The sequence below is a fragment of the Alnus glutinosa genome, chromosome 7, assembly GCF_958979055.1.
Source record: "Alnus glutinosa chromosome 7, dhAlnGlut1.1, whole genome shotgun sequence".
NCBI classification, from domain to species: Eukaryota; Viridiplantae; Streptophyta; class Magnoliopsida; order Fagales; family Betulaceae; genus Alnus; species Alnus glutinosa.
The window spans coordinates 9,437,081-9,498,028 of NC_084892.1; the positions used below are offsets into that span (position 1 = coordinate 9,437,081).

Consider the following 60,948-nt stretch of genomic DNA (forward strand, 5'->3'; position numbering starts at 1 on the left):
TGCACAATGTGACTGGGTTTGGATGAACCACTTCGAAAAATGGCCACGACCCTTTATGGCTTTCGTCTCTTTAATACAAGTATTGGCTTGGTTAAATTTGGCACTTGTGCCACTCTGCCCCATCCCTGAGGTGGGAGACTCCTTGCAGCAAGTGTATAAGGTGGTGTGAGTCCACTTGATCCAATGGGTTGATTTGTCCCTGTACCATTATTCCAGTAACAAAACACAATAGGACTCACATAAGAATAATACAAAGAAAACAAATCCCAACCAAAAATAAAAAATAAAAAAAAAAAATTATGAGATAGTACCTTTTTAGTGGCCTTATGTTTGGATTTGGTCAATGTAAGAGTGCTGGAACAAATGCTTTGTGTCTGACTTGATGGAGGTGGGGTAGGCAATGAAACACTTACTTGACTCCTATTCATTGGACATGCCATTTTATTGTTCATCCTTACTCCAAATTTCCTCATTCTATTTTTATTTTTTGGATTACTACTTTCACCAACTCCCCTTTTTCTTAACTTCTTTGGCTTACCTGGAGCCGCTCTTACTACCGGGGGTTCTAACATGTCATGTTGGGTTGTTACCCATTGCTCCTCACTGGGCATTGGGTATATAATTGGCTCGTATGCTTTATTGTACATCTCCATAGAATAGCACTCATCCACATAATCCTCTGCATTCCTACAACTATATCGAATAGCAGCACATGCATACACACATGGGATTCCAGTCATTTCCCACACCCTACAACCACAACTTTATCTCATCAAGTTCACCACAAATTGTTTGACATCTGGACAAGTCACTTCAAACATGTCATCATCAGCATATAGGGCAGTATAGTCTATTGATTCAGACACTAGTGCATCCAACTTCTTTGCAATTTTGGGAGTTATCTTCCATGTCAGACTTTGAATGCCTTCCCTCTTAACCTGGTATCTCCTCATCAACTTTTTCCTTATCATCTCCAGCATGGTCAAGATAGGTTTATCACGAGCCTTTAGAATGTATAAGTTAAAACACTCACATATGTTGTTCTGCAGAATGTCACACTTTGAATCCGTAGCGAACCATGCTCTGAACCATGTACTAGGATCAATTTTGTTCAAGTACTCATGGGCATTACTCTTCATTTTCTTTAGCTCATCCATTACCCTTAGAAATTCCCCTTCAGTGTATGCAGAAGCTGCAGTCCATAACTTCTCCTTTAGGGCCATTCCTTGATGCTCTCCAATGTCCCTAAAGTTCGCATATAGGTGCCTCACATAAATCCTGTGACGGTTGTTGGCATGACAACATCAAATGCTGGCATTAGACCCTGCAATCAAGAACCACAATATTAGATTAAGATTGTAAAATATTGTAAATTAAAATGAACTCACACGGGGCGCTAACCATGACTTACCTTTTGTCGGTCTGAAATAAATGTTGGCCTAGTGTGCCGCTCATGTGACCCAAGATCAAACACTAGAGTTAATTTCCAAAAACCAGACCCAATTGTCCTTAGTCTTAGCTTCGACTACGGCATATGGAATTGGATACATGTTATCATTGCCATCGCGTCCAACTGCAGCTAGGAGTTTCCCATTAAATGGCCCTTTAAGGAAGCACCCATCCACCCCTATCAGAGGCCTGCAACCTTCCATAAAGCCCTTTTTTTCATGGCTGCCAAAGAACAATAGAGTCTTAGAAACCTTGGATTCACCTCGAGTACTGGCCTATCCACTTTCATCACAACACAACTTCCCAGGTTGGTTGCTCTCAAGGTCTCACATTAGTCCCACAACCTCGGGTACTGACCCTCTTGCTTGTCATATATCTTTTTATTAGCCTTGCTTCTTGCCCTATACATCATGCTCGAATTTACATCTACCATCCATATTTCTTTCACTTCATTTTGTATCACATCTAATGGCATGTCGAATTGAACTCTAAACTTGTCAATGAGTTTGTCGGCTATTCAGGTTGAGTTTACAATTGAGTTCCTAAACTGCCTGCCGCACACATGTCTACTTTGAATGGACCTTATCTGGAATGTATTCTCATCATCAATATGTTTGCCATACACTCTATAATTACATTTTGGTTCTTTACATACAACAATACACTTTTGTCTTTCATTTCTTTTAAAGGTAATGTCATTCCCCCTTTTCAAATTGAACACCCTAACAGCCTCCCTCAATGTCTGTATATTTGAGAATTTCATCTCAAGTTCCAAGGCTGGATCCTCAAGGTCAATTGCATGGAACTAAGACCCTCTAGCAGAGGGTATTTTTCAACTTCTTCATCACTAGCTACTGGTGAGACAAGTATGTCACTTCTATCAATCTCAGAGTTAGCGTCATCATCATCAAGATCTTCAAATGTTCTTTTCAAATTTCTATCACTTACAGGCCTACCAGCATGACTAGCTTCAGTGTGGTCCACATCATCTTCACTATCATCATGACTACCCTCTTCACTACTCTCATCATTATCCTCTTCATTACCTTGTTCAACCCTAGGATTATCAGGTTGTACATTAAAGGATCCAGCCTCACCATCACCCCGACTAGTACCCACATCAACACCAACATCAAATAAGTCTTCAGTATCACTAAGCCTATCTGTCCACCAAGGATCATCAAAATCAACCCTACCTCCATATTCATCATCTTCTTCACTATCCTCTTCATTCTCCATCCCCAAAAGACACAATGTATAATTCCAAAATGACATGCCCAGTGTGGCAAGCAGACAGGAAAAGCACATCATGGTCAGAAGTAATTAAATGCAAGCCATCAGCAAGACTCTTTGCGGGGTCTTTAAAATACATTAAATCCCTTACCCTATAGCCATATTATTTACATATATCTTCAATTTCAAAGTATGATAGTTTATCAAGGTCAACATTAATATTGTGCACTTCAACTTCACCACCTGAATACACACAACCAAAACTCCAGTCAAACCTACCCCCAAAATGGACCTCAACCACCAATTTGCTACTTGTCATCCTACGAGGTCAATTTAGTAAAACATAGTAAGTGACAATGCTGTGAAATTAAATAAAGGGCAACAGTCTTTATAACATCAACCAATATATCTAATACAACCAGTTTATCATTTGGGGACCACTACCATTTTTTGAACATATAAGGCAACAACCAACTTCACACATGGACCTAATCATGCACCATTTTGTCATCTAGGGACCACTGCTATTTTTTAAACACACAAGGCAACAACCAACTTCACACACGGACCTAATCATGCACCATTTTGTCATTTGGGGACTACTATTGTTTTTTAAACACACAATGCACCAATCAATTTCACACAAAGTAGCACATCATGCACATGTAAAAGCAAAATACATGGTCCCATCCTCATACAAAGATAATTGAAATTCAACAAAAAACACGGACTCAGTAAGTGAAAGCAACTTTTCAATAAAAAAAAAAAGACATACCCAATCATTGAAAGCATCTTTTGAATAAAACAAAGACACACCCAACTTTAAAACTAAACAATGTGAAACCTTAAGCACATTTTTTTTTTTTCAGTTCTTTGGCTTCATTCAAGACAAAATAAAGGACCTAAAGAAGGAATTTAAGGTTTAATAACAAAAAACGACGGAGAAGAATTTTGCACAAAACCCTAATTTTAAAAGAGGAGTCTTTTTGACATACTTTGGAAGTTTCTAGACAGCCACTTCAGTTGAGTAATGTTACACATCATCCCCTTGTCCTCCTTTTGTTCTCCCAAAATTGATGTGGCTCTTAAAATCACCATTGGATCAAAATTCAATAGTGATATATTAAAAATTCAATGGTGATTTTAAGAACCACATCAATTTTGGGGGGACAAAAGGAAGACAAGGGGATGATGTGTAGCATTACTCACTTCGGTTTAATGACGGCAACACCAAACCCTAAATCGATCTAGGCTCAAATTTGTTGTTGAAGATAATCCACAAAGAAACCCTAAATCAAAGTAGCGAAGCTTCTTCTCTCAGGATGATTTTCGAGTTTTAACTTCACAAATGACGGGTCTCTATTTATTGTTGCGTTTTTAATGAAGTCTGGGGGAATTTTCGACTGATTAAACGGGTTTGGGTTTTAGAAGTAAACAGCTCCTTTTTTTTAGGGTATTTTCGCCCAGTTCCTTGTCTAGCAGTCACGTGCCGCGCACGTGGGTGCATTTTCATTTCATCAGACGGCACAATTGGACGGAAGGAGGTGCATTGCAAATTTTTTGAACTTTATGAGCGGCAATTGACGAAATTAAAACATTAATGAATAAATTGCAAATTGATGTTATCTTCAAGGGGTTTAAGTGTAATTTCGCCTTTTGGTTTTGCACTTTCGTCCTCCGCGTGAAATGGGTACTTGAAATTTCTTTCATTTTTTCAATGGTATAAATTTAGTAAATTTAGTTTCAAATTAATTTTTTCATGAAAGATAATAAAATTAAATCTGTTGTTAAAAAAATTATAAAAAATATATTGTAATTTTTCGTTACCGCACTCAAGCCAAATACATCATTTATAGTCCATATTCCCATACACAGTGTCCCAACATTTTTTGGTAAGAAAAAAAATTTTAAAGTTAGCTAGGAGACCACCTTGCCATATGAATAAAATGGTCAAAAGTTGTGACTTATAACGACAAAAGATCATATCTCTATAAATCAAAGGAAAAGGGATATGCGTAGTTGGATGAATTGAATCAAGAGTCAAAAGCGTGCCTTTAAAAAATTATTTTAACCATTCTAGTTTAGCCAACACAGCTGCAACGAATCTCTCTCTCTCTCTCTCTCTCTTCAGGGTCAGATTTGAAAGTCAACAAGCTACAAAATCTCAACCGAATCTTATTTACAAGAATTTTGGATCAGTGTGCCATGTACAGGAATCACTATAGAAATCATTTTCCCAAGTCAGAAAAGACCATCTCCAAAATCAATGTGATTAGGGGACTGTAATGTGTATGCACATTCTAATCAACCTTACGTGTCAATGACGATAAACATTCTTCCATGTCAGTAATCACCTGGCCAAGTATGAGATTTCTAACATTACATATCCAAATTGCTAACAATTCAGACAGATAATTGATGTAGATCCTTATACAGTTACCCCATCGTATTATCACATGGCGTCCATTGGCACACTTCTTCATTAATGGCAAATCTTTGTGGTGCAACATAACATGGTTAATGTGAATGTAGCTTCATATCTGCCACAAACTTCCAATGTAGAAAGCCTCACAACAGCTTCACAAGGACAATAAGCTGCAACTTTTTGTAGCTTGGTGTATACAAATAATCACAATTCAAACAAATAGAGGAAACCAAAGTGTAAAACGATATAATTGGGGAGAAGCTTCCGTGTCCGAAAACAGATAGGTATACCAAGAATTCCTTCAATGAAGCATATGTACATGTATCACAAAAGAGGTAACAGTCTACCCACATTCACCCGTGCCCACTGAAAGCTGTACAGTATTGAATTCTTTATTCCTTTGTGTGTCTATATGTATCCTCTTCATTCCAAGCTGCAATCGAAATGCTTGCTCCTAGAGGAAACCTATAACATGGTTCGGGGCGAAAAAATAAAGGAAAAGAGAAAGGTAATGCTGGCCTTCTCCTCCTTCCAAAATGATCAGGACTGACTATAAAAATTTCTGAGATTATACATCTGGGACTCTCCTGTAGAAAAGAACATAAGCAGCTGATGTCTTAATCCTGTCCTTACTGACAGGAAAAACCTTCTCATCATCAAACTCAAACCACATACCATTGCCACGCTGCAAGGGAACAAAATGTATCAGAACATCTATAAAATATTGGAAGTCATGTGCATATCTCTAACTGCTTTACATAATTGTTAAGATAAAACTCCCCAGTTTCTCACTAATTTTTGCTTGTATATCATTTATCTTATAGCAATTAAGCCATTACCATAACGAGGAAGTACACTAATATCAATAAACTCAACATTGTAAGGGTGCATATGATAGGTAATCTTTACTAATGAATAAGCCGAAAGGGGTAAACGATGGTTTACATTCCTACAAAAATGAAAATACTAAAGAAAAGACAATGATAATGACCACCATTCAGATAACAAAAAATTTATTCAGCAATTACATGAGAGGATTAACTACCACAAAACTACCAGCAGAAAATATGCTTAGCACACTCTGAAGCGATATCAATGCTTTTTTTTTTTTTGATAAGTAGTGAATTTAATAAAAAGCGTAAAGACACCCCTAAACATACAGGAAATATACAAAAGGACACCAAAACAAGAAAGAGAAGGGAAGTGAAAAACACCCAAAAAACCCCTACAAAACCAGCCCACAAAACCCAGAGACTAATACATCACATTAGGCCGCTTTGCCTTGCCCCGGCTAGAACCAAAACCTCTTGCATCATAATTAATCGAGCACTCTAGGTTCTTCGCTTCACGACTCCCTTTAAACTTAGAAGAGGAAACTAGAGCCTCTAGACGATGCTTCGCATCAATTAGAGTCATGAAGTCTAAAAAGCCCTTCACATTCCCCTCGTGCGAGACCCCCAAAGTATTAAAACAGAAGCTAAGATCAATCGCTACCCCGGGAGGACCACCAATCTCTTCAAAACAACCTCCCCGCGAAGATTCACCCACCTCTAAGAAAGACATTAAAGGCGGGTACCCAAGCACAAACTGGACCGAAGAAAGTGGAACCACACCCACTTTTGATGGAGGAAGAGCCGCGCCACTTGGGAGAAGGAAGCCACGCCGAAGGAGAGGCTGACAGCCCTCGTCTTGAGCAGGCGTAGACTTTATAGGAGCTGGCAAGGGCTTGGAGACAACCCCACATAACAGCCCAGAAAGACCCTTGGGAACACTGAAAGTCTCAAGAGCCTCCGCAAGTAGATGCTTATCCAATTTGCCAAACTTGTTTTTTCCGAGAGTATTTAAGCACCGACTTGGATTCCGACGGATAAATAGGCACGCCAGACTCTGACATCACAGGGAGAGAGTAACACAGCCTTTCACCTAGAGCATCCGCGCCTGAAGAGCAGTCACCGAGAGCTAGATCAAACCCAACTAGAGCTGGAGAAGGAGCCATCTCAGACAAAGTCGGCAAAGGAGGATCCCCACCCAGAGCTGACCTCACCAAAGCAGAGACAGCCGGTCGAACACCCAGCGTTGCTGCCCCTGAAATTGAAAGGACACCAAAGCCCTCGGAAACAGAAGTACCGGCCGTTGACGACATGTTTGAAGCTTCAAAACTGGACGAAGCAGAGGACTTTTCCACGAGTATCTCCATCTATGATAATCCTACTTGCTACAAATTCAGTAGCAAAATAAATTTTCTTGATACATATTTTGTTTTTTTTTATAAGCTACAAATTGACCTGAAACTCTCCAATATACCAGTATTCCCTGAACTTTGATGCCCACTCTATCTTAAAACTGGAACTACCCCGTATTTCAGGCAATACTGGGCACAATGCTTAGATGCCACTCTCCAATATACCAGGCAATACTTTGATGTGGCATTGATCAAGCCTTGTTCTTTGATCTTCTTGTATGTTAATTGTTAGGCGGGGAAAAAAAAGAGAAAAAAAAGAAGAAGATATTGGACTAGCATCCAAATTTTCAGCAATAATCCCATCATTTTAGAACATCACACTTGTGATTCTATACAAAAGAATTCAAAGAAGTTAGAAAAGTTTCAGACTTATGTAGGTTGGAAGGAAACCAAGGGCTGGTGTCCATGAAAAAAGAATAACTCTATGGTACACATCCTATATATTGTCTCACCTTCAGGAGTCAAAGATTAAAAAGGTACTAAGCAACCAGCAATTGAACAAAAAAAAAAAATCCTAAAACAGAAGAAACACGACTTACAAGAACAGATGCTGTATAGTGACCGCCACCCAAACCTCCATAGTGATTACTAATTGCATACAGCATGTAGCAATTTGACAACTGGCTATTCTTGTGGGCAATGTAGGTTGAGAAATCAAGATCATCAACGGGGAAATCAACAAATGTTTCTAGCTTATTCTTAAAATATCGGTCGTATGAGAACCTCTTCAAATGAACAACAAGAATCTCAGGCAATCTCCAGAGATCTAGCTTTTTGATGGCTTGCCGAGGCTTCTTGCAGCTAGGGCAGTACCTATAGTGACATATACAGCAAAGTAATTATACAAAGTGCAATAAAATAACAGCTTGATTTACATAAGTCTAAGGGGTTTGTCATGGTATAAGGACCAAAACCAATCTGAGGTTAATCATGTAAAAATATATTTTTTTTTTCATTCTCATTCACCAAACAAAGTCAAGAATAACTGTCAACAAGAACAAAGAAATTTCAAAGCTAGAATGAAAAAATGAGAGTACACACTAACCACATGTCTTCTGGTCCTAAAGGCTCCTCCTTTAAGAAGGCTCCAAGGCATTTGTATAGAGAAGCAGACTCTTGATGCCTCCTCATGAACCTTTGGGGCTTAAACACCTCCGGCAATGAGCTGAGAGGACCTGTATCATACTTCTCAATCATCTTATCTGACCATAAAACAAGCACCTCCAACTCCTTGGTCAACCCTGAGACCAGTATGGGCTCATTCGTCTTTATCTCGGACCTTGGTCCTTTGTAGAACATAAAATCAGCACCCAACTGTGTCTCATCCTGTGTTCCACAGTCCAAACCAGTTTCAGCATCCAAAACTGTCGAGCTAGTTGCATCCTCCATTTCAGAATCTTCATTAGCCAGATTTCGCACATCATCATCGTAATCATTTAATACATCTTCAATGGGCATTAAAAATGGATTGAGTAATTGCAGAAACTGTTTACGAATATCAGATCCATAAGAAAGATCACACAACCTTGCTACAAGCGGAATGCCAAATGTCTTCCACCTTGGGGTAATACCATAACTGCAAGGCCAGAAAATAGCTATAAAAACAATGATAAATTTTCCACTTTCAATAAATGCAACAAAAGTCAATTTCTTCGAGAAATCATCAAGAAGATGAGGAAACAATTAACATAACCGGAATAAAAAAGGCCGTAGTACATGGGAAGTATAAAGAGAATATGGAAAAAATAAAATAAAATATGCTCAATCTAATATCTTCAGTTCAAAAGCTTCAAGAAGTGAAGCAAAGTTAAGAAAGTGAAACCATCCAATCCCAGAAATATTAGCTCTAGATCCAGCATTGAAATTTCACAACCACCAAGGTTCCTAGCATTCCACTCTCTCCATTTACTCCATGAACCTTAAACTTACCACATTCCAGATCATACTACTTCTGTGCCTCCTGAAATGCGTTCTCTGACAAGCCAACGTCTCCACAGCAGTTCCAGGCCAACATTGCCCCAAAAATAGAAGTACTGAGTCTGTGTGTGTGTATGTGTGTGTAGTAATTGTCAGTGAGTTAGAGAGATGCTTACTGTTGGAGGAGGTCTGTTGGAGGCAGAAGTCCAGGGTGAAGTGGTTGAAAGAAGGAGATAAATGCACAAAATTCTTCCATTCTATAGCCAACTCAAACAGGAGGTATAATTCTATTGATTTCCTATTGATTGGAGATTCCATTTCTTCTAATCCGGCAGAGATAGGGGAGCATGTGGTTCAGTTCTATCAAGATCTCTTCTCTGAGAAGCACAGTTGGAGGCCTCGGTTGGATGATCTTTCCTTTAATGCCATTTTAGAGTCAGAAGCTAGGTGGTTGGAGAGAGACTTTGAGGAGGAGGAAGTTAGAAAGGTAGTGTTTGCTTTGAATGGCGACAAAGCGCCGGGTCCGGATGGCTTCACAATGGCTTTCTTCCAAGCTTGTTGGGAGGTGGTGCGAGTGGACATTATGGAGGTTTTTTTCTGAGTTTCATGCTAGAGAAGTTTTTGAGAAGAGTTTGAATGCTTCTTTTATTTCTCTTATTCCTAAGACTCCAGGAGCCTTGTCTCTCAAAGAATTCCGGCCTATAAGCCTTGTAGGAGGTATTTACAAGATTATTGCTAAAGTCTTGGCCAACAGATTGAAGACGGTTATGGACAAGGTTATCTCCAAATCCCAGAGTGCTTTCATCAAAGGGAGGCAGATTCTGGATCCAATCCTCATTGCGAATGAATGCCTTGATAGTCGTATTAAATCAAGGGAGCCGGGAGTCATTTGCAAAATGGATTTAGAAAAAGCTTATGATCACGTCAATTGGGACTTTCTGTTGTATATGTTGAGGAGATGCGGCTTTGGGGGTAAGTGGTGTTCGTGGATAGCTCGGTGCATTTCTTCTGCAAAGTTTTCGGTGCTAGTTAATGGCTCACCACATGGCTTTTTCAGCAGCTCGCGAGGCCTTAGGCAAGGAGACCCTTTGTCACCCCTGTTGTTTGTGTTTGTTATGGAGGCGCTGAGTCGGATGATTACTGCGGCAGTGAGTGGGGGTGTGTTGGATGGTTTCAGAGTGGGCGAAGCTCATTTTTCCCACCTTTTGTTCGCTGATGATACATTGATTTTCTGTGATGCAAGCTCCTCAAAGATTCGGTCTTTGCGAGCTCTCTTGCTCTTATTTGAGGTTGTATCGGGTCTTAAGGTTAACTTGGCCAAATCCAGCATTATTCCAGTGGGGAATGTAGCTCACGTGGGAAGGTTAGCCGAGATTTTAGAGTGTGAAGTTGCTCAGTTGCCTGTGATGTATCTGGGTCTTCCTTTGGGGGCTCCCTACAAGTCTATTCGTATCTAGGATGGAGTTATTGAGAAGGTTGAAAAACGGTTGGCTAGATGGAAAAGGTTATACCTCTCTAAGGGAGGGAGAGTGACTCTTATCAAGAGTACGCTCTCTAACTTGCCAACGTACTACATGTCTTTGTTCCCTATACCGGTGAGTGTTGCTTCTCGCATTGAGAAGTTGCAACGCGACTTTCTTTGGGGTGGAATGGGTGATGACTTTAAATACCATTTGGTGAGTTGGGAGAAGGTTTGTAATCCTATTTCGAAGGGGGGGCTGGGCATTAGGAAGTTGGTTCAGTTCAATCGAGCATTACTAGGTAAATGGTTATGGCGCTATGGCAAGGATAGAGATGCTTGGTGGAGAGTCGCGGTGGATTCCAAATATGGAAGTTTGTGGGGTGGGTGGTGCTCCCGAGAGGTGACTGGGGCGTTTGGAGTAGGGTTGTGGAAGTTTATAAGAAAATGATGGAAGGATTTCTCCAATTTCCTTAGATTCGAGGTGGGGGATGGGAGCAGGATTAGATTTTGGCATGACTTGTGGAGTGGAGATTCGATTCTGAAAGAAGTGTTTCCTGATCTCTTTGGCATTGCTCGGGTGAAGGATGCGTCAGTGGCCGATAATTTGGAGAGTTTGGGTGGGTCCATTCATTGGAACGTGAGCTTTGTTAGAGAGGCTCATGATTGGGAAGTCGATGTTTTTGCCTCTTTCTTTCAGGTACTGGGCGATACAAAGGTGAACTTTGAGAGGGCTGATTGTCTCAAATGGGTGCCGTCCAAGAAAGGTGTGTTCGGGGTGAAATCATATTTTGGTTCTATGATGGGTTCTGGAGGTACGTGGTTCCCATGGAAGTGTGTGTGGCGGTCTCAGGCTCCCCCGAGGGCAGCCTTCTTCACTTGGTCTGCAGCTCTAGGCAGAATTCTTACTTTGGATAATCTTAGGAAGAGGCACATTATTATTGTGGATAGATGCTGTCTTTGCAAGAGGGATGGGGAATCAGTGGACCATATCCTTCTGCACTGCGATCTAGCCTCTTCTCTTTGGAACAACATTTTCTCCCGCTTTGGTATTTCGTGGGTCATGCCTAGGAGTGTGCTTGACTTAGTTGCTTGTTGGTGGAAGTCTGGGAGATCTGGGAGCGCTACTACATGGAAGATGGTGCCTATTTGCCTTTTTTGGTGTATTTGGAGAGAGAGAAACCTTAGGCATTTTGAGAACCTAGAGAGCTCCCTAGAGGAGGTGCTAGAGTTATTTCTCCATACCTTGTATGTCTGGTCGATGGCTTATCTGTACCCTTTATCTATCAGCTTTGCTGAATTTCTTGCTTCTTTTTCACTTTCTAGTTAGGTGTTTCCTGTTGTATACTTCTAGTGTACGTAGGGGCGCCTTACGCTTTCAATAATACTATCATTACTTATCAAAAAAAAACTTATATCCCACATATTCAGACACAAATCGCTGTCAACAAGATTAATATCCTCCATGTCCTCTAGCATACTAATCAGAAAGGAAAAAGACCCAGTAAACTCCCTCCCTCCCTCTCACATCTAGGGCTGTAAATAAACCGGTCTGCATGAAAGCCCGCTCAATACCCGCTCGTTTAAACTTGATCCAAACTCGATTTGTGATTGCAGAAACCCGCTCGATTATTAAGTGACGCATACCTGGCTTGCTCGACCAAACTCAATTAAGGCTCGCGAGCCTAGCTCATATACACATAATATGTGTGTATAAACATATAGTAACTTAGTATTAACTAACATAATATTACTAAGCAACTAACTATGTAAGCATAGTTAAGTAGTTAACTATAGTCCATAGGTCATTTTGATAAAAAAAAAAAATTAAAAATTAAAAAAAAAAAGTACATACTAAATAAGCATATAGTATACTAGCCAAGTAAATATACTATTACAAATTAATTATAATACTTTCATAATAGTATTTAGTATGTTACACTAACATATTAAGTTATCAATAGTTAGTAAGGATTTTTATTAATAATAAAAAATGTATCATTTATTGGCATAACTTTGGTAGTATGAGGGTGCGCCCTTTTTCTTTAAGCAGAATTTATTAATACTTTATTTAAAGAAAGGTGAAAATGTATCTGAAGTGTAACCCCGGACATTCATATGAGAGACCCACGTTGAAATCTAATTAATGCCTTCTAGATGTTTCTATGGTCACACATTGAGTTATAACACTTGCGACAATTTCTTAAACATGAAAGAGAAATAGATAAAGAATATCACAGCAAACTAGCAGCGAAATTAAGTAATTCCACAAAAGTAACAGTAAAAAGCCTTAACAACCATAATAAGAATCTAATTAAACTTACGTTTCCACCTGTTGATGCTTGAAGACAACTAAGGGGGATTTCTCACTGTCTTTTGGTAACCGATAAGCAACAAGTCTGTCATCATCTCTGATCAAGGCTATTGAACCAGATGGCTCCAGCCAATTCAAAATTCGATTCATGACTATCTACAAATCGCCTCCATGAGGTTAGCGCTCAAAGTGGAAAAACAAACACACACAACACAAGGAGGGAAAATGAGATCAGGCCTCTGACATATATGTCCCAAATCATACATAAATACACACATACATACATATATTGATCATCTCACTCTACACTTACTTTGAATGACTTCAATTACTTTACTAAGCAGGGGGAAATATTCATATATCAAATCATCTAAATATGGGTAACAGATCCTACACTACATAGTGATATAAACGTGCCACAGAACAGACATAGTGGTGACAAAAATGTGCGCGCGCGTGCGTTTTTTGTTTTTTTTATTTTTTATTTTTTAATTTTTTTTTTCTGTTGGTATGTAACCGACACATGGGACCTGAATTCATGACCCTCAGCAACCATGGCATTCATATCGCATATGGAAGTGCCATTTGACCCAGAGGCCATTGGCATAATGTCGACAGAACTCTGATTGCATGTTAATCAATGATTCCTTGAACAAGGTTATCAGATAGCCAAAGTGCCTATTATTATGCTAGAGAATCAAAGTAACCACCCCAATATAAAATGAACATGATAATTAAGGTGTTAAGAGAGCTCATTCTCCAGGTCTAAGACTCAGATGCAGTAGGCTCTCATATACAAAGACACAAGTGTGTTTGTGAGCGTGCGCACAAGAACCAGTAATGATATGCAACACACCAAAGCAACATACCTCAGCCACTAACAGGGTTTCGTCATCTCTTAAAGAACATGCAGCACTTAAGGCCTCGATAAGATCTGTGAGCCTCCCACTATTTGGCACAGTTATGGTATAAGCAGATGGCAATGTAATCCCATCAGTGCTCACAATTGTCAATGTCATAGTCCGCAATGCTGTTGAAGGTAATGGCAGTGATAGGTACATAAATGGGTCAAATGTGATAGAAACCTTCTTGCAAAGAGGGCAAATCAGTGTTGACCGGTACTGACCCTATAATGTCAGAAAAAATCATTTAAAACAAAGATGGTTTACCATAGAAACTTTTCATTATTAATCAATCCAAATAATTAAATACAGATGCAACTTCCATCTCAACGTACAAAATAATTAAAAGCTCTGATTGTTTTTCAGAGTTAGCCATTGGAAGGATTAATCATGGTTGCATCAAAGACTTAAAAGAAGGAAGAACGCTATATTATTGAATACAGAACTACATATAATAATAGAAATCTCTGCATAACTAGAGGTCAAAATTGGCAACCTCCTGTAACAGCTAACTCACTTGGCATGCATCGACAATTATGGAATCATTGCGAGCAAGGTGATTCTTCCAATATTCTTCTGCTACTTCTTCATCTGGATGGCCCTCTACATCCTTAGCTTCAATATATGGCTTGCATTTAACACGATTTAAATCTTCATGGAGTCCATCCAACAAAAAAGCTAGAAATTCCTAGATCATAGACATTTAACATACAATGAAATTATTCCTCTTGCACATCACAAAAAAAATAAAATAAAATAAAATAAAAAATTCATCTCAGACAGAGAATACAAGGAAAACTACAATGATAGTTATAAACAAAAAATAACTTCACTAACTTGAGAATCATGCTGATTATAACCACTGAATTGAGGAGCAAAATTAGCAAGTTTCGACTTGAATATCCTTGGAGCCACAGGCCTTGCTCCTGGCACCCATAGCTTCCTTAATAAATCTCCAAATGCTAAAGCAAGTTCCCCCTGAACAAGATGAACATATTTATTGAGAGATAAGAGTTAAAGAAAAAAGTGCTATATTCAGACATGACCAGTTAGTCAAAAGATTAATATAACATAAATATAAATCTGCATACTTTCATCCCCAAAGGGTTATCATAATTTATCTCCTTTTGGTAGTCTTCTATGAAATAATCAACAAGCTTTGGTGTATGCACCAAGCACTGGATCGCACTGTTCATGAAACAAGTATTTCCAAGATTTTGTAATCCTGTCAAACCCAAGGAACAAGCTCCTCTATAGCTATCACCACTCTGTGAAGAGTTAGTCAAAGTTACAATAGAGTCCACTATATCAGTGCTCCGATTCATCTTAAAAGTGTCACTGCAAAAGGGACCTTCCATCTTGGACTGTACTAGAGCCATCTTATCATTCCTCTCCTCCTTACCCATTAGAGAATCTGAAAATCCATATACTTGCAATTCAAGAAGAATCTGCATGGCCAACATGCAACAAATGAATGAATAAACTGACTAAACAGTTTAGTTTTCAAGAACTTATATAAATTGCAAAATTGGCATTAAAACTAAAGTAAACTAAATATTTGTACTCCAATGATTGCAAAAGAGAATCATTAACTATGTGCAATTACCAAGGCTCAAGCAACCATTTTTTTTTTTTTTTTTATAAGTAGCTCAAGCAACCAATTTAACAACTTTTCAACCATGCTTTAGGATGGTCAATAATTAGTGACCTCCGAAACTTGTGTAGCAAACTGCCAATCAGATTACTCATCTAGAGTGTAATTTTCAAATAACGGATAACACATTATCAAATTTTTATAACTGAATTTCATACAGTCTCTACAATCAAATAACAGAATGGGTAACTTAGATTCTTTTGTAATGTAATTTAATGTACACGTAAGATTACTTTAGCCTCATAAAACCTATATATAAAAGACAAAAGAAGGAAACACTAAGGGAGATTACTTTCTCCTAAAAAAAATTGTCAATGCACACATGCAAGACACTAACCTTGGGCATACATACTACTTGAGATTAGGACAAAATTACCAACAATGTCATCCCAAAAATTCAAACATGATCACCCAAATTCACAATCATGCTAATTTAATTTATTTAAAAAAAAAAAAAACTCAACAGTAGATAATTAAAGCACAGTTGGAATGCTCTCCTTCATCTAATTATTATTTTTATGAGTAATTCAATCTCATTAAAAAAGCGTAAAAGGACGCAATCCTAATACACATAAGCTATACATGAGAAATTCTTAATCAGGAGAACCTTCATGTACTTGTAAAATATAAGCAGATGCAGTGAGAAAGCACTTCCCTGAAAAGAGAGATGAATCTAGATTTTTTTCCCTACACGATACTTCATGGCCATTATGACACCAACAAACAAGGCATAACTGCAACTTTATAAGTCCATTAACTGTAAGTGTTCTATTCACATATCTTTATTGATATTTTAGAAGTAGAAACAAGCAAAAGACGCCAAATATTAATTAAACAAAATATCTCTTGAGAAGGATGTGCTCCTGAGAAGGCCAACTACTAAAATTAAAGGGAGAAGTTCACCCTCATGGCCAGACCACTTGAAAGCCTCTTTAGGATCTGAAATTTATCTTCTTAACGGATTAATCTAAAGCAATATTCTCTCCCTAATATCAATATTCCACACACCAATGAACGTAGAGCAATTAAAATTTCTTCAAAAAAAAAAAATGGTTTGGTATACCTCCTTAAGATCCCACTTTGCAGAACAGAAGTAAAAGACTCTCTTTGTTTTCTTTATAATGGGCAAGTGGGAGAAAAAAGAAGTAAAAGATGATGCTTGCTTGATGAAGGTGTAAAATCTGAAGCTCATTAAAGTGTATGACCAGAAACTAAGAACACCACCCCCACCCCCCAAAAAAAAAGAGCTTTTGGTGACTGTCTGGCCCAAATGACCTCATACACAGACAAAGAATATGAAACTTTAACAAGATGATAGCAATTGGATAATTTAACTACTTGCCTCTTTGCCTGGTTGTCCAGGATAATCATTGCGCAGATTAATTCTGTCATTCAGGAAAAATTGGGTTGTCTGCCCTGAGAAGTCCCAAATGCTTAACTGTCCAATGAAATAATAGAGTAAATATCATTGCACAAATTATGGGTCAGCACACCAAATCATCAGACAATTTTGAAATGAGATATTAAGTAATTTCCCAGCAAAAAAAAAAAAAAAGGTAATGTAAGGATGGAACTCACAGGATCAAACTCGGAACTGAAAATGTTGCAGGCTCTCTTGTAAAATCCAAGCACATTGTCCTGAAAATTGCAGTCTAATGTCAACTATAGGAGGAGGAACCGTATCTAAAATACCCAATTGTGTAAAAAGTTAAGAACACAATGAATGGTAAATCAATGAATTACTGGGTATCCTATACAATGCATTTGAGCTCTTTCAACCAAAACCACATGACACTGGCACCGTAGTGTACGAGGCATCAGGCATCAGAATACAGTTCATTGCCACAACTAAAGCTTTTTTTTTTATAAGTAAATTCAGTTTTATTAGAAAGCGCAAAGGGATGCAACCCAAGTACATGAGAAGTATACAAGAGGGACACCCAATGAGAGAGGAGATGAAAAACACAAATATAGAAATTTTAAAAAATTAGAGAAGTGAGTATTGTTGAAAACAACCATCCAACCATAAAGAGTTTTGAACATGAAAGTCTTTAACTCTGCCACTGTTTTCTAACAATCTTCAAAACTTCTAGCATTTTGTTCTCTCCAAATGCACCACATCAAACAAAGAAGAACTATCCGCCATACATCTTGCAACGGTGGGTACCAAACTGGCCCCTCCAACTAGCCAACAACTCCACCACCTGTTTTGGCTCTACCCCAAAAGGACTTAACATCGATACCCACAAAACTCTAACTACATCGCAGTGGAGCAAAAGACGGTTGATGGATTCCCCGCTCTTCTTACACATGCAACACCAGTCTATCACAATGACATGTCTCTTCCTCAAGTTGTCCAAGGTTAAAATCTTTCCTAACGCTAATATCCAAGGCTATGCCTGTGTTTTGACATGGGAAGCTAGGGTTTTGCTTTCTTTTGGTTCTCTCCATCTTCCTTCATCTTCCTCTCGTCATTCTTTGTTTCGGTTGCTGCGTAAGGTTTGCTTCGGAGTACATCTTTGTTGTTCGCTTTGGGTCTTCGGCTGGTGGATTTTGTTCTTGGGTGGCTATCTATTATGGCGATGATCGTTTAAATCTTTGGGCGTGCTTGGAAATGGAGAAGAGGTTCTTAGTGGAGTCGAAATCCTTTGTGATTTCGGTTTTAGATGGGGCATCAATGATGAGGGTGGAAGAGAAGAGGCAAGGTTTCCTCAACGTGGTTTCACTGAGCCTCCAATGTTCCGCTTGGCTAGCGTCGACGATGGAGGATGTATTGGGTTTCTCTGGAGAGTCAGAATTCGTTAAATCTTTTAGGGAAGGGGCGAAGATCTTGATTGTTCGAAGAGGTGGGAACAAAGCCGGCCAATTTCTTGAGGCGTCAGTATTTGGGTTGGGCGGTCGAAGAGGTTTTCTTCTGATCCTGGAGGGTCGTGGAGGGTGTGGTTGGCGGAAATTTTTCGGGGAGATTAGGAAGGCTTCGGATTTTCTTTCTAATTCGGTGGGTGGTGGGAGTTTCTCTTCGGTCTCAGCAAAGAAGAAGGGTGTGAAGGAGGAGGATCCTAAGGTGGACCTGTGTTCTAGTTTGAAGAGGCCTTTGTTTGCAGAAGTGCTGAAAAGGGGTTCGGGCCATGTTACGCCGGTGATGTCCATCGTGGGTGAGCGTCCTTCCCGGTCGAGGTGGCCGTCGGCGGAGATGTGTCCCCTTGCTATCCTTCCGACGGTTAGGTATGCGGAGTACGAGGCTTTCAGATAGGCAGTGGACTGCTTTGCAATGGAGAAACCCTCGTTCGAACCATTGGACAAGAAGAAGCCGTTGGAGCCTCCTTCGATTGTACCGTTGGTCAAGAAGAAAGTGCTATGTCCGCTGGGTAAGATGAAGAAGCAACCCTCTGCACATGGCGCGCTTAGATCAAAGTTCCATTTGAATTTGCGTACATGGAGCAAATATTTCGAGCTTGCTTTGGGCCGGGTTGTTGGGAAGTTTTTGGGCCGGTCTGTTGGGTCCGGTTTGGGTTTCATGAGCATAGAATTTCGATTGGGCCGGTTCTTGCCGAATTCCAAACTCTCTGAATTTTCTCCTTCGCATTCAACAGAAAACCTTGTGGTTTCGGGTCCTGTAGCGGGTCATGTTCCTACGGCTTGTTCTCATCGTCCGACCGCTACCCTTGGGAGAGTTTTTCTGCCGGAGCTGTCTGTGGTAGCAGATTTGAGGGTGTTACTGGGTCTGCCTACTCCCGGTGGAGGGTAGTCTTCCTGTTTTGCTTTTTCTCCAATGAAGTCGTCTTCCTCTCTCGTCTTCTCCCACTTGCCGGCACCGGAGCTGCCGCCTCCAATTACCCTGGTTTCTCCTCCGGTTCCGGCCAATCAGTTAGTTAGCTATGGGTTTTCCGATAGATCTTGTGGTGTAGAGTTTCCCGCTTTTGTTCCTCCTCCCCTTTCAGGGGCTGCCGAATTGGGGGAGAAGATTCATTCTTCTCTCCCCGTGCTGTTTAATTCCAAACCATTTCGGCATTACTATCGGAGAGCAAGGGATCTTAGGGCTGGCCACTCTGTGAAATGGAACGATAGGTTACTCTCAGATTCTTTGGAAGCCTCGAAGATGGCTGTCGGCGCCTCTGAGGGTGCTGCGTTTTCTTTTCTATTGCCGGCAAAGTCTGGGATGACTTTATTTGATCTGGAGTCTGGATATTCTGATGGTTTTGGGGTTGATGATGCCTCCTTGCCTAACAGCCATGGGTCGGATATCCCCTTGCAGATCTCTTCGGCTAAGATGGGTGAGAAATTGACGCCAGAATGGGAGGAAGAAATTAGGGAGAAGACTGCTGGGCTTTGGGAGAGTTTGTCCAAGATTTGGACGGTGACTGAGGAGCACGGCGAGAGGTTCAAGGCAATTCTGGTAGAAAGTATCAAATGTCAGTAGATGAAGAGCAAGAGGGAATTTCTAAATTTGCAAAGCTTTGTGAATTATGGTACCATTAAAGCTCCTCCTAGATGTAGGAAGGGCAAGACCCACTTGATGTAGGGTTGTTTACCTTGGTGGTTTTGTGGGTGATTCGGGTTAGCTTTGTGTTTTTTGCGGGTGTTTTTGGTTGGGCGCTTTTGTGGGTTATTTTTTGGGCGTTGTTTTGGTTTTTGGTGGGTGTTTCGGGTTAGCTTTGGTTTTTCTTATGTATACCTCATGTGTACTTAGGGGCGCCTTACACTTTTTTTTCTCTATTAAACTTAATAACTTATAAAAAAAAAAAATGTCCAGACAAATAAAGCCACTCTTGAATGGGCCTTATTTCTCCAAACGCTCTTCCAAGGAAAAGAAGAGCTCGCTAGAGGGCTAAGTGCATTATAAAAAGATATAACCTCGAATGGTCACCTTTTGGAAGAAGTCTAACAAATTCTATCCTCACCACCTCGACTTATCCTGGAAGAGTACAATAGATCAAGGAATGAAGAGACCATCTCTACCTCTCAATCATGCACTGGTTTGATGAAGGTGATATCCATTGAAAGGAATCATTAGAAAACAACAAATGGTTTGCCACCGAAGCCTCCTTAAAACAAGCTATATTAAACAAAAGCGATCAAGAAGACTTCTTCAAGGTCTGATTGCACACCTCAAGACTCACAAATCTAGAGAAGTCCCCCAACCCCTTCCTAATGTTTTTCCACACCCCAACCACGTAGGGTCCAAAAACCTCATTGGAACACCACCTCCCCACACGCTGCCAAATTTAGCTTCGACCACCAATCTCCACAAGGCCTCGCTCTCTGTGGCATAACGCCGTAACCATTTCCCTATGAGAGCTTGGTTAAACAACAAGAAGTTTCTAATCCCCAATCTGCCTGAAGATAACAAAGTACAAATCTTTGTCCAACTGACCAGGTAGAATTTAAACTCATCACCAACTCCGCCACAACTAAAGCTTATGCACCAGATATTAGAGTTTAGAAGGTTGGGTACCTCGGTGGAGATAAATAGAAAACAAAATGATATGCAACAACAAACCAAGTGTTTCCAGAAATAAGTAAACTTTTCAGATTGATAAAAGATATTAAAAGAGAAAAAGGAGAGCAAGGCAAAAGTAAACGGGAGAACAATTTATCAAATAAGTAATGAACCTCTTCAAGCAACAAGTTTGACACACTAAAACATCCATATTGCAATCCATGGCAAGGCCAATCAATATGTCTACCACATCATTTCAATTATTCTATGTGTCCTATTATATTTGAACAATCTATCAATCAAAACATGCCTAGCCTCTTGCAATTAGTTTTTTTTTTTTTTTTGATAAATAATGACAAATCATTGAAGAAGCGCAGAGAGGCGCAACCCTAATACACAGGAAGCGTGCAAGAAAACCCCTAAATTGATGAAAACGAAGAACATTTTTTTATATAAGTTATAAAAATATATTAAAAAAAAAAAAAAAAGCGTAAAGTGCCCCTACGTACACGGGTAGTATACACAAGAACAACCAAACCAGCCCAAAAAAAGAAACCCAACAAACATGCTAGACCCTAAAACCCAAAACCCACATGAGGCGCTCAACACTAAATCATGTGTGCCTTACCTTTCCACCACTGAGAGGGTGCGCTAGCATCGCCATAGTTAATGGAGCTTTTCAAATTCAACAACTACCTCCTACCTTTGGTCTTTTGGCGCGTTACCATTGTTTCCCGATGAAACTCCTCTTCAATGGCATCCAGGATTACCAAGGACGGATCCTCACCCTCATCACCATCCTCTAGACTTATATATTACGGTGGCTTCCAAACTAACCTCTCCAGCTAGCCAATAGCTCCACCATCTGTTGGGGCATGACCCACTCTATCTCAAATAGACGAAAGACCGATTCCCGCTCTTCTTGCACATAAATTGATCTTTTTTTTATAAGTAAGAAGAACTTTATTAAAGAAAGTGTAAGGCGCCCCTAAGTACACAGGAACAACCAACACTAACCCACAACACCAAAAACAAGCTACAAAAAAACCCAACTAAGAACAAGACTACCCACTACCCGTCAAGGCACAACAAACCTAAAACATGTGTGCCTTGCCTTTCCTATGCCTAGAGGGATAGTTCGCGTCACCATAATTGATGGAACTATGCAAATTCAGAAGCTTCATTTTTCCTTTAGACTTCTGGCGCGCAAAAAACTAAAACTCCTCTTCCATGGCATCCCGAATAGCCATAGCCTCCTCCCCAAAATCCCCATCCATCGCCCAATCTAAGGGCTAACCATCCCAATAATCATCTTCTTCCTCTTCCCACACCACAATCTCCCCGTTATGATCAAAACCAATTGGCCAATTCCGAGATTGGGAGAAACCATTTAAGCAACCACTCAAAGGGGAGGAAGGACCTACCACCCCGTCATTGTTGACCTCCTGAGGCGACATGGGAGGGACTGAAACTATCGGGGGAAGGTTGAGAAACCCCTTCCTAAAAAGGCCCTGATTCACTGGCGTCACTGACTTCTTCATTGCAAGAGGCTTTGCCGCCTTCTCAGCTAGCGGATCTGCACCCGTAACCCTCTTATCAACGTAGCCAACAGACATCTTCATGGCTTCCAGGGAATCAAAAAGTAGCACATCATTCCACTTCAGAGAATGCCCTTCCCTCAGTTTTTTCGCCCTCCTGTAGTAACACTGAAAAGGCTTAGAAACCACCACAGGGAGGGGAGAACGCAGCTTCTCTCCCAAAATAGCTGCTCCAGCGAGAGACGGAAGGGCAGAAAAGGGTTTAGGAATCTAAAGCGTCCCCAATGGAGTGAACTTAAAGACAGAAGCCGAATAAGGAGCAGGATCCGCCGGAAAACCCAAATCCGGTGCCGGTAAAGGGGGGAAACCGAAAAGATTAGAGGCTGGAGTCCGGCTAGAAAACACCGGAAACACCTGGGACCTACTCGACTCACCTCCGGAAGAAGATTCCGTCCCTGTAACTGTCCCAGTAACTGCCGCCGACGAGGGCTCCGACCTAGAAGAATCCCCAACAAAAATCGAAGAAGCTGGACTCGCGCCCTCTTTGGCTCCCAACGCTGTAACCTCCAAACCCTCAGGAGGAAGCCGATTCAGAACCAACCCAGAAGACACCTTTGTTGTCGTCTCCGGCAAGGATGGCGGCAGACAGGAAACTTTAGGTTTCCACGAGTCAGGCCACGCAAAAACCTAAGGGTTTTCGAAACAGCCCCGACCTGGCAAACCGGACCAAAACTCTCCTAACAGCCCGGCCCAATGCCAAATAAAAATCGGGAACCATTTTACGCCACGTCCGCAATCTCGAATTTCCAAAATTCAAACGAGTACTTACCCTGCGGACGTACATTCTGGTCTTTGTCCAACAGATCAAACGGGTGAGACTCCAACGAGAAGCAATCCACCGCCAATCTCGGATCAACCTCTGCATGCCACACCGCCGGAAGAAGATCAAGCTCGCAAGGTTTCGCCAACAAAGCCCTTAACCCGGAACGACCATCACCCACTATGGGCATCGTCTTCGCAGTAGTGGTCGAATCCGACCTCAAAAACTCCGCAAAAGAAGGCCCCGTCCACTTTGGAGCCAAGCCCAGAGTCGGCCGAACATCCTTCACAGCCTTCTTCTCCGATGTAGATGAAGAACCGAGCCCGCAACCCACCGAGACTAAGAGAAAATCTACAACCTTTCTCAGCTCGTCGGAGAATTTAAGCCATCCCCACCCTCCACAGCCCTCGGGGATAAGAATAGACCCTTTCCGACCGCCTAACCCGAACGTTGTCGCCTCTAAGAAGCACCCAGCTTTATTTCCACCTCTCCGAGCAATTAGAACCTTCGATCCTTCTCTGAACGACTTAACAAAGTCTTGCTCTTCTGGGAAACCCAACAACACTTCCAACATCGACGCAAGCCACTCGGAGCTCTGAGAATTCAAGATGACCACACCCAGGAAATTTTTTCTCTTCTCCTCCACCCTCAACGTCGACGGCCCACCCAAGACCGAGAAGGTAAAAGACTTCGACTCCACTATGAAATTCTTATCCCTCTCACGACACACCCAGGACTAAGACGAGCAACCCAAAAAACTATATCGCCGAACAAAGAACCACCCAACAAATCAGAGGACCGAAACACAAAACTTGAGGACCAAGCAAGAGGCTATGAGAGATAGAGAATGTGAGAGGACGAAAAAGAAATCGAGCCCCTAGTTGGACGCGCTCTCACGCGCCGTCACTAGGGCAGAGAGAGAGAGAGAGAGAGTGCTCAAGAAACAGAAAGTTCTTCACACATACATTGATCTTGAGGCCCTAAACTACTGAAACAATGTGTTTTTCTTTTTTAACAGCAAACAAGAATTCATTAGAAGCAGGAGAGGCACAACATCTATGTGAGTAATGTTTATGATTAGTAAGTCCACGTGCAAACAATAGGTCTTGAAGGACATATTGAGCGATTTGAGCTAAAGGTCATTGGCCCATGTACTTGGAAAATATAAAAGAGAGCTCTTCAAAAAAAAAAAATTGATAAGTAATCAAAATATCATTAAAAGCGCTACCTAGATATACAAGAAGTATACAAGAGAAATGCCTATTTAAAAGAATAAAAAAGAACAAGAAAATCATTAAAACTAATCACCAAAGGGGCTAAGTACGCAATTGTCCAAGTCTAAAGAGAATAAAAAAGGACTTGAGCTCTCCAATGTTCTCTCTTGGTCTTCGAAATTTCGATCGTTTCTTTCCCTCCAAATGCACCACAAAAGGCAAGAGGGCATCATCTTCCACACAACAGCCTCTAAGAGCGACCACCTGTCCACTAGTAAGCAAACAAATCAACCACCCAACTAAGCATAACACAGGACAACCCAAAGCGATTGAAGAAAGCATTCTATATGGCGCAAGCAACCTCACAATGAAGAAGAAGATAGTCTATGGACTCCCCATTCCTCTTGCACATGCAGCACCTATCGACAACAATGACACGCCGCTTCCTAAGATTGTCCATGGTAAGGATTTTTCCTAGGGCCACCAAGCAAGCGAAAAAAGCCACTCTCAAAGGGACCTTGATCTGCGAAATACTCTTCCAAGGAAAATGAATGCTATCCTTACATGCAAGGACCTTGTAAAAGGAGCTAACATCGAACATCCCTTTTGTGTGAAGGGACCTACTAAAGCTTGTCTTCCCCTTCCCATCTCAGTCTATAGGAATACAACAAAGTGAAGAATGAATCAAAGGCTCCAAAGAAGTCTAAAGGATCATCACTCAGAGCTAGTCTCACCTTAGGGAGGTCCTAAGAGGGTAACTTGGATACAATCCTATCCTTCAATATTTTTGCATGAAGAGATAGGTCTCAAGATTTGAATCCACGCACTTGCATTTAGCAGCCCAAACTTCACCATTGTACCAAACAATGGCCCTACTCTGAAAAACTCTAGTGTCATCTAGAAACTGATGATGATAGATCCTCAGCCGCTATTTGCCAATGGTAATGGCCACATTAGGATTGCTCTAAAAATGGAGTATATGTGCAAGGTAATATTATTTAAGTACATATAAGCATTTTGGAACGCCTAATACAATTCTTTCCTTAAACATGCAGTCTCCTTTCCTCTGGTGACCCTACACGTGGTTTAGGCAAACAACCACCACTAGCAATACTTACAAAGAGATCTAGGAGGAAGATGAAGTGGGGTGGAACCAAAAGCTCCGCAAGAGAGCAAAAACCCCCCACTTTTAACAAACAAAACTAAAAGCAATATTCCATTCGTGACGTTGTTAAATCACCATTCTTCAGAGAGTTTTGGTATAGCTCCGACAAACAGAAGAGAAGCTGCATGTTGTCTAGTAAAAGCAAGTTACAGAAAGAGGGCAAAGAAACATTAAATTACAATCTGAATAGAGTCCACTTGGACCTTGCCTAATCAACCTAGACAAGTCAATTCTATCCTTTTTATATTCGTATTCTGTTTGTTTAGGTTCACTTGTCTGTTATAAAGTTAAGGTCATCTAGGGCACTTCTGCAATTTCTAAATTTTTTGGAAATGGGCTATGGTTATGGTCCATACGTCTTATTTTGCATATAGCTATGTTTTGGAGTCCTTATATGCGTATATAGTAATGAGAGTTGTTACACATCCATCTTTTGCCCATTTCTTATGCAAATTCACCATTAAATCTGTGGGACCGCATATTGGTTCCACATATTCAATGGTGAATTTGCCCATTTCTTGTACGGAGGTGGGCAAAAGATGGAAACTAAACATTTCTCATATAGTAATTCACAAGTTCCACACTCACACATCCAATATATCCAAAATTGGACTACTAGCAAAACAAGAAAAAAGCGGTACCACCAGGCTACAAATATAAGACTATGATATGTGTCAATTCAGAGAGAATACTACAACAGATTTTTAGCAGCTTTAAAGCTTTGCTAGATGGTGTGATTGCGCTCTCTCCTATTGCTCAGGATCAGTAGCTTTTATTTTCTTCTTCATCTCTTACATTACTTCCTCTCAGAAAGTATCTGATCTGCTGCCTGCAACAGATTATACTTCTTCCATTCACTTAAAACTATAAAAAAAGATCCGACAATTCTGTTGCCAAAACAATCATCTAGAAAACCTTCCTATATCAAACTATAGCACTAGACACCATATCATTAGGCTTGAATCTTAAAGAAATTGAATCACACTGCCTCTGAAAGCATTTCAATACCAAGCTTGAATCTTGAGTCAACAACAAAGAACAGACTAATTTTTTCCTACTTCTCTTTCTCAAATAATTTTTCACCTAATCCAATTAAAATTATTTACTAAACAACAGCTGATATATTAAGCTTTGAAAGCAAGGTTTATCCAACTTTGGAAAAAGATCCAACCCTTCACCAATCACTATTCAAAAGGCAGGTATAGAAGTATTGCGAGTCTACAACGGGTGGCAGTGACAGTGGAAACAAGAATAGAAGAGTATATACAAAACTGACCTTTTGGCTCACTTTTACCACCAATGAATTTGTTTCCCACAAAACAGACAGCCTAATTTGTATAGGAAACACATCCTGCAATGGATCTCCAGCACCATTGTGACTGCCAATATCCTTCACTGCTACATTAAGATCGTTATGCCTACAGAAAGAGTAGAAGCAATCAATACCAAATGCATCATCCAAATATATTGATGCTTTAAGAGAATAATATTGAGCAAATTTCAGGCAAACCATCTCTATATCATGCAAATTTAAAGAAGACCACCCAGGGGGAGAGAGAGAGAGAGAGAGAGAGAGAGAGAGAGAGAGAGAGAGGTATAGATGTGGCCATGTGTGGGAGTGGAGGAGGGAAAGAAGAAAGAAAGAAACAGGTTTCACCTATGATATAAATCTCTCCTTCCCACTCTCCTAAGCAGCCAGGAATACCTAAGCAACCAACAGCATTCAAATAGACCATTTGCAAGCACCTGATACATGTAAAATAAACAGCTGCCCTTCTATAACTTGACAGGGTAAAACCTATAGATAGCGAGTCATGGACATAATTTTAATTAATAAATGCTAACATAGAATTAATGCAGCCAACTCCAAATAGGGGTGGGTATCGGTTCAGTTATGGGTGTTTTCGGTTTGGTTACCGTCAAAGTCGATGAAACCGACTTTATTTCGACAACTTTTAATTTCGATATTTTTGGCTAAATCAGATAAGTAGGTGGAATCAGTTAAAAGGCAGTCGGTTAGGTCAGTTAGTGTTCGGTTCGGTTCAATTGTAATGAAACGACATCGTTTTGTTTTCAAGAAAACTACAAAACGATGCTGTCTCTAATGTTTCGTTTCGGCTCGGTCAGTCAGTGCTCAGTTCGGTTTGGTTCGATTAACCAACAAAAAAATAATTATTCCTATTAACTGAATCAAACTAACTTCGGTATAGATTTTTTATGCCGACTAACCAACCATCGGAACTTGGTAGAGGCGGTAGACAGTCGATGGCAGTTCGGTCGAGGTCGGTAGGCAGTAGTCGGATATTTTGCCTACTCCTAACTCCAAATTGTTGGAATGAGGCTACACTAAGGTGTTGCTCAGCGGCACCAAATGACCATAAGGATATACTAACCTCACTCCAGGTTTGAGAAAATGGCATTGACTTCCCAACTTGTTACAAAAATCTACCTTGTTCACAAGATATTTTAAACCTGACCTTCCTTGTGGGCGAAAGGCCTCGAAATATGCTGATTTTATGCTAAAATAACTTCAAATTTATTTTTCCCTTATGTATGTCTCTCCGTGAATAACTTCAATCAAACATCTAATTCACCTGAAATGACATCCTCATCTTCAAAACCAATTCACCATAGCCAATCTCAACAAGCAAATTGTCCCCACCATCACAAGTTTTCCGTCAACACCACCTCCACAAGTCCTACCACCTCTCACTCCCGATTTCAAGGATATTCCGGACTTCAGCATTTGTGCTCTTCATTTATGATAGCAAAATGCAACTAATCCTCAGTTTGGATGCCTAAAGAAAACTATTTTCTTCAGTAGTTATGCTATTCTTTTATGATAAAAGGATGCAAAAAAGGCCTAGGTTCCATGCCTAAAGAAAACTATTTTCCTTGTTAATTTTCAGAAACAACATATCAAATGTCAAGTTACAATCAATCCTCATCTACAGTACTTATGCTCTTATTTTACGACATTAGGATGCAATGAAACCCTAGGTTTGACGCTGAGTGAAAACTAATTATTTTTTTTATTTTTTTTGGATAAGTACGAAATATCAGTAAAAGTACAAAGGCGCAACTTAAGTACACATGGAGTATACAGGAGAGAACACCTAGCTAGAAAGAGAAAACAAGTCAAGAAAATCATGAAAACTAAGCAAATTAAAATCTAAAGTGGTTGTCCAATGATAAAGAGTTTTGAAAAAGAAAAACTTAAGTTCTGCCATTGTCCTCTCACTGTCTTCAAAACTTCTATCATTTCTCTCCTTCCAACGACACTACAAAAGGCAGAATGGAACCTTATTCCACACAGTTGTGCTCTAAGGACTGCCTACATCCCTCTAAAACAAGCAAAAAAGTCTACTACTCTCTCATACATGACCCAAGCAGACCCCACACGACTAAAAATAGCACTCCACAAGGCACTGGTGATCTCACAATGGAGGGGAGGCGATCCACAAACTCTCCATTCCTGTCACACATACAACACCAGTCAACCACAATAACATGTTATTTCATTGGGTTCTTCTCTAGGGTGGGTGGCTGTCCAAGCAAAAAACGCTGCTTTCAAAGGGAACTTATTCCGCCAAATTCTCTTCCACAGAAAAGTTGTGCTATCATGAGGTACACGGTCATTGTAGAATGGTCTAACTTCAAACTTCCCCCTTTAGAGGGATCCCAACAAAGCTTGTCTCCACCTCCCTATCTCAATCTAAAGGAATACAATAAGTTAAAAAACGAAGCAAAGACATCCACCTCCCGCTCGTGAGCATCTTTGATAAAACTTACATTCCACTTATGGGAATTATTGGATAACTCCAAGTAATCTGCCACAAAAGCATCTTTCACACAAACAATACTATGCAAATCCAAAAAAAAAAAAAATTCTTAAGGACCTGATCCCCATGCCACTTGCCATGTCATAATCTAATTTTGAAGTCATCTCCCACCTCAAATCTGGTATGAATAGAAAACTCCCTCCAACCCCTTCTAATATTTTTCCACAAACTCGTCTCATACGACCCATAAACTTCATTAGAACACCACCCGGGCCACAAGCTACCATATTTAGAATCCACTACGACTCTCCACAAGGCCTCTCTCTCATGCACATAGCATTAAAGCCATTTCCCCAAAAGAGCGCGATTAAAAAGAATCAAGTTTCAGACCTCCAACCCTCCCTCACCAACCGAAGAGCAAACCTTGGGCTAGCTTACTAGGTGAAATCTTTTTTTTTTGATAAGTAGATTTTATTGAAAAGAAAGCGTAAGGCGCCCCTACGTACACAGGAAGTATACACAAGAAAACCACCGCTGACCCGAAAAACCCGAAAAAAAAACCCAGGAAACAGCCCCCAAGTCAAAACCTAGAAAACAAAGAACCAACTAAAGTACTACCCGCCAAAGAAACCAAACACCACCCAAAAAACCAAGAAAACCTTAGAACAACCCACAAAAAACCCTCAAAGCAGCCACCCTACGACCTATTGGCCTTGTCTCTCCTACACCTCGAAGAAGCTTTGATGTCTCCGTAATTTACGGAACTTCGTAGATTCCGAAGCTCCCTCTTACTCTTGCGTTTCTTGTTCTCAATCATCTCACCCCAAATCTCCCGATGCTTCTGTCTCTGTTCTTTAATCGCCAACGAATACACCTCGGAGATCTTCCCTCAGAGCTCTGCCTCGATTCTCCAACAATCCTTCTCCCAATTCTGATCACAAACAATAGGCTCATCCTTCTTCTCTTAAAGCTTTGATACCTCCTTCCTCCACCAATAGACTGCATCTTGGACTTTCTCTCCCAAAGTCGAACCAGTGGATAACTCTAAAATCCGACTAGGATCTTCAGTAGACTTCTTCTCTTCTACTAGATCTGCAGAGACATGAAAAGAAGCAGCTACGTGGGCTTGCACAGAAGGAACCGCAGTGACTAGAGAGGAGGAGGACACCGGAGATGAGTTCAACTCAGAACCGACCAACAAGGAGACATAACCCTGAGAAGCTGCCGGAGCCACCGGAAGCAACAACTCCGGTGCCGGAAAAGGAAGATGACAGAACCCAAAAGAACCCGATGACACCATACCCATACCCTCAAAAGATTCTTTAGAGGCTGGAGTCTGGCTTGAAAGCACCGTATGGACGTTGCTTGACTCACCCCTGGTGGAAGGCATAAACTTCGTCGTCCCTGTAATTGCCGACGACGAGGGCTCCGACCTAATGGAACCCCCAACAAAAACCGAGATCGCCGGACCCGCGCCCTCTGTGGCTACCGACGCAGCAACCTCCAGACCCCTAGAAGGAGGTCGAACCAGAATCAGCCCAGATGACACCTTCGACGTCGAACTTGACGGACGGGAGACTTTAGCTTTCGGCATGAGACGAGACACGCGGAAACCAGAAGATTTACGACTTAGCCCCAACCCGGCAAAACGGTCCAAAAGATTCCTTACGGTCCGACCCAAAGCCAAAAAAAACCCGGTACCCAACTTACGCCACGTCCGCAGCCTCGAACGTTCGATTTTCAAATTTGAACAAGAGGGACACTTCTTACCCTGCGGACAAAGAGGACGGTCTTTGTCCAACAGGTTGAGCTGATGCGACTCCACTGAGAAGCAATCCACTGTTGTTCTCTGTACAGACTCTGCATGCCACACCGTCGGAAGAAGATCAAGCTCACAAGGCTCCGGCAACGAAGCCCTTGACCTGGAACAACCGCCACCCACGATGGACAACTCCTTCGCAGCAATGGCCGGAACCGACCTCAAAACCTCCGCAAAAGAGGGTCCCGTCCACTTCGGAGCCAAACCCAAACTCGATTGAACAGCCGTCACTTCCTTCTTCTTCAAAGAAGAAGAGGAACCACTCCCACTACCCACCGGGCCAGATAGAAAATCAACAACATTTCTCAGCTCATTAGAGAATTTGATCCAACCCCACCCTCCACGACCCTCGGGGATAACAATGACCCCTTTCCAACCACCCAACCCGAATGAAGAAACCTCTAAAAAGCGTCCATCTTTGTTCCCACCTCTTCGAGCAATCAGAAGTTTCGATCCCTCTCTGAACGACTTTACAATTTCTTGCTCTTCCGGTAAACCCAACAACACTTCCAACATCGACACAAGCCATTCGGAGCTCTTGACAATTCAATGTGACCACTCCCAGAAAATTTTTCCTCTTCTCCTCCACCCTCAGCGCAGACGCCCCAGCCAAAACAGAGAAAGCAAAAGACTTCGACTCCACTAAAAATTTCTTATCCATCTCACAACACCCCCGGAGCACCGACGACCAAGCCAAGCCAAAAATTACATCGCCGGAAAAAGAACCACCCAAACCAAAGAGCACGCTAACAAACTCCCCTGCGAGAATCACACCCCAACAGACCGGCAAAACGGAAACTCAAAAACCGGAGTACCAAACGAAAAGACTAAGAAAGATAGAGCAAGCAGTAGGCGACAAGAAGAAAAGAATCCCTAGCTAGACGTGCTCTCACCAAGAATTACCATCCCACCTTCAATCCCGATTGCTAGAGCAGGCTCGATTTTCACATGCTCAAATGACACAATGTAGTTTTATAGACTAGGTTGGAGGAAAATTTTGTCCTTTGGAGAATGGGGTGGCATAAAGAGGTTTCGTGGGTTGGAATTAAGAGGGCATAAGGGCAAACTATTTGAGGTTGATAAAGGTTTGTTCTCTCGTGGGGATGTGACTCATCCATCTTTGGAGAGTATGGTAAGTGAGTATTTCTAGGGAGGAGATTCGCAGTTTATGGGGTTATCAACATGTAGCCTGGTCATATTTGGGTTCGAGAGGGTGTCAGAAGGTATTTTGTTAATGTAGGATAGGTAGGTGGTAGAGAAGATGATGTGGAAAGAAAATATCTTTCAGATGAGTTGGTTGGCCTTACGATATGGTAATAAACCAATCTTATTAAAAGCGTAAGGCGCCCCTAAGTACACCAGTAGTATACAAGAGGAGACACCTAACTAGAAAGAGAAAAGCTTATCAGGTGAAATTTAAACCCATCACCCTACCCACCCCATAAAAAATCTCGTTGTAGCTTCTCTATGTGATTGGCAAGACCAACAAGAAGGGGAAAGGAGACGAGACAAGAAATACGTTGGCAAATTGGACAATGTGTTCTTTCTTAAAGTAATCCTTTCACCCTTAGACAAGTACATCCTCTTCCACCCGACTAAACAACGCTCGATCTTTTCTTTTTCTTTTTCTTTTTTGATAAGTAATAGGAACTTCATTAAAAAAGCGTAAGGCGCCCCTTAGTACACAGGGAGTATACAAAGGAAGAGCCCAGCTAGCCCATAAAGCAGAACCCAACAAGACCCTCAAAAACCCCAAAACCCATCAGCACCCAAACCCCTCGAGAGCCCCAAAACCCAAAACAGAAAAAGCCCCCATTAAACACCCAAATAACAACAAAACCCTAATGAAACCCAAAACCCAGCTACAGAAAAAGCCCCCAAAACAACCCAACCCAGGAAAAAAAAAAAAAAAAGACCCGCAGACACGGTGGCACGTGGACCCACGCGCCCCGGCGCCGAAGAGAAACCGCCGGAAAACCCACTGAAGTCGGGGAAAGCGCCGGTGAAGCCGCCGGAGGTGCGCGTGCGCGGTGAAGAGGACCCAAACTCCGCAGATCTAACACCCAAGCTTCAGAAAACAACGCTCGATCTTTTCAATAACGCCATCTCAAATAAACTTGGCCTTAAAAGAAGCTCCCAACAGAAGGCCAAGATATTTCATAGGCAAAGAAGACATCGTCCATCCCAAAATATTGGCCAAGCTATCAACATCGCTAACATTACCCACAAGAACCAATTTTGACTTGGTCAAGTTAATTTTCAAATCGGAGATAGCTTCAAAGCATAAGAATAAGGCACACATATAGCATAGACGTTCTGAGTTTGCCTTGCAACAAAGCAGGGTGTCATCCGCAAATAGAAAAGGGAAAATATGAATCGCACCATAGTTCCTAGACCCCCACAGAAAGCCTGAGAGAAAGCCCCCATCTATAGTAACGGAAAGCATTTTACTCCAAGCCTTCGTAACTATGACAAATAGCAAAGGAGATAAAGGATCACCCTGTCACAAACAGCAAGAGCTACTGGAAAAAAAAAAAAAAAAAAAAAAAAAAAAAAAAGAGAGTTTACCGAAGAAATACAATGCGGTATCCACTTACATCATTTCTCTCCAAAACCACACCTCCTCAGTAAGTATAATAAGAACTCAAAGTTAACATGATCATAGGCCTTCTCAATATTCAATTTGCAACGTACACCTGGCTCACCAGATCTGATCCTACTATCCAGGCATTCATTTGCTATAAGAATGGAATCTAGGATTTGTCTACCTTTGAAAAACGCATTCTAGGGCTTCGAAATAATCTTCTCTACAACCTTTTTCAATCTAGTGGCTAGGACTTTGGCAATTATCTTGTAGACTCCACTCACTACACTGATTGGTCAAAAATCTTTAACATCAACGGCCTCGGGTTTCCTTGGAAGCATTGAGGCTTTTTTCAAACTTACTACAAGCATGGAACTCATAAAACACCCTCATAACATCTTCCTTAATCACATCCCAGCAAGTTTGGAAGAAAGCCACTGTAAGACCATCAAGGCCCAGCATCTTATCCATATTCATACCTTTTACCACCTCCAAAACCTCACTCTCCTCAGACACACACTCTAACCAAGTGGCCTCCACCTTATCAATGGAATCAAATGCAAGACAATCTAGCTTGAGCTGCCAACTAAATTGTTCGGTAAACAACAGAACCGATCTTCTTCTACTTTCTTGCTAATTTCAAAACATAATCAACTATAAAACCCCTGGAAAGTTAAATCCCAAATTGGATGGGTGGATTGTGATGGTGTTAGATGGGTGCAAAGTCTCACATTAGTTCTTTATTAGGTAAAACTTCACTATATAAGTCTTCATAAAGGTCCAATTGTAACTTGGACTAGTCTTTTCGAAGTAATAGTGCAAATGTGACTAATGTTTTCCCTAAGTCATAACAGATAGTGTCAAAGCAACCTAATAACACCATGTAGCCATAGGTTACTACATCATGACGTAGGCCCTAACGAGGATGTCAGTTATCTGAGTGGGAGAGATTGTGACACCTTAAAAGGTTAAATCCCAAATTGAATGGATGGATTGTCGTGGTGTTACATAGGTGTCACGTCCCACGTTAATTCCTGACTATGTGAGTTCGGGCTATATAAGTGATTCCAGAGAGTTGGGTTGTAACATCAACTCCTGATTGTAACCAACCTCAATCAAGCCTCATCATCAACTCTTGTTCCTAATTAGAAACCTCAGCTCATCAAACCATTCCAACCCCATGAAGATCAACCAAAACTCTTCAATTTATTGCTTGTTTTAATCCATAACCACATGTGTTTATTATAACTTTCTTACTTTATACTAGCATGTATGATAGATGCTATTAAGGCAAGGTCTTGATTTATCATATGGTTCAAGGAGGCCTAGTTCAAAGGGGCAACCGAAATTATAGATACAGGTACTTCCATTTTCATTAGTACGTTAATCAACTAGTTGATCTTCAGCCTCCACCCCATTCTTATGGGGGAAGAAAATGCCGTATAAGCTAGAGCTAATTGGCAATTACTTTGTCTAATGCTAAAGATTGCCAAGCTCACGAATTCAATGTCTTAGAGAGACTCTCACCAATTTAAGATTGTAGGTCTAAAAGTTTCCTAATTTTGCAAGTACAGTTTCAACACTATAAATCATGTATTTTGACCAAAAGGAAAGCAGCTTTGCTGAGTGTTCTAAATGAAGCATTCACCTACCGAGTCTCAGGCACGTGTTTCTGATCTATCTTATTTTTAGTTTATTCCTTTAAAAGACTCTTTACAATTGTAATTGTACACCTCTCCTACTGTTGATATCTTTTTTCTTCCACCAAAGATGAAAATAAATGGTTACTGTTGTTTCTTGGTTTCTTCCTTCAAACTACTCTTAATCCTTCTATGTTGGAATCCCTCTCCTACTTCTGCAGTATTTTTGTTTCCTACCACAAAAGAAAATGGAAGCCCATGACAGCTTACTTACTACTTTATGTTAAATTTCTTTTGTTGCCCATTCATCTAGGGTTTTTTTACGTGCATGTCAATGTCATGTCGTAAACCATTTACAATCTAAATTGTTCAAGTGGAGACTACATTCATCTACATTACTAACATATTTTTCCATACCTAAATTCTACACAATTAAATGGAAAAGAAAATAAATAAATAAATAAAATGAACTAAGACTTTTAGGGGGAAGACCGAACAGATATTTAAAGAAAATAAACACTTCAAATCTGCCTCTTAGCCACTACATAGAAAAAAGCAATCTAAAATGTAAAACAAATATTTTTTCCACCTCAATCTTTCTTCTTACTCAACATGCTATTCAGAAAGAACCATACTAATAAAGAGAAATGCTACATCTACAACGAAAAATACAAAGGCAACCTTACAAACTAACATGGCACTGCAACGTCAATTTTTTTTTTTATTTTTTTTTTTTTGGTGGGGGGGAGGGGGGGGTGGGCGGCGGGGCTCGCATCCGTAGGTAGAGTTTTCAGATGCACTCCATCATCTAGAATCAAAAATTAGAACAAAAACACAGTAACTGAGCCAAATTTTGCTATTCATCTTAATTAAAAAAAAAATTGGTTCCTAACTCAAAACCAAATCCAAACATAGACTTCAAAAAGTTCAAGTCTTTAACAAAATAACAGCAACAGATCCTTGCAATTCAGAACCTATTCGGGAAAAAAAATATCCAAACCAGCTCAAATTGGGACTCAATCAACAGGCGTAGATCCGAATAGCAAAAGACAAACCTTCTCCTTGCGCTTGCTCTCGCGGGTATCGGAGGCGCCATGCTGGAAATAGAGGAGGAGATCGAGGGTCTGCCAAACAATGTCGGCAGGGGTGCCAGGCTTGGACTTGAAGAGGCCCTTCATCTCCGACGGGAGCACCGGCTTCTTCTCCTTCTGCCGATAGAGCCCCTTAGCCTCTGACGATGGATTCTACATAGTCTCTCTCTCTCTCTCTCTCTCTCTCTCTCTCTCGTCACAGACAAAGATGACGATGACGATGCCGATGACATAGATAGAAGGGATTTGTGTGTGTGTGTTTTGAGCGTCTCTGTGTGTATGATTCCTTTATTTTATTTTTAAAAGAATGGTTCCCAATCAAACGGATTTTCTGTTGAGTTGTGTCCAATGTGAGAATGGCTTGCAGCGGCATCGATGATCTGCCATCAAATTATCGGCGAGTCCCCAGCCTTGCAGCGGAAGGCAGGTAGGGGCGGAGAAGCGAACATGTGGCGGCGGCGTGGATGGGTTCGCCAACAGTGTTAAGAAGCTTCAAAGATGGGAAAAGATGAAGTTAAAGAAGATGATTTTTTTTTTTAACTGATGTTGCAGTGCCACGTCACTAACACATCAATTTGTAAACTTGTCTCTGTAATTTTTTTTGTATCCCTAGCATTTGTCATTTATCAAATCATAACCATTATAATACTTTAGAAAGATGAGAAAATAAGATGCTCACAGTGAAGAGCGAGTAGACCTAAACCACCTTCTCATTAACTGTAAGTTTAGTAGCGATATATTTTTTTTATAAGTAATAATCAGTCTCATTAAAAAAGTAGGGTGCCCCTAAGTACACCAAAAGTATACAAAATGAAACACCTAACTAGAAAAAGAAAAACGAACAAGAAAATCGGCAAAACTAAGCGACAGTAGGGACACAGAAGCCATGGTCCAAATATACAAAGTTTGAAAAAACGAAGCTAAAATATCTTCCAAGGATCTCTCCAAATCCTCGAAACACATTATTTATTTCCTTCCATAAACACCAAAAAAGGCAAATAGGCACCATCTTCCAAATCGCAGCACTTCTCGGACTTCCAAACGTCCACCAACAAGCAAACAGATCGATAACACTACTAGGCATAACCCAAGAACCAAAACAAGTAAAGAGAGTACTCCATAAAGCGGAAGCCACATCGCAATAAAGAAAAATGTGATCCACTGATTCCCCACTTCTTTTGCACATGCAACATCTATTCACTATAATAACTTGCATCTTCATGAGATTATCCAAAGTAAGGATCTTGCCAAGGCCCGCCGACTATGCAAAAAAAGCCACTCTCGAAGGAGCCTGAGTCCACCACACACTCTTGGGTCTCATGGGTCATGCCTAGCAATAATCTAGAGCTTCTTCAATGTTAGAAGACGCAAGGGAGGAGACAGTCCAAAGAGGCCATATGGAAAGTCATCCCTACTTTACTGATGTGGACTATTTGTAGAGAAAGAAATCGACGTCTTTTTTAAGACTGCGAGTCTAATGCGATACAACTAATATCCTTCTTGAGTTCCCTTTTAGATCGGAATGTATCTTTTGTTCCTAATTTCTCTTCCTTTATTCTACTAATCAAAAAAAAAAAAAAAATCCTCTTCCTTTATTCTTGTAAATCTTGTTAACTTTTTAGATTCTCAACCCCATTAGGGTGGCTACTTCTCTTATATACTTTTCGCATACGTGAGCTTTTCTTCTTCTTCAATAAATTATTATTTTAAAAAAAAAAAAGAAAAAAAAAGATGCTCATAGTGCATGGCCTCTTGCATGTTCTCAACAACAACCATTTTGCAAAAAGAAGAAACCAAAGGGAAAATTCACAATATAGAAGCAAATTTATATTTCCTCACCACTTGAGGGCCCGCAACCACATTCCTTCAGGAAGCAAGGCATACTCGCGGCTTGAAAACCCTTCTCCTGCCTTATCACTTTTCCCAAAATCCTCTTTCTTCCACAAATGCAATACAATCTCGGAGTCAGCGGCATCACTCAATGACACAGAGTATAAAACACCTCCTGTTTCATCATCATCACGCTGCTGCGACTCCTTCCACCACCTGAAAATCCAATGCAAACACAATGAGACCACATAAAAACACATATTCTCTTCTTGAATGCGTTGTCTGCGTCTAACCCACAACCATTTCTACATCCATAAAGGAGACCAATACGCCATACTCTCCCACAAAATCTAATTTGGAGCAATAAAATAACAGCGACAAGTCCATTTATTTCATTTACCTTTTTACTAATTTACCCAATAAAAAATTATCATGACAAAGAATCTCACTCACACTCAATAAATTTCCTTAGGTCACAAATTTACTACGAAATTTTCCATGAAAACAAACGAAGCCTTACGACACTGGAACTTCAAATTCCATGCTTAGAGCACAACAAAACAAAACAAAACCCCCCCAAAATCAAACTAAGCCTAACAATAATAACAAAGCATGCAAACATGCTCCCTACTTCACCATCCTAGACATCCATTTCGTTTTTCCTTCGCTTTCTGGGCAGCAAAACAGCCAAAAACGAAGAGGAAGTCGGGGAGTGGAAAATACCTGTAGGGAACCAGGTAGACCTTGTCAACGGCGTTGTCATCGTCTTCTTCGTCGTCGTCAAGGAGGCGACGGTGGGGGCGGAAGCGGTATCGGGAGTCGAGGTCCCAGAGGTCGTCGGCGGCGGAGGAGGATGAGGAGGAGGAGAAGAAGTGGTCATCCATGGTGAAGAGGGCTAGGGTTTTGGAGGCGAGGGCGCGTGCGAGGGACCTGCAGAGGTGGAGCGTAGAGAGGGAGATGCGGGCGAGCTTGAGCGAGAGGAAGCGGGTGGGTCTAGCCAGGAGGAGCGCGAGACGGAGCTTCTCGTAGAGACGGCGGGTCATGAAGCCATATGACTCACTCCACTCTTCGTGCGTGTGGGGGGGGGGGTGTGAGCGTGAGAGACTAATTGACCTCTCAGTTTTGGAGACCCACTTAGCGCTGCCCAACGCACGCGTGCGGGGTGGGGACGGAGGATCGGAGTGGTATGGTGGGAAGGGTGGTGTACACGCGCTTACGACGAGAGTAGGGGGGTGTGAGGGGCGGTGTAGATTGTTCTGGGTGGGTGTGATGTACTTTACTTTTACAAGTGTTTTGCTGCGACCGGTTATAGACACGTGGCAGGAAGGTCCCTGAAGCTGTGGGATTTACTGAGACTGAGCGCGCCCCACTTTTTAAGGATTAATTTTACACTCTCTTTAAAAATTGGGTTAAAGGTACATGTGGTGTAAAAAAAAATAAAAAAATTATCTCAATTGTATTTTGCTTCATATGGTGTTTGAGTTTTTTTTTTTTTTTTAAAAAAAAAAAAAAAAAAAAAAAAAAAAACTGATTTGATACTTTCGTCTATTTTTTGTTCAAATTTTAACATCTTGCCACATGTCAAACTCTGAGGTTTGACACATGGGCCATATGACACAATATAAAAAAAATTAAAAATTAAAAATAATAAAACTTAAAAACAAAAAAAAAAATTGAAAAAATAAATAAATAAATAAGAGGGGTGGCTCACCCCATTTTGGCCAAGAGCCACTCCCTTGAACGATCTAGGGTGGCGGTGGACCGGTGGTTCGACCACCCATGGCAAAAAAAAAACAAACAAATTGGAAAATGGGTTTCTTTTCTTTTCTTTTTTTTCATTTTTTTAATATTTTTATTTTTTTTTACGTTTTATTATTTTTATTATTTTAATTAATTTTTAAATTTATTTATTTTTTATTTTTTATATTGTGCTATGTCCTACGTGTCAACTATCATTGGTTGACACGTGGCAGTCCGTTAAAATTTGGACAAAAAAATAGACAGAGGTACTAAATCAGTCTTTTCCTAAAACTCAGTACCATCTGTGAAGCGAAATAAAACTAAGGTACCAAAAAATAAAGTTTTTAAACCACAAATACCAAATATGTCTTTAACCCTTAAAAATTTAGAATTCAACCTAAATTATTAATAAAACTATTGTAATTTTTTTAAGACATCTAAACCAAATCCACCCCCAGCCACCTATGGGGTGGCACGCGGCCGCCCTTTTAGTATTATTTTTTTTCTTTTTTTAAAAAAATAAATAAATATTTTTGCTTTATTTTGTTTTATTTATATTTTATTAGATTTTATATTTTTTTATGGGATAATTGCACCGTTGGTTCCTGTGGTATATCATAATTATTTTTCACTCCTTATGGTTTAAAAATTTCATGGGAGGTCCCTGTAATATGCAATAATTACGTTTTACTCCCTAGGTCGATTTTCCGTCCACCATTTTGACGGAATATGTTAACCCTACACGTCAGCGTCACGTGTCGCCAATAAGATGGTGACACATGTTCATCTTAATAAAAAAAAAATATTAAAAAATATATAAATAAACTTATTTTTTAAAAAAAAAAAAACAAAAAAGAAAAAGAAAAAAGGCAGGCCAAGGGGTGGCCTCGCGCCACCCCTAGTGGCTGCGGGGGGTGGTGCGCGGCCACCCCCAGTGGCCGGGGGTGGCCATCGGCCCCCCTAATAGATCTAGGGGTGACCCGAAGGCCACCCACGCCCAGGCCATTGGGGGTGGCCGCGCGCCACCTTCGGCCACCCCCATTGGCTAGGGGTGGCCCAGCCCCTTAGCCTACCTTTTTTCTTCTTCTTTTGTGTTTTTTTTTTTAAAAAAAAAATAATAATAAGTTTATTTATTTATTTTTTAATAAATTTATAATTTTTTTATTAAGATGGACACGTGTCGTCATCTTATTGGTGACACTTGGCGCTGACGTGTAGGGTTAACAGATTCCGTCAAAATGATGGACGAAAAATCGACCCAATGAGTAAAACGTAATTATTGCATACCACATGGACCTCCCATTAACTTTTTAAACTATAGGGAATAAAAAATAATTATGGTATACCACAGAGACCAACGGTGCAATTATCCATTTTTTTTTATTGTAATGGACACGTGTCAGCTTTCTATTGGGTGCGAAGTAACTGACTAACGGATCTGTTAACTTGGCGGATAGAAAACGTGCTCAGAGACTGAATTGTAATTATAGTTTACAACAATGACTCTCCTTTAACTTTTTAAATCACAGGGAGTGATTTGTTATTTAGGTCAATCCAGGCCTAATGGTACAATTATCCATTTTTTAAAACATTTAAACTAAATCTACTTTTTTGACTACTGGATTGGGCTTTTACAGTTTAGGCCTTGGGCTTCTATCCTCAGGCTCTTCAAACATCTATAGTCAACTTTTTAGAACATTCACAGCAGCTTCCTTAAAGGTGGTCTGTTCCCTACGTTTTAGGAAAAAATTCAAGAAAGTTACAAAAACTCTTCCACAGCAACTTCCTAAAATTTTGTTTCCCTGGGAAGTGAATAGTACTTCTCAATACATTGAAAAATACTATTCACTTCTCATTCAATTGTTTGTTCACAAAATGTATTATCTCTCTCCTATTTTATTTCTCTTTCCTACTTTTAATTAAAGTAAAGGTAAAAAATATATTATCTATTTCCTACTTTATCTCATTTTTCCTACTTTTACTTAAAATAAAAGTAAAAAAATAATATTTGAATGATATAGGGAAAATGACGGGAAGCTGCTGTGGAGTGTTTTTTGATAGGGAAGTAAAAAGTAGTTTTGTTTTCTATATTTAGGAAAAATGGTTGGGAAGCTGCCGAGAATGCTCTTAGTCAACCTTCATATTGTTTATAGATCAGCATTTTCTTCCCAACTTGGTTAAAAATTACATGTATCTCTTTTTCTTTTTCTTTTTTTCTTTTTTTGAACATTACGTATATCTCTTGAGCATGTGAATAGTATATTTTTCTAATAGTAAGGGTAAAATTAATAAAAAAAACATGTGATTTTTATATAGTAAAAAATATGTCATTTTTAAAAGTCAGGTTGAAGAACCCATTTGAAGGAAATCTTTGTTCTTATTTGTAGATCAAAAGAAACTGAAGAAAGTTCAGATTTAATTTCAAATTAAAAGAATGTAATTAAATCTAGATTGTTTAAAAAATTAAAAAAGATCTCCTGTAATTTTTTTTTTATAAGGACTTGAGCCAAATTCATTGTCTTTATCTTTGTTCCCAAGGTACATTAGTTCAAACTTTAAAAAAATAAAAAATAAAAAATAAAAAAAAATAAAAAAAAATTGATATTTTCCAAACCTTCCCATACAGAGCTATAGAAATGTTGTATGAACATGTTAGATTTAGAAGCTCTATCCATTGGCCTGATGCAAAAGTATGGAACAAAATGAATATAACTTGTTTTTCAAGAAAAAGTATTTTCTTTTGGGGTAATACTTGGGAGAAGCAGAATTTGAATAATTACAAGAATGCCATCCATAAGCCAAATTTCCGGATGAAATCCAAAATTTTTGCTAGTGCGTAGCACTGCTCTTTCTTTTGTTTCATGTGCCAGTGAATATAATCTACTCTTTTGGAGGAAGCAATTTACTTTGAATGTAGGATAAGCAAATGATAGCCATAATGAACATGAAATATTGCATTCATTAAGTTTCATCTTTCTTTTTCTTTAGCCTCATGTTTTTTTGAATTTTTCAGTGAAAACTGTGGCCTAACTACAAACTGTGACCTAATTACAATTGAAGACTATCATCTAGTCACAATTGAAAACTGTGACATAGCTACAATTAAAGTTTATTACTTAGTCACAGTTACCTAATTGTATTTGAAGTTTATTTGTATTATCTAATTCTCCTATAAATAGAAGCTTATTATATTGTAAATATCACTCAAATAAATAAGAGCTTATTATATTTATTTATCTTATTGTTTAGATGAACGGATAAACCCTATTTTTTGTGTTAATTAAATTCAGGAATAACCCTCAATTTCTGGGCCGAAGAAGGTACAGATCACCCCTTTGAAGACCCATTGGATTGTAAGGCCCAGATGAGATTTGATTGCATATCTTTAATAAGATAAAGGGCCGATCTCAGTCCAAATAGTTGTGGGCTTGGACTACATAGTGTATCTGTTAACAAATTTAGAGGCAGCTCACCTAGTCCTTCTAAGCTGTAACTTCTTATATGCATCTAGGGTTTACTTTTGTTAAAATTCACATCTTATTTGTATCCAATATTATAGACGTTGCAATTAATCGCACGGCCAACCTCAAACCACGAATACTTGCAAAAGAGATGGAAAATGAGATCGGAGGGTTGTCGGGTGCTGGTGGGAGATGCCTCTATTATTGGACGTTAGCGTGCATGGCGAACGAGGGGTTCTAAAGCCGAACCGCATCCTTGTCTTTCTCTCTCTTCTTCTGCTCATATTATTTTCAATTTAAATTTTATATTTGAACTTACATTTATGCCCAATCTGTAACCCTTGACCACTAAATTATGTGCTTGATCTGCTTTTAGCTTGAGCGGCAATAAGGTGATCATATTGTTAAATTTTGAAGGCAGGCATGGTGAGACCATTGGGAGACAGTAAAGGACCCTCGCATATTTGATGTTTCATGCCAATTTATTCACCTCTAAGAAAGTCAGGCACCTTTTGAGTGCAGTGGGAACATAATTAAAACAACTGGTCATGATCGAAGATGCATCCTCTTTTCATAAATGGTAAATTGCAATTTTCATTTTTATTACTACCCGCAAATCTAACACGAGCCTGATACAAAATTCGTAGGTTATAGTTAACCTATATAGTTTTATATACTTATGTCTCGACACGATTCGAACTCGACACACAATATTTAGGGTTAATTTTTTACACAACTTGCAAACCTCACACAAACTCAACAAAAAATTAGCAAGTTGGGGTTGACCCATTTAATTAAATGGGTCGGAATGTCGGATTATGATTTACCAATATAGTCTTATACCCATACATCAACACGACCCGAATCTGACATGTGAACATAAATTGCCGCCATAAACATTTTCACTAGGGCATGCAATTTTTAATGCGATATGCAAATTCGACACAAAATTAATGTTTTAGAGTTGAGGGGTTTGACCCGTTTAATTAAATGAGTTAGTTTAAGGTTGACCTATATAATCTTATATACATACCTCGACACAACTCGAATCCGACACAATATTTTTAGAATTTGCAATTTTTTATATAACCCGTAAACCCAATAAGAAATTAACCGATTACGATTAAAGGAGTTAACCAGTTTAATTAATTGGCTCGGATTATATTTATTCATTTAATCTTATACCCTAATTTTAATGCCAAATAACCTATTAGATTTAGCAGTTAGCACGATCTCCTAGTCCTTCACGTGTGTATGATTGATAAGCTGCTATAAGAGTGGTGCTTTGGAATCACCATAATTCTTGTCTCATCTTTTGAAAATCCAACACGCTTTTGGACTTGTCAACAAACTGAAACAGGAAAAGATATATATATATATATATAATTCTCTTGAGCAATCACTACTTTTAATTGTGTGTAGGTGGAAGCTTTGAGCTTTGGCGAGGCAAATGGTGACCTCAGGTTCATTTATACCATAACAAAAAAGAAGGCTGTCGTCCAATGTGAAGGCACCATTCCTGGGATTCCCTTCATGATCCAACTGAGGAGCAAAATCAAAGTGGAAAATGTGGCCCTCTCTACCCTCCACTAATGCCCTATATAATCATGGCCTCCATTTAAAATTGTCTAAAGATCCAACCCATCATACTTTCTCCATCCAAAGGATGGCCAATATTTTTCTTCTTGTCTTTTCTTTCAAGCATTGGAAACCTGTGGCAGAGAGCTTTTTAAGCTCAAACCTAAGCTAGCCCTCTCCTAAATAATTCAAAACAGAAAATTCATATGATGTGTCGACCCCCTGAAAAATAAAATTATATAGAATGGCATGACACGTTTTCACCCTTTTTTACCTACCCATTACAGTTCTTCAGAGCTTCTTTCCCTCTTCTGCAGTTCAGCTCTTCCCTTTCTTTTCAGTTTTCTCTTCCCGTGTCCACACTTTCTTCTCTTTTTTCTTCTTTTTCTTCTTTGCAAGCAAAAAATGTAAGAGCCTAAGAGATACATATTACAAAGGACTAAAGCGTAGATCAAACTCAGTATTCGATAAATATCTTCCTCTTTCTCCTCCTCCTCCTCCTCCTCCACTTCTTCGTCTTCTTCTTTTAGCTAATTTCATTTGTTAAAATAAGAAATATGTGAATAATAGCAGAATAGAGGCGGAAGCAATAGAGAAAATACAACACAAGGAATTACGGATGGTTGAATTTTAGACACCTACATCCATTACTACGAATTAATCTTAAACGCTACATTATGCTCATTAACTTGTTTGTTTACAATACAAATGTCCATATTTATAGAGTTTAGAGTAAATACAAGTATGGTAATTAACCTTAATCGGATTATAGATAGAGATAATTACTTTAACTATTAGCATGTGGTTTTTAGGCCGGCCTCTCACACCCACACTGATAAGATTGCCCAAAACTTGCTAAATTATCAGGCTGCTTAACACATAAAGTATCAGCAAATTAAAGGTATTATTTTATTAATTTAAGCTTCTTTAGAAACTGATTATATATATATATATGAGACAGAAAACAAGATTATAATAAATTTGAAATGAAAAGCAAAGCAACGAAGACAAACTATTGTTGATACGTAAGTATCACATAATATATGGAAGCTGAGGTGGGCGAATATATATATATATATATATATATATATATATATGATATATCGCGGCTTTTATGAGTTGTCAAAATATAAAAGGATTGAATGTTAGGGTGCATGGTTGCAAGGTTTCAATCAATCACACTGCTTTCTAATGTTGAAGGGAGATGAAAAAGGTTGGAAGCTAAGCCAGTTGGGACCGTCTCTTTCCATGATTCTTTTTGTTTACACAATTTTGGCCTCTTTCTTTCCTTGGAAATGACATTAACAAAGTGCTCCTCCTATTCTCTGAAAACGATATTTCCTGTCTTTTATTTTTCCATACTTTTTTTTTTTAATTAAAATTAAAGATTAAAATTTGTCTGCAAGTGCTGGATTTTAATGGGTGCACTAATCACTCTCATATGTTATCATATTTAAGAGGCCATAATTTTCAATCTTTGTGTCAATGCCTGGACCCGAATGACAGTTCTCCCATGCAATATTAATACAAACGCTAGGACAAACCTCCAGCAGGAGTGGCGAAGCTAAACTGGGATGTTGCCCTTGATATAACAAATAAAAATATGGGTGTGGGAGTGGTCGTGGTCGTGGTTTTGTGTGACAACTCAGGTTTCGTCTTGACAACTTTGACAACAGTAGTTCCTTTTATTATCGACCCAACTGTAGCGGAAGCTGTGACAGCTTGGAAGGCTGTAAATTTCTGCAACAATTTGAGTTTTCATAGAGTGATTTTTAAGGAGACGCCTTGATCATTGTGAATGCTTTGCGCCAAGGTGCTCTTTGTTGGAGTAATTATGGCCAACAAATTGAGGATACTTAAATATGGCTCCATAATTTTTAATCATACGTTGTTCGGCACATTTGAAGGGAGGTTAATAATGCGGCTCATCGAATGGCGAAGTTAGCCCTGTCACAGTTGTTAGACCAAGTATGGCTTGAGGAATGTTCTTTCTCTATTTAGAGTATTGTACTTGCTAAGTAATAGTTATCTCTTTGATATATGATATATTGATATCATTCCATTAAAAAAAATAATAATAATAATTAAACTTGTTAATTTATTGTTTATCGCAAAAGCTTAAAATTGATAGGAATTTAAAAAATTTATCATTTAATTTATATTTTATCATGTAAATCACAATTTATTTCAAAATCTTAAACCGATAGAAAATGATCAATTTAATAATTTAATTTGTACTTTAACAAAATTGATAGATGATTTAAACTTTAAGAGAACATTGTTCAACTCTAGAAGTTGGCTCGATGGTTGTTAAACCAACATGTTTCATAAAGCATTTTAATCTTATTAACTCTCAAGATATTGATCAATTGCTCAGGGAGCTTGAATATCACCCATCTAAACTCATTAGAAAAAGTATTAAACTGATAGATATATAATTTAAACTTTAAACTAATAGTTTTTCAACTGAAGTGTCTCGTGAAGCATTTTGATTTTGAGTAACTGGATTAATCAATTACTCAAAGAGCTTTTGAATATCTTGGTTGTACAAAAAGAAAAGGGCCAAAAAAAACAAAAAAAACACATTTTTTCAATAAAAATCGAGAAAACTTTACTTATCACATCAGATATTTTATCACTTTTGCAATCATGTTCTTAAACTTTAAAAAAGTGTAAATTCAGTGTATTTATCTTTTAATTTTTTTCAATTTCAATCATTCGTTAGAGTTTTCCGTTCAATCCTAACGGAAAGATGTCAAAATTTCTAAAATGCTTTTATCTTTATTTTTAAAAAAAAAATTGCAAGCATTTAGGTATTAGTTAAGATTTAAAGGAATTTACAAAAATATATCCATGCCAGAATCTTTGAAAAAATTTATAATTTTTTTTTTTTTTAAAAAAAAAGTTATAAAAACACAGGGGTATGTTGAAAATTTTGACAGTATTTAACAGAAAATTCTAACGATGAGTGAAATTGAAATTGGAAGATGGATAACTAAATTGACAATATTTAAAATTTAAGTGTATAATCTTAAAAGTGATAAAATATCAGATATGGTAAATGAATTTTTTTCATAAAAATCACTAATTGTTGGTTTAAATTTAAGTGGTAAATTAATTAATTATTTTTTGGTATTATCATCCATATTATTGCACTTTAGTTGAGTCAAAAGGTGAAGATATATTCATGTTGTTTATCAAGATACTTTTTTGCTTTTTTCTGTTCTTATGCAAGGGGGAAGTAATACGAGTTAAGATACTTCCAACCCAAGGCTTAGGCCTAGGTCTTTCAACCGACGGACTCACCAGCAGTACTGAATTAGATGGAACTTGTCTTTCACAGGACAATAATCACCCCATCCCCTAAACCCTAGCCATCTGACGTGGAGGGATGGAGCCAAAAAAAAACTTTTATCCAAAGTACCAAAAGTATGAATAAAAAAATATATTAAAATTAAAAATTAAATTAATATATAAAAATAAGATTAGTTTATTCCTTTAATATTAATAAAATAATTATTTCTTAATATATTTCAATTTACAACTCAAACACTTATCAAAATAGAATCCAGTATTTTGTTATAGCCGTGCTGTTTCAATTTCTACACTTATCATATCAATTGAGCCTTTTTTGTTTCATGCTTAAATAAAATTTTGAAAAGATGGGGAGCATGGGCCAATACCGACCATCTCCTCCCTTTGTCTTAGCTGACGTGGTAGTTCAATCGATTATTGAAATTTTTTTATATAAAAAAAAAAAACAAATATTAATTGGTATAAAAAAAAATTTAAAAATTAATTGAAACTGACACGTCAACGTCATGAAATATTTACATAATAAAAATATAATTTATAACATTAATCATAAGTGAGATCAATTTCTGTTAATATTGGACCAAACCAACAAGAGTATACTGTATACACCTACCAATCTGTACAAAAATGAAAATTTGAGTTTTTGATATACAAGATTAGGTTGGATGTTAATCTCCAGGAACTTACGACATTCACATGCATGACCCTTATAATTATGTGGGCCAGATCCTAACTGATCACACCATTATAAAAGCCTAAGATCAGACTATTTTATCTTTCTTTTTTTATTTAAGTCTATTTTAAGTTTCCATGTGTCACGATGACGCAAGACTACATGAGATCAGCATACATCCCTTTCTTTTCTTTTTGTCTAGAAAAATACTATATCATAATTTTACAATAATTTCTTACAAATTTATCTGGTAATTTAGATTGTGTCACATGGCACAAAATAAGTTTTAAAATAATAATAATAAATTATTTAATTATTTAATAGTTAACATAATAATTATCTAACAATTTATAATAACAGTAGAATATCCTAACAACACATTTTATTTTATTTTTAATTTATTTTTGCTTATGTGTCTGTGGGACAACCATAAGAAAAAGAAAAAGCATGACACGTATGCTCGTGCACCAAATGCAATAAATGTAAAACAGATGGGATAAGATATAATAAGCAGAGAGTCGGTGTTCTAAACATGTGCATGCCAGCCATGCACAAATAAGTATGAGGAATACCTAAATTCCTGAATCTAAATGGGACACTTTGTATGAGTGGCCATTGCCAAATACATCTTAATGGGTTGGTGGTATGAATTTCATCCACCAATTTTTATTTTTTTTTCTCTTTTTTTTTTTTAAAAAAAAAAAGAAAAAAAGAAATGCAATGATGTGATTGTGGACAAATTTTGGGCAACCCAACAAGCACTAAAAAACAATTTGTACAGTGCAACCTAAACCTAGAGGCTGTTAGGATAGGGCGGCTGGGCTCATTTGAAACTTGGCTTCTTGGCCAAAAACATAACGGTCATGAATGGTGGTTTGAAGCAGTAGACAAAAGGCGGATATGCCTGTTAAAACACCAACTGCAGCAGAGGAAAAAGCACTGTAATTGGTTGGATCATAGCTGTTTGGACGGAGCACCACCGTGTTATCTGGAGAGAGAGAGAGAGAGGCACTCGGCAATGAAGGCATGGGGAAGATCACATCTGATTCTGCAACTGAACCTAAGGTTTTCTATATATAAACAAAAAGAAAATGAAGAGCAAGCCATTGATTTGGCGCGTCGCCAAAAACGGAGAAGCAGAGGTGGCAGCGCGTGACATGCACCTGCAGAAATAGAGACCATTGTCAGAAGCGAAGGAGGCTGGTGATGGTTGTTATAATTTTCCCCCTTCCCTTGTTCCTTTGTAATTGATTAGGGAAAAAGAATTAAAAAAAAAAAATACTACTTTAATCGGTATTAACCAATGAATAAAATTTTCCTCTACACTGACATATGATAATCATGTATATTTTACATAAATCTCAATTTAATAGATTGAATTGTAATAATTGTTTTTTTTTTTTTTAAAAAAAAAAAAACCAATTCAATCGAATTTGAAAGAAATCTTTATCCTTTTAACCGTCATCGGGAGTTATGCAAAAACGTCCTTCAATTGAGCTTTGTTTAAGGGTGCGTTTGGGATTGCGATTTTAAACTAAATCGCAAAAAATTAACTGTTTGGAAACTGCGTTTTTAAAAAATTGCGATTTGAAAACGCAAAAAAGTGTTTATTTAAATCGCAGGCAATGTGGTGCTTTTTTGAAAACGCAGTATTTTAAAAGGCTAAAACTCGATTTTAAAGGCCAAATTGCGATTTTGCCAAACACTTAACTGCGTTTTTAAAAATCACTTTTTTAAATCGCTATTTTTAAATCGCACTTTTTGAAATCGCAAACCCAAACAGACCCTAAATTGGATTGGTGATTTTTCCCCCCAATTACCGGAAATAGAATATCCCATGCATATTGCTTCACTGTCCATCACTAAGTTTGTTCTGTGCCTGCCGTTGAGTTTTGTCCCTTTGTGTGGTACTGTGGTCCATGGGAGTTTCTGTTTTTTGTTTGAGGTAGTTCCAATGTCTTCTTTATATAACTCAGCCAAACAGACACAGACACATTAATATCTTCTTTGTAGGAAAGGACATGTTTTTCTTCTTTTTCTGAGCGTAGGGATGTTCTAATTAATTAAACCTTTGAATAATAACTTCCATGACCATTTAATATTTCCTTACAAATCTCTATGACAAAAAAGCCTGTGCAATTAAGCACCTCATCCAATTAATGCACACAACTGACCTAGCTGTAAAGGCAACTACCAAACACACTCAGCCAATGTTGCTATGAGCTGTAAATATGTATGCGTTTGACTGGTAAAAAGAACCAAAAAGATAGTGTATTTGAATACAATTTGTAAGGTAGTTAGCTAATCAAACGTGTTGTGTAGGTTCTCCAACTAATTAGAGAATGTAGGGTTTGGATGGATCAGGATCCCTTTAAATTTTTTGTCCGAATTTGATACAATTCGGGCAGGTTGTTGTGAGTAAGCATTTATGAGATTCACCTGACCGGATAAGCAGTTGGGCAGCCCAACTTTTATTTGGTCAGGTGGGTCTCATAAATGCTCACTCACAATTACCTGCCCGAATTGTATCAAATTCGGGCAAAAAATTTGAGAGGATCTTAATTCGGTTTGGATACCGACGAATCTAGGAGGATCCGTTTACTAGAAAGCCCAATTGACCTTTAAAAGTATGAAGGATTGCAGGGTCATAAAGAGCCCGACGGCTCATTGCCCAACCAGTTATCAAGATTTGAGTATACTTTCACCAAAGAAATGTTATCAAGCAGTCGATTCAACATTTGTCAGCTTCGCTAACCGAACGTCAACGTTATGATGTCCCTTACAACTGATTGAGGGAGGGAATTTCTACGTTAAGCAACAACCTTTTGATAGTCCCTCAAATCCTAAAGAACATCGGCTACTCGGCTTACATAAGAAGATCAGGTGAAACTCATAAGTATTCAATCTGACCCTTAATAAAACTCTACCAAATACATTTTCTCCATACACCTATTGATTTGAACATTGAAGTAACTTTATCAGATCTTACTCGTGAACCCTTCTAACTATTTTCCTTTCTTGCGTAGCTTTCTCATAAAAGACAGCCTTTTAGGTCATTATAAATCCTTTCACCAACCGAATTGAAGTTCAAAAGGTGGAATCAAAAGGCAATTGCCTGTGGTAGAACAGGGGGGGTGCATGGTTTATGGAAGTCAACAATCATAATTAGAAAATGTTTAAATCAAAGTGACAAATCATAGAACATAGGATTAACACTCATTGTCGAAGAATGTTTTTCTTATGTTTTCAAAAAATACAAACATGAATTTCTGATTTTGCCACATACATTAATTTTTTAAATAATTATATAATATTGTCCAGTATTACCAACTTCTCGTAAAAATTAAGCTATAGTTTATTTCTTGAGGAACAAGAGATCACAGCTTTCTAACATGCCCAACAAAGTGACGTGGATCCAACTATATATTCCCTTCATTTGTAAACCACTATTCTTAATTCACTTAAAAACCCCGGTAATGGACAGGCTCAATAAAGAAATAAATTTACAATCTTGTCATCCGACCTTAAAGCACGTAATTTTTACATGCAAGTTTATTAGATAAATTTCACATGCATTTTTATTTTTATTTTTATTTTTTTAAAAAAAAGTGTAAAGAATACATACACCAAAGACAAATGCCAATTTACTAAATTGGATTAAAAACAAAACTTCCTACGATCTAATTTGAAGAAAAAATTGTTCATTCCGATGAATTATATTCCTCTATATTTATGCTAGTAGAATATGACTCCAAGTTTTAAAAATTCTAGTATATTCTGCAAGCACAAGTAATTCTAAATACTCATATTCCATCTTATTTATATACTATTGGTGTAATGACCCACTTTAACGATATAATATTGTCTGTTTTTTGCTCTCTCGAACCAGATTTTCTAAGAGGTCACCCTTCCTAGTACTACTATCGCAGAATCACGCTTAACTGCGGAGTTCTGATAAGTTCATGATCATCACGGAGTTCTGATAAGTTCATAGCCATCACGACTTTAAATGCGTAGTATCAATAATGGTGTGAATATATATATATAAGCATATACCCATTCCCAGGCCCAGGCGATGTGGAACGTCACAATTGAGCTGAATCTGATGTAGCCATACTCATCAGAATTCAGTCCTTGAAATTTTATTTTATTTTATTAAAAATTTATTTAAGAGCTGATAAACATTGTTACATCAGTCCAATAATATAAAAATGGGATAAAAAATAATATTCAACATTACTGGTGCATAAATGTCATCCTAATAAATACAATTATCGCTTCAAAAGCTTTGCACACTCAAATGTTTAGTTGGGAAGTTTTAAACCTCTTGGTTGTCTACTTTTTTTCAAGAAAAATAATAAGAAACCAATCATAGCTAGGGTCAAACCTAAAGTTCAAAGGACCAAACCCAATGCAATTAACATTGTCCTTGAGAGCGCAAGCACCTATGGCAGATCGAAATTATTAGACTAAATAATTCATGTCTTATTTTTTGTTCCTAAATAATTCATGTCTTATTTTCAGCCTTGTCATAAAAATCATCATAATTTTGGCCTCACATCCATAGTTTAGGTTCAACCGATGATGCCTGCTAATTTATCGTGGCCTGGGCTAGGCATGCCACGTGGTGCCAAAATTATGCACCAACCATATGTACTCCAAAATCAAGAAAAGATGATCTCACTTTTCAAAATTATTATTAAATTTATGAAATTTATTAAAAAAAATCTAAATTCAGCATACGTGGTTTAATTTACCTGATTTACAATTAGCTCACTGCGATATCAAATTGAACTCATAAATTCTGAGCTATGCCAAAAAATTAATTTACTCCTTATTTTCAAATTCCGTTCACTCACTTAACAGATTCCGTTAGTGCGACAATGACTTAAATAGGACACATGTCACAATTTTACTAGTTTTGACGTGTTATATTATCGAAATCTATTAAAACAGTGGACATATTTTGATTATACTTTCAATGATCTCCGAGTTCATTTGCATACTATAAGAATCTAATTGCAAATCAAGTAAATTACATATTAATTTTGTATTTTTTTTAAAAAAATATATATATAAATAAAATTGAACGAAAAATGAACTGGAAAAGAAAAAATAGCATTTTTTTTATTTTATTTTTTTTATTTTTTTTTTTTGTTGGGATAGTTTGCTTTGCAAGGGGGAAAAAAAAAAAGTTGTACGTCGTGCATTTTATTGGAACTTTATGTGTGTCTCACTCTCGCTCTCTGAAACGCAAAAAGTTGGAAAATCTTGCACAGGCTGGGGATCTCTTGCTTCCTGTTGTATTCGAAGCATAAAGACAAAAATAGAATAATATGCTAACAAAAAGAAAAAGAAAAAAAACAAAAAATCACTTAATCCGACTGATTAATTAGTGTCTCTCTATAATAATATAATATAAGAATAATCGGTCAACAAAACACTTCATCGTGCTTTTGAACGGATGGTTCGATGAGACTTCCGGCTCATATGGCCAGCTGTTCTTCGGTCTCTTTTTAGATCTTTTCCTTTTTTATGTTGTCCTTTTAGCTTTGATTTAACATGTTACCGTAAAATCTAACGTTAGTTCTAGGATTAATTAACAGCTTTCTTAATTAATTAGTTTGATCCCAACAAAGAGCACCCACCTCTTTGAACAAAATCCCATTTCCAGGCTTATTTTGTTTTTATGTTAAAATAAATAAATGGTATTCTTAGAACTAACTTTGATTAAAAAAAATTGTTTATTGGAGGTTAATTAGATTCTTGCTTAATAAATAATGGAAAAATCATGTGTACTTCTAATATTAAATTAGAAAGTACACATGATTTATTCCAATAATTAGTTAATCGAAAAAGCATACATATTCTCCAAACAATTAATTTTGTCCTATAAAAAAAGGCCAATATATCTTGTAATGACAAAAAAAATACCTTTATTAAAAATTAAAAAAGAAAGAGAAAAGGCAATCAAGAGAAATTTTCAATTTTTAGTGTTTTTCTTAAATTTATGAGGGTATTTTTTTTATTATTTAAAAATACAATATTTAATATTTTTTAGTAATTTAAGAAGAATATTAACAAAATTAATAATTTAAAAATATTAATAATAAAATAATAGTTTGAGGGTACGTGTATTTTCACGCGTTAATATATCTCACGGAGTCACGGAGATACAAGCATCGTGATTCGTGATAGCAACAAACAATAAACAATCAATGGTCAAAGAAAACGTACTTTCAAAAAAAAAAAAAAAAGGGGGTCAAAGAAAACGTTAACGTTGTGATACGCCGTTAGGCACGTTTAAAGAAAAGAAAAAATATATATTAATGAAAAAAATTACTAAAGATGTCGTGGCGAAACAAAGCCGCTTTCCTCTACAGTGTTAGTAGCAATGCAGTCGCTGTCTAGTCCAATAGGATTCTTTGTCTCTAAGATGTGATCTTCCTATTGGCTGGTTGTGGGACAAGCCGTTCAATTTTCTTGTGTGATTATCACTGGTCTATTTTTCTGTAGGCCCGCTCCTCCACTTCCTCTGATTTGTGGTTATTTTTTACTCTGTCTCTTTCAATCTTTTGAAATGGACGTCCTGTGATCTCTCTTTTGGTGGCGAAACATATAGAAAACAGCCAAAAGCCAAAAAGATATGCAAAAATAAAAAATAAAAAAGGATTAAAATTTGAAAAGTAACAAAACACAAAAGTTTATACAAAATTAAAATTATTAGCAGTAAATTGTTAGATTGCAACAATCAATTAGATTGATTTTATATTGAAATGTATTAAATTAATAAGAAAACTTCACTAAAGAGTATCGAATTATCAGCTTTTTTGATTTTAGAGTACCAAACTTTAAAACGTCTCAAATTAGGGTATCAAATTTTTAAAACGTCTCAATTACAGGTATTATATTAGGAATCCTGTCAAAATTCTCAAAATACCCTTATATTTATTTTTTTAAAAAAAAATTTATAAAAATTTTCAAAGATTCAGACAATGATATTTTTGCAAATTTCGTTAAATTCTAACATACACCTAAATCCCAACAATTTATTTTTCTTTTTTTTTTTCCTAAAAAAAGGGGGGGATTTTGAAAATTTTGACAGAATTTAACAGCAAATCCTAATAGAGTACCTGCAATTGAGACGTTTAAAACATTGGATATCTTAGTTTGAGACGTTTTGAAGCTCAGTACCCTTAAGTCAAAAATGCCGATAGTTCAATATCCTTAAGTGAAGTTATTCCTAAATTAATAGTTGGCTTTCTATTTTTAAATTATTAAACTTTTATTACAAAATATGAGTCTATTGTAATGTGTGTATTCAAAACTAATATATATATATATATATATATATATATATTAAGTTGGATTGTAATTTATGTTTGTTGGATTAATTGTTATGATCATTGAACCATGAATAAAAAAAGCATATGGATGTTTATTGTGAACATTAATTACCATGAATATTTTGAAACCGTATCCATCGTCCTTTTTTTTTTTTAAAAAAAAAACTTTTAAAATAGACTCATTACCTATTTGCAGATAGCAAATAATAACCACAATAAAAAAATTATGCGGATATCTAAAAGTGATATCCGCATTTTACAAATACGAATATGTATATAACTGTGCAAATATCTATATGTACGCTCCTAGTAGCATCTCATCAATTTTTAGACTAAAATAACTAATCGAATAAGGCTACATTTTTATTCAAATTCACCTTCTAATATGAATGCAGAGGTGTATCAACATTCGAGTAGCCAAGTGTGAATGCATAGCCGGATTGGATTAAGTTGGACCGTTGCACGGACAATTATGTCCGTTTATAAATAAATAATGAGGCTTTTGGCCCCCCTACAACCCCACTAGGCACTAGTGAGAGTAGGCGAAAACAATTGTTTTCCTCTAGATGGCCAACACGTCGGATGCTTTGACCCTTCCTACAAATTAAACCCCTCTCTCTATTTTTTTTTATTATTATTATTTTAACTACGTATGCACATTCAAGGTAATGGTTTGATGTGAAAATATCACCATCGTGTCTCTAAAGTTTGGTCAAATTAATTTATAAATGGCGTGTGACGTTGAAAGAAAATGTTCGTGATATTATTATTATTATTATTTTTTTTTACATGTTCGCATAAGAAGGAAAAGAGGTATTATATTTCTTTTATAGATTTATATAATAATTTATATTTTATAGGAATAGGTGCTATATTTATATTTTAATAAATGTCATAATAAGCATCACGTGACCTATCATAAAAGTTTGTAAATGTGATAATTGTTATGTAGATTGTTACTGGACAGTCGACATTTTAGAAACTCGATCACCATCATTTCTCTAAGTTTGGTCAAATGAACTTATAAATGATGTGTGATGTATAAATAAAATGTATGAGATTGGAGTAATAAATTTTGGTTATAAATTTATATAACAGCCTATATTTTAAAGAAAAATTGTCTTGTGACAAACATTTCATATTTAGTATATGACATAATAAGTATCATGTAAACTGTCACATTGGTTTGTAAATATAATAATTTCTAACAATCGACATTTTAATGGCTAACGTGACAAATACTACATAGACGTCTATGTTATCTAGGTAACTAAAAACATTTGTGCATAATTATTTTTGTAAATTTCATAATTATAAAAAATTATTTTCCCTTATAAAAGAAAAATTAAGTTTATTAGAGGAACATCAATGGGTTAAATAGAGATAATTAAATCTCTTTCTCAAAAAGTGTGTGTTTAGTAAATATTGAAGTAGTAGTAAAAATTTATTGATGTGATATAAAATATAAATAATTTGAAAGAAAAAGTGAACAAATTTTATATTGTAGTTAATTTATTTTATTTGAATAATAATAAAAAATTATTAATTTGATATAAAAAAAAAAAATTTGAAATTGGTTATGTTTTGAAAAAATAAAAATAATGGAATGGAAGGTGTAGTACGTTACCAAACACACCCTCCTGTCTTTCACTAGAATTTCGATTACGAGCTCAATAAACTGTCAACTATACTCCCTAACGGCAACAATTTTAAAATTACAGTACTGTGAGATTAGTTGTTTAACTTGTTTGTCTTCTACCGAGTTAAGATAATTTCGGTGAAGGAAGCGTCGATCTTGCTGAATGACCCTTCGTTTTATTAAAAAATAAATAAATTAAAAAAAAAAGAATAAGACAAATTATATGTGTCGTAAACATCGACGGGGTTTTCCACATTGCTTCCTGGCCAATTGTTTTCAACTTGGCAAATTAATAACAATGATTAGTCTATGATTTGTTACAATTTTTTTAATATTTATAAATGGATTCCAATATGAATTCATAAGGACTGCTCCAATCACAGCAAATTTGCGACTCACGCCACAAATAATATATTAACAAATAATCAAATCCGGGGTGCTTTTCTTCAATGGCTACGTGATATATATTCATGTTCCCATTGTCTTTTTCCCCTAAATATTTATTTATCTATCTTGCTGCTTAATTACTTAATCAATTAATTTCTACTGTAAAGAAAAGCAAATTCGTCTCTATCATATTTTTAAAAAAATATATATATATATAAAAAAATTACTCCTCACGCATTTGCACTTGTTAACGTGATTTGTTTTAAATAACTTTTTATTTTTTTTTATTTTCAAGTAGTTGATACGAGAATGATATTAAATATTACACCTACACCATCATCTCACTGGGCTAATTTGTTATTGCCTGCTACATCAATCCTTAGATCAATTTTTATTAAAAATAAAAAATTAAGGGTTGATTTGGCAATGCTACATCAGTCCAGTAAGATGAATGTGAGATTAAGATGTAGTATGTAGCATTACTTGATATCAGAAGGTACTTAAAACATAGCACGTCAGTCGGTGTGAAATGAGTATAAAAAAAAAAAAAAGGGAGAAAGTGAAAAATCAATTCATGTGGTTTACCTGATCTGTAATTAGTTTCATGCGGTATCAAAATGAACTCAAAGATCTCTAAGGTATGCAAAAAGAACAATTTACTTTCGACAGTCAAATTCCGCCCAATAAATTAACATATTCTGATAGTAGTGCAACACGTTATAGCCAATAAAATAATGACACATGTAACGTGTTCTATTTAAGTCAATGTTACACAAACAGAATCTGTTAAGTCAGTAAACAAAATTAACTGTATAAAGTTTTTTTTTTTCGTAAAATTTCTCATGAACCTCTAAATTTATTTTAATACCACATAAAATTAATTAAAATAAGTTAAACTACGGTGCTAATCAGTCCAGCCAAATGGAAGTTTGTCTTTTCAGCTACTAGCATGAGGCATGGCAAGGGGTTTGAGTGCGTAAAATCCCCACAACTACATATGTGCATGAATCATGATGGTTAATCGTAATTCAACCCTCCCTAAATCTTAATGACAAACTGAAAAGAACAAGACAAGGTTTTGTAGGCCAGAAGCATGTGGTCCGATGCATGCACTTTTCATTTTTGTGGAGATTTATAGGAACACATTGCCTCAATAGAAACCAACTATAACAAATATCTATCTCAAACTTCATTTCCAATATCAACTACTAACTAAGCGATCAATAAATATAATAAATGAGTGTGAAAAATAACGTTACTACTTAAACAAATGTCTTAGAAGCAAAGTAAAAGTAGTAAGAATAGGTGGTTTGCCGGTTGTTGGTTGCCTATGGTTAATCTACATTAAGAGTGGGCAAATTATCCGACTATCACCTACCGACTAATTTCAGTTCGGTTAAAATTTTAATCGACTTACCGAACCGAATGACATTTTAACGGCCGATTAACCAAACCAACATAAAATGAAACAACGTTGTTTTAGTAAAAACGAAACGTTTGATTTTTTTATTTTTATTTTTTTCCTTTAAAAAAAATCAAAACGACGTTGTTTCATTATTCATGTTAATCGAATGTTAACCGATATTTTCGAAAATATAGTTTGTCGTAACCGACAAATTCGGTTGATTGTCGATTAATTAATCGAATTAATTGACTTAACCGCCTACCGAACCGATATCCACCCCTTGTCTACATACCCCTGATGTAAAAGAAAGGTCTTGGTAGGGAAGGAAAAGCAATGAGAGTAGTGTGTGGACGAAGAATTGAAGTGGGTTTTCTTTGTGGGGATATGAGGTTAAGATTCGTTTCAAAGTTGGAGTGGGAAATGGAATGATTTCCCCTACTTGAAAGGCTCTGAAAAACCTCCAAACAGGCCAAAAGCCAAGCTGTAAAGGCAAAGTGTGTCCCATCAAATGAGGGAGGGAAATCTTATTAACTTGTGTGTATGTGTGTGTGCGCCTCACAGAAAGGATACCCAAAAAGTCTTCCATCCCTACCCACCCTTTTAAGCAAATATCCACATGGCCTCCCAGCCCATGTGGCGCGCATGGAGTCAAACGTCCGTCTCCAAAGTCATCACTTACCCACATCGGTTGGACCACCTTCAACGTTGACTTATCATTATTCACTAATAAAACACCATGCCAACAATATTAAACCCATCGTTGATGTCTTGTAACGCCGTCGATTAACTCTTTAACCACTTATTGTTAAAATAAAAAATTTAAGAGTTAAAATTGCCACGCTAGTATTGTAAAATTATTGTGAGATAAAAATACAGTTTATAACAA

At 37.7% G+C, this 60,948-nt stretch overlaps 1 protein-coding gene across 1 annotated transcript; it reads right to left on the minus strand.

Annotated features, from left to right (window-relative positions):
* Positions 1-4,834: 4,834 nt before the first annotated feature.
* Positions 4,835-39,605, minus strand: LOC133873956 (ubiquitin carboxyl-terminal hydrolase 8-like). The gene is made up of 13 exons (XM_062311766.1): positions 39,242-39,605; positions 38,528-38,734; positions 27,049-27,190; positions 17,174-17,233; positions 16,938-17,033; positions 15,033-15,389; positions 14,779-14,919; positions 14,459-14,629; positions 13,909-14,166; positions 13,050-13,195; positions 8,395-8,925; positions 7,889-8,162; positions 4,835-5,792 (listed from the first exon to the last, which is right to left on the minus strand). Exons 1-13 carry the CDS (start codon positions 39,559-39,561, stop codon positions 5,676-5,678), a joined length of 2,820 nt encoding a protein of 939 aa, XP_062167750.1. The 5' UTR covers positions 39,562-39,605; the 3' UTR covers positions 4,835-5,675.
* Between the last annotated feature and the right edge of the window lie 21,343 nt (positions 39,606-60,948).

Coding starts and splice junctions, on each gene's coding strand:
- LOC133873956 (XM_062311766.1), bottom strand. CDS start 39,561: ATGACCCGCCGTCTCTACGAGAAGCTCCGTCTCGCGCTCCTCCTGGCT. Junction 38,735..39,241: donor GTCTACCTGGTTCCCTACAG/GTATTTTCCACT, acceptor TTGGATTTTCAG/GTGGTGGAAGGAGTCGCAGC. Junction 17,034..17,173: donor TCAGTTCCGAGTTTGATCCT/GTGAGTTCCATC, acceptor TTCATTGGACAG/TTAAGCATTTGGGACTTCTC.